This window comes from Hyla sarda, chromosome 2 (genome assembly GCF_029499605.1).
Source record: "Hyla sarda isolate aHylSar1 chromosome 2, aHylSar1.hap1, whole genome shotgun sequence".
NCBI lineage: Eukaryota > Metazoa > Chordata > Amphibia > Anura > Hylidae > Hyla > Hyla sarda.
Genome location: NC_079190.1, coordinates 166,936,459 through 167,008,547, shown reverse-complemented (window position 1 = coordinate 167,008,547; position 72,089 = coordinate 166,936,459).

The following is a 72,089-nucleotide window of genomic DNA, read 5'->3' as shown; positions in this document are numbered from 1 at the left end:
CCCCAGCACTCCCCCGTCCCCCGATGCATCCTCCGGTCTTCCTCCCGTCCTCTCCGGACTTCAAGGGGCCGGGCAGGACGGGAGGAAGTAACCGCCCCCCCTCCTGCAATTGGTTGGTTAGTTAATCGACGGATCGCAGGGGATCGGAGGAGGTGGCAGGCTTGCCACCTCGCTCCTAGGCTCCAGCATGGTCCTGGATGTCTGTGACAGCCGGGATCATGCAAAATTACCGGGCGGTCGGGTCCCAGAGACCCGATCAGCCCGGTATCGCCGCAGATCGCAAGGGCGATTTCCCTTGCGATTTGCGGCGATCGCCGACATGGGGGGCCTACATGGCCCCCCTCGGCGTTTGCCCTGGATGCCTGCTGAAGGATTTCAGCAGGCACCCGGTTCCGATCTCTACCCGGCGAGCGGCAGAGACCGGAAAAGGCCATGACGTTGTGGAACATCATTGGTCCTTAAAGCCCAGGGTGCCATGACATTCCACAACCTTAAGAGGTTAAGTGTCATGTTTAGAGGCACTGTTCATGACCTGACAGTACCACTCCTACAGTCAAGCATGTTTGTGGCAACATTGGGGGAGATTTATCCCAACCTGTCCAGAGGAAAAGTTGGCGAGTTGCCCATAGCAACCAATCAGATTGCTTCTTTTATTTCTGAAAAGGCCTCTGAAAAATGAAAGAAGCAATCTGATTGGTTGCTATGGGCAACTAAGCAACTTTTCCTCTAGGAAGGTTTTGATAAATATTCCCCATTATGTAGTGGGTATGTTTTACAGTGACTGGGTCTGAGAGACTGATCAGAGTTGAGGGAAACCTGGTTGGAGCAAACTACAGATATATTCTTGAGAAAACTTGATCCAGACATTAAAAGGTTCAAATACATATGTCAATTAATTTTTTTTTTATTGCTTTTCCTTTTTAGCAGATTTGCAAACATATAACAACAACTTTGTGGGGTCCCCCTTATTTTCCAAACCAGATACGTGTCAACACTGCAGGAAATACCCACAGCCAATGACAAGCTGCAGCCAGTCATTGGTTGAGCAGCCATTTCCTGTAGTGTCGACATGTCAAAGAAAGCAGGGACCAATGGGATCTAGGCATCGGTGGAAAGGCAACTGCAAGTAGATCACACAGTGGATCAAGCGGCATGGGTAATTTACAAAATTTTGTCATCCTCTTTTAAAGGGGTACTCCGGTGGAAAACACATTTTTTTAAATCAACTGGTGCTAGAAAGCTAAATAGATTTGTAAATAACTTCTATTAAAAAATCTTAATCCTTCCAGTACTTTTTAGATTCTGTATGCTCCACAGGAAGTTATTTTCTTTTTGAATGTATTTTGTGTCTGACCACAGTGCTCTCTGCTGACCCTTTGTCCGTATCAGGAACTGTCCAGAGCAGGATAGGTTTGCTATGGGGATTTGCTCCTACTCTGGACAGTTCCTGATAGAGGTGTCAGCAGAGAGCACTGTGGTTAGACAGAAAATAAATTAAAAAAGAAAAGAACCTTCTGTGGAGCATAAAGCATCTGATAAGTACTGGAAGGATTACGATTTTTTAATAGATGTAATTTACAAATCTGTTTAACTTTCCGGCACCAGTTGATTTAACCCCTTAAGGACTCAGGGTTTTTCCGTTTTTGCACTTTCGTTTTCTCCTCCTTACCTTTTAAAAATCATAACCCTTTCAATTTTCCACCTAAAAATCCATATTATGGCTTTTTTTTTGCGTCGCCAATTCTACTTTGCAGTGACATTAGTCATTTTACCCAAAAATGCACGGTGAAACGGAAAAAAAAATCATTGTGCGACAAAATCGAAGAAAAAACACCATTTTGTAACTTTTGGGGGCTTCCTTTTCTACGCAGTGCATATTTCGGTAAAATTTGCACCTTATCATTATTCTGTAGGTCCATACGGTTAAAATGATACCCTACTTATATAGGTTTGATTTTGTTGCACTTCTGGAAAAAATCATAACTACATGCAGAAAAATGTATACGTTTAAAAATGTCATCTTCTGACCCCTATAACTTTTTTATTTTTCCACATACAGGGCGGTATGAGGACTAATTTTTTGCGCCGTGATCTGAAGTTTTTATCAGTATGATTTTTAGTTTTGATCGGACTTTTTGATCACTTTTTATTCATTTTTTAATGGTATAAAAAGTGACCAAAATACGCTTTTTTGGACTTTGGAATTTTTTTGCGCGTACGCCATTGACCGTACGGTTTAATTAATGATACATTTTTATAGTTCGGACATTTACGCACGCGGCGATACCACATATGTTTATTTTTATTTATTTTTTACACTGTTTTATTTTTTTATGGGAAAAGGGGGGTGATTCAAACTTTTATTAGGGAAGGGGTTAAATGACCTTTATTAACACTTATTTTGTTTTTTACATTTTTTTGCAGTGTTATAGGTCCCATAGAGACCTATAACACTGCACACACTGATCTTCTACACGCCTGTGATCAGTGTTATCGGCGCTTGACTGCTCCTGCCTGGATCTCAGGCACGGAGCAGTCATTCGCCGATTGGACACCGAGGAGGCAGGTAAGGGCCCTCCCGGTGTCCGGTCAGCTGTTCGGGACGCCGCGGCGGTCCCGAACAGCCCGACTGAGCAGCCGGGTCACTTTCACTTTCACTTTAGAAGCGGCGGTGAGCTTTGACCGCCGCTTCTAAAGGGTTAATAGCGCACATCGCCGCGATCGGTGATGTGTGGTATTAGCCGCGGGTCCCGGCCGTTGATGAGCGCCGGGACCGACGCGATATGATGCGGGAGCCGGCGCAGGACGTAAATATACGTCCTGCGTCGTTAAGGGGTTAAAAAGAAATGTGTTTTACATCAGAGTACCCCTTTAAGTCAGTTAAGAAAATATTCTATAAATTAACAGCGTTTGTGACATAAAAACTGACCTCCAGCAGATTTAAAATCTCCACTGAATGTGAAAGTCTGCAGTCTTTCCATGCATTTTACCTACAGCAAAGAGAATTCATGTTTTTCATTTCAGTGTGAAATCTGCAGCAATAACCCAACATATCACCCTATACTAAGATGTTGAAAAACAGAAACTTTCATTTTGAAATACAAAGGGTTTTGCAGTCCTTTTACATAACATAGCAATGATGCTGTGATGTGTATTATTTTAGAAGTATACAATCACTCAAACTAATAAAGAAATAATATATAACAACAAACTATTGGCAACATTTAAAGCGTACCTGTCATAGTGCAAAAAAAAAAAGAAAAAAAGTGATATGTTACTCAGGACCCAATCCTGATCATGTGCATATAGTTTTATGTGTCTCGGACCTATATATCCAGAGATATAAGCATTTATCTGCTGGTGAGTTACTTTTTCATTGTGCAGGCTGGCGGGGGCGTGTCAGTCTGTCTCCCTCACACGAGCAAGCCTGTGCAGTCAGCCAATCAGTACTCTCTACTCTGTAACCATTTCCTCTCTGGTTTTATGCTGTGTCATGTGTCAGAGGAAGATACTTGGAGCTTGCCTGCAGTAATCAGAAGACATTATGGTGAATTCATCACAGGATAAAATGTATAAATATAAGAATAGTTCTTTATAACATTAGTGCAATTATTTTTTTTGATAAAAGTACAGCATTTTTATGAATACATGTTCTGTTTTATCTTCTCCTAGTAAAGCTGGATGCTAATCAGCATAGCTGTCACTATGTGTGTCATTCATCTTTTACAGACTCCTGAATGTCTGATCAACTTCTTTGTCATTCAGGAGTCCGAGAAAGCTTTGACTATTTCAGCATGCTGGGAGTTGTAGTTTAGTAACAACTGAAGCTGCAATGTTTGTAAATAACTGTGTTAGAGCAGTTTTGCCTCCAGCTGTTTTAAAACTACAGCTCCCAGCATGTCCACACATCCTTTATCTGTAGTTTTGCATACACAATAGAAATCTCCTGTACTGGATACTGGTATGCTTTACGGCCGGTATCCAGTATGCTGTAAACTCTAGACTAGTCTGTCTGGCTAAAAGACAGGCGACCCCTAGTGGTGGCTATTTTGAGCTTGAATTTCAGGTGAAAATGTAAAAAAAAAATTAACAGGTGTATATTGTGAAATGTCATATTATAATGAGTCCTGCAATATATGAAACGTTTTTAACAATGACAGTGCCTCTTTAAAATATGATGTTATATTACAGCTATGGTTCTCTACTGAAAGTTTTAACTCCGTAACCACTTACTTCTTTTTTTCTCAGATTTTTTCTACTTGTCGTTTTCCTGAGTTTATCTTAGCCATGTTTACCTATGCCTTTAAAGACAACATTATAGCTGTCACTCTGTCCTAATGTCATTCCTATCCCCCACCCATTATTATAATGAAACTTCCTTGTGATATCTTCCCATTATAGCAGCAGTAAATTGACAATAGTTTCCCTTGATATTTGGGAATAGTAAACCTGACTGCTGGCTGCTTGTTCCATTTACTCATTGTGTTTATCGTATTTAATTTTAATTGCATTGTACTAAATATTAATTAAAAAAAAAAAAAAAAAAAAATATATATATATATATATATATATATATATATATATATATATATATATATATAGTTTCCCATGAATATTGAGTTAAAAATACACCTCCTTTAAATAATCTCAAGTAATGGTAAGGGTAGACACATGTTTATTAAACACATTAGATTTTGGACCCTAAAGCAGTTCTTTTTGTAAGGTAGAACTATGTTGCAGATGCTTTGTATTTTTCTTTTCTTCAGGACATAGCACTAAAAATGTTTCTACTACAATGTAAAGGCTTTCCGCTATGGTTTTTCTCTCACATCACTGTTGAGAATGCCCTTGGGGGTTTCTTCCCTATTTACTACAATGTAGGAAAAACATGCTATAACTACAACACTACATTTTATAGAACTATATTAGTTATATATCTGGCTGCGTTCCAGCTCACCATGGAAATCATCTCAGTTTTCCCTGAGCCAAAGGAAAAAAATTGACACTTCACATCAAAATCCTTTTTTACTTATAGAACATATTGTTAGATTACATTGGACTGTACAATTGGACTGTACAATACATCATGGGGCTTTATAAAACTGTCTAAAAGAGAAATGGTCCTTGTTACACATTGTAGCCATTAACAGCGTAGCTTTCATTTACTATAGTGCTCTTGAAAAATAGTTGCACTGTGATTGGTTGCTATGGGAAATAAAGTCAGTTTTTCTTTCAGACAGTTTTCATAAATTTACACCAGTGTTTTTGACAGTAGATCCAAATGTGCCTCTAAATTTTAGAGTATTTTTTAAAGCAAGAGGAGAATGAATTTATATTACTTACTGGCTCAGCATCCTGTATTTGCAAATGAAAAAGAGCAAATAAGGTACATTTGGCCAAAAGTATCATTTGCTACAAAAGCTGAGCTGGTAAAAAATACAGACTAAGGCTGGGTTCACACTACGTTTTGTCCCATACGGCTCGCGCTCCCGTATGTGACCGTATGCGCTCCCGTATGTCATTCATTTCAATGAGCCGACCGGAGTGAAACGTTCGGTCCGGTCGGCTCATTTTTGCGCCGTATGTGCTTTTACAACCGGACCTAAAACCGTGGTTGACCACAGTTTTAGGTCCGGTTGTAAAAGCGCATACGGCGCAAAAATGAGCCGACCGGACCGAACGTTTCACTCCGGTCGGCTCATTGAAATGAATGACATACGGGAGCCCATACGGTCACATACGGGAGCGCGAGCTTTTAGCTCCCCCCTGCCGTATGCGCTCCCGTATGGGACAAAACGTAGTGTGAACCCAGCCTAAGCCCTGTACAACATTTTGGACAGAATCTTTGTTATTATTTATTATTTTTAAGTTATGGTTAAGTCTGGTTTAGTGTTTTGTTTTTGTTGTATATTTCGGGTCATGATGTGTTCTTGTTTTATTTTTTGCATTGTTTAGTCTAGGGCACTTTTAGGGATATTACAGGTTAGTGAGGTTAGTTTGCGTGTTCATTTAGGTTAAGGGAAGATCTAGGGAAATAAAAGGAAGTTATAAACAGGGCTTCAGTCATGGAACATGGGGCTCTACATTTGGAGCATAAGGAAAGTACAAGTACAATGGCTGTGTCACAATAGGTAGAGAATAGTGCAGTCCTGCTCTCATCTCAACCCCTGTCCCTACATACTTGGATGGTCCACTCTAAAAGGCAGCCCCAATGGGACCCTACACTCACTAAGTGCACAGGGCACTTAAAGGGGTACTCCACTGGAAAACATTTTTTATGAACTGGTGCCAGAAAGTGAAACAGTTTTGTAAATTACTTCTATTTAAAAATATTAAGCCTTCCAGTATTTATCAGCTGCTGTATGTTCCAGAGGAAGTTCTTTTCTTTTTTAATGTCCTTTCTGTCTGACCACAGTGCTCTCTGCTGACACCTCTGTTCTTTTTAGGAACTGTCCAGAGTAAAAGAAAATCCCCATAGCAAACCTCTCCTGCTCTGGACAGTTCCTAAAATGGAAAGAGGTGTCAGCAGAGAGCACTGTGGTCAGATAGAAAAGGAATTTAAAAAAAAAGAACTTTGTGTGGAGAATATAGCAGCTGATAAGTAATGGAAGGATTACGATTTTTAAATACAAGTAATTTACAAATCTGTTTTCTGGCACCAGTTGATTGAAAACAAATGTTTTCCAGGGGAGTACCCCTATAAGAGAGGATCAAACAGGCCAGATCAATTTCAGTTAGTGCCTTTTTCTATGTTTGTATTCATGTTTTTTGTTAAATTTTTTAACTTTAATTTTAGCCTGTGACATGTGTCGCAACCTCAGATGTTATCAGAACATCTTATTAAAAACCATTTTTATATAAGAAAGATGGGCTACAGTAAACAGTGCCTGTTTTAAATAATTTGGTAGATTAGCTTGAAGTACTCTATATCACCTACACTCTTCCTGAGAATATATCCTATAATAAACCAGGTAACAATATTGACCCAAATTATATAACCTACACGTGTCACCTCAAAAAATAAACCACTAATTAGCACCAAAATAGACATATGGGGAACCCGTGCACCGTCAACGGACGTCGTTTTGGGGGTTTCCAAACTTTGTCAGGAGGTCATACAGCTTGAAGTAGGGGCCTGATATACAGTAAGTATGACTGCAGATTCAAATCCTTATTTTTTTTTTTTTATATGAGAAATTAGACAAAAAATGTGCCTAAACATTTATTACACTAGGTGAGAGTCCAATCACGGGATGGGTGTAGTTGCCTAGGTTGCCAGGCATCATTGTGGTATTACACAAGGATAAGCCCTTCCTATTTTTTCTTTTTTTTAGGCAAATTAGAACATATCTTGGCTTATCAATTTATTAATTTTGCATTTCTGTTTTATGCTTACCTATTGCGTTTATCTGATCACCTCTTTCACAGCCAGAGTCTGCTTTTTCCTTAGTAAAATATATCAGTCGATGATTAAAGTTGGAATTGTGTTAAGGTGCCAATGAACAAAATTGAGTACATGAACTATACAAAAGTATAGGACCACTTTTTAAATGTTTATGTTTTTATGATTAAGTTTGACAGGTACAACCAGATTCATGAATGCTTATTGTCAAAGAAATGAAGACATTTCAACAGTAAACATGAGCTCATTTACAATACAGGATTTAAATCCCAGATAGCCAAATCATTTGTGTCTGTGCAATCGTCTGTTATAAGACCTGTCTATATAATTAACTAGTAGAACAGCTCAGTAGCCCATGAATAATATTTATGATGCTCAAACCCATGAACCTCAAACCAAATGAACTTGTTTGAAGCAATTAATAACAAAACAATAAAATGGGATCTGAAAACAGTCCACCAGAAGCTTCATTTGTTTAGTAACAATGTAGGATAAACAGAACATAATTCTATCTGGACAGATTTATTAGACACTAGACATTGATTTAGCTAAAATATACTTTTACTCATACACACACACACTTAAAAAATAAAATAAATTATGTAAAAAAATATATATAAAGAGAGATGCAGAAATTGATAGAAAATAAAATTTACACAACTCGGCCTTAAAGGTCGGAAATTGAAAATTTAAATAACCAGTTGATATACTTCCTTTAGAGTATGTAAAACTTGATGGAGGAGCACTTTGCAAGGTTAGCCATACACATAAGATAGCTGCAAGCCACATAAGCTATTGTGGTGACCCAGTACAGAAGTGGCCCTTCTATACACTATTGGTCCTATCAGGTGGACTCAGTTCCAGTCCCCTGGCCCCCACACTTCTCAGAACTCTCACTGCCCCTATGGAGTTAATGTATTGCATTATGTGTTTAATTATCTTTAAATACTGTTGTTAAGCCCTATGTAACCAAGAAAGGTGTAAGTGAGCAGGTGACTTGTTGGTGAGCTATGGCCCCCCTAAAATTGCTTTCATATATAGCAGGGAGGAGTAAGCTTAGTCAGTTGAGTTGTAGTTGAGGTACAGTCAAGTGAAGACCTGAGAGTGTATGATGTTCTTGAGGGAGACCAAGGCCTAGTCATGCAGCCACGCAGCCACTACCAATGGAACCCCCTGCAGGTGAAAGTCAAAGCCTGTTTTGTTTTCCACTAATTGTGAAAAAGCTGTTCATAGAGAGCTTTGTCATTTTTGAGCACTTTCTAAGATGCCAATCCTGTTCCTTCACCCCAAAATGGGAATAATTTTTCACAGCTTGTAAAAGGCCACTGTTTCTTCACTTTCTAGAAAATAAAACCTGTTGCTACTCCCAAAAAAAGATACTTTTTGGACCACTTGGAAAAAGCCATTGCTTCTTTTCATACCTCTGTGTGCATTTAAACACCTATGCAGGCATCTGCTCCAAAAAGGGATGATTTTTGGGCATTCATTTTAAAAAGCATAAAAAACTAGGCTAGTGCAATTTTTTTTCCAAATAGTTATTTACCACCAGGTAACATCCATTCACCCATAGCTATTCAGGTTTTTGTAACTTTGATATTAACCTTGTCTTAAATAAAGCTCATACAGTCAGGTCCATATATTGGGACATCAACACAATTCTAAAAATTTTTGCTCAATACATCACCACAATGGATTTGAAAAGAAACGAACAAGATGTGCTTTACCTGCAGATTGTCAGCTTTAATTTGAGTGTATTTACATCCAAAACAGGGGAACGTTGTAGAAATTAGAACAGTTTGCATATGTGCCTCCCACTTGCTAAGGGACCAAAAGTTATGGGACAATTGGCTTCTCAGCTGTTCCATGTCCATATATGTTATTCCCTCATTATCCCAATTACAATGAGCAGATAAAAGGTCTAGAGTTCATTTCAAGTGTGCTATTTGCATTTGGAATATGTTGTTGTCAACTCTCAAGATGAGATCCAAAGAGCTTTCACTATCAGTGAAGCAAGCCATCAATAAGCTAAAAAAAGAAAACAAACCCATCATTAGGCAACACCAAAATACCTGGAAGACAAAGGAAAACAACTGTGGAGGATGACATAATTATTTCCCTGGTGAAGAAAACCCCTTCATAACAGTTGGGCAAATCAAGAACACTCTCCAGGAGGTAGGTGTATGTGTGTCAAAGTCAACAATCAAGAGAAAACTTCACCAGAGTGAATACAGAAGGTTCACCACAAGATGTGAACCTCAAAAACAGGATTAGAGTTTGCCAAACGACGACATTTTGTGGGTCACTTTCTCCTATTACCCCTTGGGGAAAAACCAACACTTTAGCATTTGCACATCTAACTTTAACAAAAAGTCATAAAAAACCTGTGAGGTATTAAGGCTCACTGTTCCCCTTGTTACGTTCCTTGAGGGGTGTGGTTTCCAAAATAGTATGCCATGTTGTTTTTTTTTTTTGTTGCTGTTCTGGCACCATAGGGGCTTCCTAAATGCAACATGCCCACCAAAAAACATTTCAGCAAAATTTGCTTTCCAAAAGCCAAATGTGACTCCTTCTCTTCTGAGCATTGTAGTTCGCCCGCAGAACATTTTACATCCTAACATGGGGTATTTCCATACTCAGAAGAAATGGGGTTACAAATTTTGGGGGGCATTTTCTCCCATTAACTTTTGTAAAAATGGTAAATTCTGGAAAAAATCGTCACTTTAGTGAAATTTTTAGTTTCATTTACACATCCGACTTTAACGGAAAGTCGTCAAACATCTGTGGGGTGTTAAGGTTCACTGGACCCAATGTAACGTGCCTTAAGGGGTGTTGTTTCCAAAATGGTATGCCATGTGGGGGGTTTTCTGCTGTTCTGGCACCATAGGGGCTTCCTAAATGTGACATGCCCCCCAAAAACCATTTAATCAAAATTTACTCTCCAAAATCCCATTGTTGCCCCTTCCCTTCTGAGCCCTCTACTGCGCCCGCTGAACACTTGACATACACATATGAGGTATTTCCTTACTCGAGGGTTACAAATTTTTGGGGACTTTTACTCCTATTACCCCTTGTAAAAAATAAAAAAACGGGATCTACAAGAACATGCAAGTGTAAAAAAATTAAGATTTTGAATTTTCTCCTTTACTTTGCTGTTATTCCTGTGAAACACCTAAAGGGTTAACACACTTAATGAATGTCATTTTGAATACTTTGAGGGGTGCAGTTTTTATAATGGGTTCATTTGTGGTGTATTTCTATTATGAAGGCCCTTCAAATCCACTTCAAAACTGAACTGGTCCCTGAAAAATTCCGATTTTGAAAATTTTGTTAAAAAATTGGAAAATTACTGCTGAACTTTGAAGCCCTCTGACGTCTTCCAAAAGTAAAAACATGTCAACTTTATGTGGTATATGTGAATCAATATATAATTTATTTGGTATGTCTATTTTCCTTACAAGCAGAGAGCCTCAAAGTAAAAAAAAAAAATGCAGAATGTTAACATTTTTCATCAAATTTTGAAATTTTTCACCAAGAAATGATGCAAGTATCGATGAAAATTTACCAATTACAATAAAGTAGAATATGTCGCGAAAAAACAATTTCAGAATCAGAATGGAAGGTAAAAGCATCCCAGAGTTTATTTATGCTTAAAGTGGTCCGGGTCCTACACTGAAAATTGTCTGGGTCCTTAAGGGGTTAAACACATTTTATGGTACTTTAGATAGTTCTAGTGCCCAAATTGGACAGGACTGCATAGGAGTTAACTAAAGGGGTATTCTGGAATAAAAAAATATATATATTTAAATCAACTATTTTTTAAAATCTTTAGCCTTCCAGTACTTATCAGCTGCTATATGCCCCAGAGGAAGTTCTGCAACTCTTTCCAGTCTGACCATAGTGCTCTCTGCTCTGTGTAATTATTTTTAAGCAGGAAAACTGAATAATACATATACGTTTGTATTTCAAGAGAATATTATATAAATAGAAAATAGCCTTTCTTTTCATGTGCAGTTAAAGGGGTACTCCAGAGGGGGGGGGAAAAAACATTTTTCAAATCAACTGGTGCCAGAAAATTATACAGATTTGTAAATGTTGTCTATTTATAAGTATAGTATTTATCAGCTGCTGTATGCTTAAGAGGAAGTTGTGTAGTTATTTTCTGTCTGATCACAGTGCTCTCTGCTGATACCTCTGTCCATGTCAGGAACTGTCCAGAGCATGACAGGTTTGTTATGGGGACTTGTTTCTGCTTTGGACAGTTCCTGACATGGACAGAGGTGTCAGCAGAGAGCACTGTGGTCAGACTGAAAATAACTACACAACTTCCTCTTAAGCATACAGCAGCTGATAAGTACTAGGCTTATAAATAGACAAAAATTACAAACCTGTATAATTTTCTGGCACCAGTTGATTTGAAAAATGATTTTTTTCTCTCCCTAGAGTACCCCTTAAACTGCACATGAAAAGAAAGGCTATTGTCTCTTTATACAATATTCTCTTTAAATACAAACTAATATGTATTATTCTGTTTTGCTGCTTAAAAATAATTACACAAAATAATTTCCAGTGATAAAGATTAATAGCAAGACTCCTTCCTAAGTACTTATCTGTTCCTGATAACATGCATAAAATCAAATAGTTCTTTACAGCTATACATTTGCTTTAAGGGCTCCCTTGTGGACTACTGTATTCTGCAGACAAGTTTAGTTTATGCATAAGGTAAGCACAACCTAATACATCAAATCTTACCAGCAAGATATATGCACATTGCATTTTGTATTTTATTATCACAGTGTTGTTGCTCTGAGGCTATTAATACTCCCAAAGCCTTTTAAAATGCAATATATTTTTTTGGCTGGATGCTTATTTAATCTATTCTGAGACATGCCCATGTTTCATAATGGCAAAATTCTAAACTTCTTACCATATTTTACCTGTTTTTTTCACTGCTGACTGCTAGCTGACTTGATTTTTCTGTCCATCTGAGAAAGAAGTTTGCTCTATATAACAACATAACTACTAAATTGTGAAAGCAGAAAATTTTTTTATAATGTTGATTTTGCATAATCTTTGGTTAAAGGGGTTCTCCCTTGCTTATACTGTTTTTTTGTTATTATGTTTGTGTGTTATGTGTGTATAAGTATGTGTTTTTTTTATGTGTGTTGTGATTATGTATATATGTATTTTCTTACCTTTTGTGAAGATCCGGAAGCTGGCCCCTTTTTCTTCCCGTGGCTTACTGTGCACCTCGGCCTCCGCCATGTTGTGTTCGGTAAGTGGGATGTCGGGTGGTGTGTTCTTGCTTCTGTCCTTCCTATCTTCTGACGTCCGAGACAAATCTTTTCTTCCTGTTTCTTCCGTGGCTCTGCGACAAATCTGCGGCCTCTTCCGGTGCATGCGCAGGTTGTTTTTTTTTTTACCAATAAAGTTTTTTTTTGTCTAATTGACAAACTGCACATGCGCGAGTACGCAAGTGCTACGCTAACAGCGTAGCGTATGCTAGGTCCACGCTAATAGCATGTTTGCCAATTAGACAAAAAAAAACTTTATTGGTAAAAAAAACAAAAAAACTACCTGCGCATGCGCCGGAAGAGGCCGCAGATTCGTCGCTGAGCCACGGAAGAAACAGGAAGAAAAGATTTGCCTCGGACGTCAGAAGATAGGAAGGACAGAAGCAAGAACACACCCCCCGACATCCCACTTACCGAACACAACATGGCGGAGGCCGAGGTGCACAGCAAGCCACTGAAAGAAAAAGGGGCCAGCTTCCGGAGCTTCACAAAAGGTAAGAAAATACATATATACATAATCACAACACACATAAAAAAACACATACTTATACACACATAACACACAAACATAATAACAAAAAACAGTATAAGCAAGGGAGAACCCCTTTAAAGAGTACCGTTCATGATCTTGTTTAATTTTATAATCATCCCAGTTTACTGCTCCCCCTGCCTTTATTTTTATTATTTTTTTTAGTTTTCTTTCTTGATATAGCTCAGAATTTTCTGCTCAGTCGCATTTTGATTCAGAGACTGGGAAGGGGCATTACCCAGCCGGCATGACATCATCTGAAGCCATACAGGGGAGAACTTCCTCCCTTACTCTGCTACCCAGAGCAGTTCAGTGTGAGATGAGCTATGATTGTCCCCCAAGCACTCCAGACTGCATTTCCTGACTTTGGACATCTGCCAGGTAGGTCAGCAGGTGTCCAAAGTCTGTGCAAGAGATAGGGAGTAATGTGTTCTGGATAAGTAGGGAGACACCTAGTGGCAGCTTACAACACACAAATAAAGCATAGAAAACTTAATTTAAAAAAAAAAAAGCACATTAGAAATATTTTTTTTAATTTATCATAAGGAGTACAATAGCAAAAATAGTTTTAATGACAGTGCCCATTTAAGTGTCTAATGTTACGCCTAGCGCTCCGGGTCCCCGCTCCTCCCCGGAGCGCTCACGGCGTCTTTCTCCCTGCAGCGCCCCGGTCAGTCCCGCTGACCGGGAGCGCTGCACTGTCTTGGCCGTTGGGGATGCGATTCGCACAGCGGGACGCGCCCGCTCGCGAATCGCATCCCAGGTCACTTACCCGTCCCGGTCCCCTGCTGTCATGTGCTGGCGCGCGCGGCTCCGCTCTCTAGGGCGCGCGCGCGCCAGCTCTCTGAGACTTAAAGGGCCAGTGCACCAATGATTGGTGCCTGGCCCAATTAGCTTAATTGGTTCCCACCTGTTCCCTGCCTATATCTAGTCTCCTCCCTTGCACTCCCTTGCCGGATCTTGTTGCCTTGTGCCAGTGAAAGCGTTTAGTGTGTCCAAAGCCTGTGTACCTGAACTTCTGCTACCCATCCTGACTACGAACCTTGCCGCCTGCCCCCGACCTTCTGCTACGTCTGACCTTGCTTCTGCCTACTCCCTTGTACCGCGCCTATCTTCAGCAGCCAGAGAGGTGAGCCGTTGCTAGTGGATACGACCTGGTCACTACCGCCGCAGCAAGACCATCCCGCTTTGCGGCGGGCTCTGGTGAAAACCAGTAGTGGCTTAGAACCGGTCCACTAGCACGGTCCACGCCAATCCCTCTCTGGCACAGAGGATCCACTACCTGCAAGCCGAATCGTGACAGTAGATCCGGCCATGGATCCCGCTGAGGTGCCGCTGCCAAGTCTCGCTGATCTTCCCACGGTGGTCGCTCAGCAATCGCAGCAGATTGCCCAACAAGGACAGCAGCTGTCGCAGTTGACCGCCATGTTACAGCAAATTCTGCCTCTGCTACAGCAGCAACCATCTCCTCCGCCAGCTCCTGCACCTCCTCCGCAGCGAGTGGCCGCTCCTAACCTCCGCTTGTCCCTGCCGGACAAATTTGATGGGGACTCCAGACTCTGCCGTGGATTTTTGTCTCAGTGTTCCCTGCATATGGAGATGTTGTCAGACTTGTTTCCTACAGAACGGTCTAAGGTGGCGTTCGTAGTAAGTCTTCTTTCAGGAAAGGCCTTGTCTTGGGCCACACCGCTCTGGGACCGCAATGATCCTGCCACAGCCACAGTCCAGTCCTTCTTTGCTGAAGTCCGAAGTGTCTTTGAGGAACCTGCCCGAGCCTCTTCTGCTGAGACTGCCTTGCTGAACCTGGTCCAGGGTAATTCTTCCGTTGGCGAGTACGCCATACAATTCCGTACTTTTGCTTCTGAACTATCCTGGAATAATGAGGCTCTCTGCGCGACCTTTAAAAAAGGCCTATCCAGTCGCATCAAGGATGTGCTGGCCGCACGAGAGATTCCTGCCAACCTCCAAGAACTCATCCATTTGGCTACCCGCATTGACATGCGTTTTTCTGAGCGACACCAAGAACTCCGCCAGGAAAAAGACTTAGATCTCTGGGCTCCTCTCCCACAGCATCCTTTGCAGTCTTCGCCTGGGCCTCCCGCCGAGGAGGCCATGCAAGTGGATCGGTCTCGCCTGACCCAGGAAGAGAGGAATCGCCGTAGAGAAGAAAATCTCTGTCTGTATTGTGCCAGTACTGAGCATTTCTTGGTGGATTGCCCTATCCGTCCTCCACGCCTGGGAAACGCACGCACGCACCCAGCTCACGTGGGTGTGGCATCTTTTGCTTCTAAGTCTTCTTCTCCACGTCTCACGGTGCCCGTGCGGATTTCCCCTACAGCCAACTCCTCCATCTCAGCCGTGGCCTGCTTGGACTCTGGTGCCTCCGGGAATTTTATGTTGGAGTCCTTTGTTAATAGATTCTGCATCCCGGTGACCCGTCTCGTCAAACCGCTCTACATTTCCGCGGTCAACGGAGCCAGATTGGACTGCACCGTGCGTTACCGCACAGAACCCCTCCTGATGTCTATCGGACCCCACCACGAAAGGATTGAGTTCTTCATTCTCCCCAACTGTACCTCTGAGGTCCTCCTCGGTCTGCCTTGGCTCCGGCTTCATTCCCCCACCATTGATTGGACCACCGGGGAGATCAGGAACTGGGACTCTGCCTGCCACAGGAAGTGCCTCTCCCCCCCTCCCAGTCCCATCAGGCAAGCCTCTGTGCCTCCCCATGGCCCCCGTCCTGGTGTCACACTGCCCCGTGCCAGGCCTCGCCCTCTGCCCTCCCTCCCCATTCCCACTCCTGCTGTACTGCCTGCCGTTGAGGAAACCCTCCATTCTTTCCAGGTGTCCTCATCCCAGGGGAGGCCGTTACCGGACAAAGAGAAGGGGAGACCTAAGGGGGGGGGTACTGTTACGCCTAGCGCTCCGGGTCCCCGCTCCTCCCCGGAGCGCTCACGGCGTCTTTCTCCCTGCAGCGCCCCGGTCAGTCCCGCTGACCGGGAGCGCTGCACTGTCTTGGCCGTTGGGGATGCGATTCGCACAGCGGGACGCGCCCGCTCGCGAATCGCATCCCAGGTCACTTACCCGTCCCGGTCCCCTGCTGTCATGTGCTGGCGCGCGCGGCTCCGCTCTCTAGGGCGCGCGCGCGCCAGCTCTCTGAGACTTAAAGGGCCAGTGCACCAATGATTGGTGCCTGGCCCAATTAGCTTAATTGGTTCCCACCTGTTCCCTGCCTATATCTAGTCTCCTCCCTTGCACTCCCTTGCCGGATCTTGTTGCCTTGTGCCAGTGAAAGCGTTTAGTGTGTCCAAAGCCTGTGTACCTGAACTTCTGCTACCCATCCTGACTACGAACCTTGCCGCCTGCCCCCGACCTTCTGCTACGTCTGACCTTGCTTCTGCCTACTCCCTTGTACCGCGCCTATCTTCAGCAGCCAGAGAGGTGAGCCGTTGCTAGTGGATACGACCTGGTCACTACCGCCGCAGCAAGACCATCCCGCTTTGCGGCGGGCTCTGGTGAAAACCAGTAGTGGCTTAGAACCGGTCCACTAGCACGGTCCACGCCAATCCCTCTCTGGCACAGAGGATCCACTACCTGCAAGCCGAATCGTGACATCTAATATAATAATGCATAAAAAGGTCAAGTAAACCCACTGACTTTTTTTTAAAGTTTAGTCTTTGTTAGTATGGTTTAATATAGTCAGATAGACATCTTTTCAAAGTTACATTGACATTATGTCAATGTCTCAACTTTACATCAGTTTTTACGGGTTAGCTAATGTCGTTGTTTACATCTACCTTAGTAGTGTACCTATATTCCTGTTCTTTTGTAAAATTATGAGTGTTACACATCCACACATTTATCTTGTGTAGTATGTCATTGTGGTACCTGTGACCGTCTGCAGGCATCCTCCATTGTATGCACATTGTCTTGGGGATCGCCCATAGCAACGGACCACAAGTGCAGGACCTCCACCCCAGCGGAGGTGCACAACTGCACTTGGGGTTGAGCACCTCCTGCCATTTCAGACCACGTCAATGTAGTCGTTTTATGTTTAAAGTTTATACTAATGCACCTTTTTATCATATTGGGTAGAATTAAGGTTTCACCTGTGAGGCCGGCAATATATTAGCCAACCAGGGTGGGGCTTGTAGCCTGTCTCCCCCCTCCCATTGTATGTGTGCTCATACATACATACATACAATAAAATACACACATACAGGTAACCGGGGAGCAGTCTACAAGTCGGACCTAATGCTGCTGTAATTTGGTTCTTGATTTTGCTTATCTGGCACAGGTAGGTTAGTGTTAGGCCCCATACCACTTGATAAACCTTGGCGTTGGTGTGTGGGCTCAGGTATGTCGTTCATATAAGGATATACTGGCTAATGTCTCAATTTTACATCAGTTTTGAGGGTTAGCTAATGTCATTGTTGACCTATATTTCTGTTCTTTTACATTTACATTAGTAACATGGCAAAAAACAACAGAGCGCTTCTGTGTGGAGTCTTCCAGACCAGGTTGGATTATTGAGGTGAGTGAGGAACGCACTCACCTGGATGGGTTGTGCATATTCCAGGCACAACGCTGATGTACGCTTAATATATTAATGGCTGCTTTTACAATAATGGATCCAGCAGTAAGGACCAAAATAATAATGTGAACAAAACTCCCAAAGAAAAAAGTATCCTTATATCAATACTTCCATTAGGCCCACTGAATAACTTTTTCCTCTTTACTACCTAATTACTATTATTATTTTTTTTTCCAACTTGTATAAATCATCATATATACAATTTTTCTAACACCCTATCCACTTACCATTATGTTTGTGACTGTGGGTTCGGTGCTTTGATACAATTAGATATGCTATGGGTGTTTCTAGTGACGGGACTCTATGTACTGAGTGCCAGAAATCACTGTTTTACTTTGCATCTTCCTTTGCTGGACCGAGTGCGGCTCGGAGCACAGGGCCACGCCCCTCCTTACTGACGTCAGACGGGGGTGTGACCGCTCTGACGCGGCACAGCAAGGGAAGTGGATATTACGTCAGACGCCGCTGACACGAGTTGACAGCGCTCTGAAGCCGAACAGTCCGGCTCCCTGCTAATGCAGGTACGCGCTGCACCGCATATGTGCCGAAAGATAGAGACCGTGAGTACCCCGCTGAGCGGTTTTCACCCCTATCCCTAGCCTTGCCTCCCCTATAGTAGGATCAATTGGCTGAATGGGATCTTTTTGCATTTTTTTCCTTTTAGGTAATCTGACATGCCCATGGAAGGCTGTGAGTAAATGCATAAAATATGGGGAGGATTTTCTTTTGCAGGAACGAGTACTATGAAGTGCATATACAATATGTGTATCTTTCTTTTTCTCCTCTATAGGTTCCTGTGGTCTCGCGGCTGAAACATATATCCATCTGGCTGTTTTTTTTTTATTAAGATTTAAAAAGGCATGCCTGATATCATGGGCTGCCATCCCCCTTGGATATACTATGATTGAGTAGTATTTTTCACATGTAACACTGAGTTCTTGGACTGAACATAAGTGTGTGGCTTTTTGCATTATAGCACCACACTAGTTCGGCCACTACATAAGCTTTACCCCTGATGACGTCACTATATTGTGACAGAAACGCGTTGGGCATCCTTATGTTGAGGTGTATAATTCTTGATACTATTCTTTAGAGTTATCAATGGTGAGGCTGGATTTATAGCTCCCGGATAACCATTGTTCACTAATTATATCCATGGAAGGACTGTTATAGCCTTCTTTTGAATATATTCGGCCATTTTTAGACTTTGGTCTACAAACTTGGTTACACTTGGTTTTGTTATTTGATTTTTTATCTATAATCAGTAAAAGCTAAGTTTTAGTCTCTCCCCTTTCTTGCCTTATTATTAGTGCAAGACCTGTTTTTTTGTACGCTTAATATAGCAACTGCTTGGGCTTCCCACGCTGGATCCACGGGCGTGTAAGAGACAATAAAGGAAGGAGAAGATCGGAGGCTGAGATCACGCTGTTGCAGACAAGTTCATCACTCCTGAAGAAAGGATTATTAATATCCAGAAACACGTTGTGTGATTAAAAGAATTTAAGACACCCACTACTATCCTGGGATCACACCTGAAGAAAGGATTATTAATATCCAGAAACGCGTTGTGTGAATGAAAGAATTTAAGACACCCACTAGTATCCTGGAACTTGTCTGCAACAGCGCGATCTCAGCCTCCGATCTTCTCCTTCCTTTATTAGTAATATGGCTCAGGGCAAAACTGTATATGTAAAGGGGTTATCACAAGATTACTAGTTATCACCTCTCTATAGGTCCCCTGAGTGAATAGAGCTGTGGTACGTATGCTAAGCCTTCACTCCATTCACTCTTTATGTGACTTCTAAAGATAGCCAATTATTTTCCTAAGACTCAGTGTTGATTTATTTTGCTTTGATCTAAGCATCAAGATGTGGCAGAAATTATAGCACAGGGAATCATACATATGTTGTACTACCTTATATTGTTAAAGGGGTGCTCCCGGTAAGTAAAGAAAAAAAAATACACAAAAGTCACCACAATACTTTTCTGTGTCTTCTATAGTTGTCCCTGTGATTTTGCTAGCTCCTGTGGCCCCTGTTGTCTTCTGAATATTCTTTTCCCTTGCTTGCAGCCTAGACTACAACTTCCAGCAGTCAGTGTGGCTCTGTGTAATGGCTGCCGGCCAATTGCTATTACTATCTGTGTGCATGCTCTGTGTTGTTGTAAACAGCACACACTGCACAAGACTTTTCTTTCAAAGTTTTGCTCTTTCAGCAATAAATCATACTATGCTCTTAATGGCAGCTGTCAGTGATTAGATCTACAGCAGGCATAAAGCACATGGGGCTGTTTCTCTGAAGGGAAGATCACCACACAGGGAGGGGGAGGAATAGTGGTACTTTGAACCAGACACTGTGAAGCCAGACCCCTAGACAAGACAGAAACCACATTGTCTTTGTCTTTCAGGAGGGTGGGGGCTATTGTTAGTGAGGGTTTTGCACAGAGAAAAGGAGGATCTGATTATGACGTTTTTTTCCCACTCCCTGCATGTAAGTGACAAGTGAAAAGAAGGGAAACTGATCTGTATAGCTAATTAATGATAATTAGACAAAGAGGTTGGTGAGAGGGAAAGGATGTGCTATGGGTTTAGTTCCCGGGAGTACCCCCTTTAAAGAGGTATTCCCATCTCCTTAACCCCTTCAAGTGCGGCACCGCAAAGTGTCACTTGACGCGCGGCGACATACATGTACGTCGCGGGGTTCCGGGAGCGCCACGTCACCGGTAGCGGTGATCGGGCCGGGATGACTGCTGTTATCTAACAGCAGGCATCCCAGCACATCGCCGAGGGGGGTCCTGAGACCCCCCCATGACCGCAATGGGCGCAAATTGCAGGTCAATTCAGACCTGCGATCTGCGCGATTCCGGGTCATACGGGTCACTGGTGACCCGGTGACCAGGAAAATAAGAGGAATCGATCCCCCTGAAGGGTTAGGAGTTTGGTGGCAGGGGTGCCACCCCTCCTATCCCTGCTATTGGTCGGCCGAGCGACCGACCGATAGCAGACCGGGAGAGGGGGGGTTAAAGTTCGGTTCCCCCGCTTTGCCCACCTATCGGTGTCCGGGCAAAACGGGGGAACTGTCCAGGGAAGGTCGGCGCCGAAGGTCCCTTACCTGGATCCCTGATCCCCGAGCGCAATCCTCCCCCACGTGCGGCGGCGGCGGCGGCGACAGCAATACTTCCGGGTCCTGCCAGGTGAGTTGTTGCCTAGCAACATCCGGAGTGCCACAGTTTACAGTGGTCTCTAAACCGTGGCCCTCCAGATGTTGCAAAACTACTGCTGTTTGCTGTGTGGGCATGCTGGGACTTGTAGTTTTGCAATATTTAGGGGGGTTCAGGTTGTAGATCACTAAGTGGTCTCAAACTGTAGCCCTCCAGATGTTGCAAAACTACAACTCTCAGCATGCCCAGACAGCAGTTTGCTGTCTGGGCATGCTGCGATTTGTAGTTTTGCAACATCTGGAGGGCCACAGTTTTGAGACCACTGGACAGTGATTTACAACCTGAACCCCTCTAAATCTTGCAAAACTACAACTCCCAGCATTCAGGAACAGCATAAGGCTGTCTTGGCATGCTGGGAGTTGTACTTACGTGCCTCCAGCCATTGCATAACTACATCTCCCAGCATGCCCTTCCGCAATCAGTACATGCTGGGAGTTGTAGTTTTGCAACAGCTGGAGGCACACCGGTTGGAAAATACTGAGTTAGGTCATAGAACCTAACTCAAGGTTTTCCAACCAGTGTGCCTCCAGCTGTTTTGACCCACAGGCTACATTCACACTGGCGGCAGATTACAGTGAGTTCCCCGCTTCAAATTTGAGCTGCGGCAAATTGTCCGCCGCAGCTCAAACTCCTAGCGGGAGACTCTGTGTAATCTGCCTCCAGTGTGAATGTAACCTAAAAACACTACACTACACTAACATAAAATAAAGAGTAAAACACTACATATACACAACTACACTGCCCCCCATTCCACCCCCCTTCCCCAATAAAAATGAAAAATGTATTGTACGGCAGTGTCACTAAGATGGAGCCTCCAGCTGTTGCAAAACAAAAACTCCCAGCATTTCTGGACAGCAATTGACTGTCCAAGCATGCTGGGAGTTTTACAACAGCTGGAGGCACCCTGTTTGGGAATCACTGGCATAGAATACCCCTATGTCCACCCCTATGCAAGTCCCTAATTCAGGCCTTAAATGCGCATGGCGCTCTCACTTTGGAGCCCTGTCGTATTTCAAGGCAACAGTATAGGGTCGCATATGGGGTATCGCCGTACTCGGGAGAAATTACCTAACAAATTTTGGGGGGCTTTTTCTCCTTTTACCCCTTATGAAAAGGAACAGTTGGGGTCTACACCAGCATGTTAGTGTAAAAAATAAACATTTTTACACTAACATGCTGGTGTTGCCCTATACTTTTCATTTTCACAAGAGGTAAAATGTAAAAACGCCCCCCAAAATTTGTTAGGTAATTTATCTCTAGTACGGCGATACCCCATATGTGACCCTATACTGTTGCCTTGAAATACGAGAGGGCTCCAAAGTGAGAGTGCCATGCGCACAGCAAGGCCCAGAAGGGAAAGTGCGCCATGTACATTTGAGGTGATTTGCACAGGGATGGCTGATTGTTACAGCGGTTCTGACAAACGCAAAAAAAAAAAAAAAACACACCCACATGTGACCCCATTTCGGAAACTACACCCCTCACGGAATGTAATAAGGGGTGCAGTGAGAATTTACACCCCACATGTGTCTGACGGATCTTTGGAACAGTGGTCCGTGAAAATGAAAAATTTAGCACAGCCCACTGTTCCAAAGATCTGTCAGACACCAGTGGGGGGTAAATGCTCACTGTACCCCTCATTACATTCTGTGAGGGGTCTAGTTTCCAAAATCGTATGCCATGTGGGTTTTTTTCTTTGCTGTCCTGGCACCATAGGGGTTTCCTAAATGCGACATGCCCCCCGAGCAAAATTTGCTCTCAAAAAGCCAAATATGACTCCTTCTCTTCTGAGTATTGTAGTTCGTCCGCAGTGCACTTCAGGTCCACTTATGGGGTACCTCCATACTCAGAAGAGATGGGGTTACAAATTTTGGGGGGTCTTCTCTGCTATTAACCCTTGCAAAAATGTAAAATTTGGGGGGAAACCCACATTTTAGTGAACATTTTTTTAATTTTTTTTTTACATATGCAAAAGTCGTGAAACACCTGTGGGATATTAAGGCTCACTTTATTCCTTGTTACATTCCTCAAGGGGTCTAGTTTCCAAAATGGTATGCCATGTGTTTTTGTTTTTGCTGTCCTGGCACCATAGGGGCTTCCTAAATGCAACATGCCCCCCGAGCAAAATTTGCTCTCAAAAAGCCAAATATGACTCCTCTTCTGATCATTGTAGTTCGTCCGCAGTGCACTTCAGGTCCACTTATGGGGTACCTACATACTCAGAAGAGATGGGGTTACAAATTTTGGGGGGTCTTTTCTGCTATTAACCCTTTAAAAAATGTGAAATTTGGGGGAAAACCAACATTTTAGTTAAATTATTATAATTTTTTTTACATATGAAAAAGTCGTGAAACAACTGTGGGGTATTAAGGCTCACTTTATTCCTTGTTATGTTCCTCAAGGGGTCTAGTTTCCAAAATGGTATGCCATGTGTTTTTTTTTGCTGTTCTGGCACCTTCGGGGCTTCCTAAATGCGACATGCCCCCCAAAAACAATTTCAGAAAAACGTACTCTCTAAAATCCCCTTGTCGCTCCTTCGTTTCTGAGCCCTCTACTGCGCCCGCCGAACACTTTACATAGACATATGAGGTATGTGCTTACTCGAGAGAAATTGGGCTACAAATATAAGTATACATTTTCTCCTTTCACCCCTTGTAAAAATTCAAAAATTGGGTCTACAAGAACATGCAAGTGTAAAAAAATGAAGATTGTGAATTTTCTCCTTCACTTTGCTGCTATTCCTGTGAAACACCTAAAGGGTTAAAACGCTGACTGAATGCCATTTTGAATACTTTGGGGGGTGTAGTTTTTATAAATGGTCATTTATGGGGTATTTCTAATATGAAGACCCTTCAAACCCACTTCAAACCTGAACTGGTCCCTGAAAAATTGTGAGTTGGAAAATTTTGTAAAAAATTGGAAAATTGCTGCTGAACTCTGAAGCCCTCTGGTGTCTTCCAAAAGTAAAAACTTGTCAATTTTATGATGCAATCATAAAGTAGACATATTGTTTATGTGAATCCAAAAAAGAAATTATTTGGAATATCCATTTTCCTTACAAGCAGAGAGCTTCAAATTTAGAAAAATGCAAAATTTTAAATTTTTTCATCAAATTTCGGGATTTTTCACCAAGAAAGGATGCAAGTTACCACACAAATTTACCACTATGTTAAAGTAGATTATGTCACGAAAAAACAATCTCATAATCAGAATGATAAGTAAAAGCATTCCAGAGTTATTCATGTTTAAAGTGACAGTGGTCAGATTTGCAAAAAAGGGCTTCGTCCTAGAGGTGAAAATGGGCTCCGTCCTATGTCTCTATGTCTAAAACATGGCAGCATAAACAGGCTTGCAATTGTCTTCATTTAGCAAACTTGCCTGGCTCTGTAGATATCAATTTTTATTTCCCCTCTTGTTGACAGCTGGTAGTCATGGTTCCTGTCCACCAGCTCTGCTTTAGAAACAGTAGTGACATCACTGTGTACAATGGCCTCACGAGCTCCTGAGCACACATCAGGCTCCCTGCTTGGGCTTACCTTGGGCACATTCATCATGTCTGATGCCTTCAGGCATAGTGCTTTACCTTGGTAGCTGTCAGACACAAAAGCAGATGACTTTCCTCTCATCCCAGCCCTATCCACCAGCAATCCCGGAAGTGTAGGCAGACATCATTAGCAAAAAGATCAGTGAATCAGGGGAGATGAGACAACCCCTTTATCATTAACGCTGGAGGGCTCTCACTTCTTAGATGGTAAGTGTTGGCTATTATCAGGAGCCTGCACTCCTAATAATGGGTTTCATCAACCACCTGATGTCCTTCATTTAACCCTATACATGCTGTGCTCAATGCTGGCTGTGGTGTCTAAAAATCCTAATGACAGGTGCCGTGGGTTCAGGTACCTGACCCGGATCTACACTGTGCAGGGTGATAGCCACAAACAGATAAGATGACAGTAACTCTCCTGCATACCTCCATGCTGTTCTGTGTAGCTCACCTAATACAGTGTGCCTTAGACAGATTGTGCCAGCACAGTGCCAATAACATTGATCAATGCTATGCTATGGCATACAGTGGGGATCAAAAGTTTGGGCACCCCAGGTAAACATTTGTATTAATGTGCATAAAGAAGCCAAGGAAAAATGGAAAAATCTCCAAAAGGCATCAAATTACAGATTAGACATTCTTATAATATGTCAACTAGAGATGAGCGAACTTACAGTAAATTCGATTCGTCACAAACTTCTCGGCTCGGCAGTTGATGACTTATCCTACGTAAATTAGTTCAGCCTTCAGGTGCTCCGGTGGGCTGGAAAAGGTGGATACATTCCTAGGAAAGAGTCTCCTAGGACTGTAGCCACCTTTTCCAGCCCACGGGAGCACCTGAAAGCTGAACTAATTTATGCAGGAAAAGTCATCAACTGCCGAGCCGAGAAGTTTGTGACTAATCGAATTTACTGTAAGTTCACTCATCTCTAATGTCAACAAAAGTTAGATTTTATTTCCATCATTTACACTTTCAAAATAACAAAAAACAAAAAAATGGCATCTGCAAAAGTTTGGGCACCCTGCAGAATTTATAGCATGCACTGCTCCTTTGCAAAGCTGAGACCTGCCAGTGTCATGGATTGTTCTCAATCATCATCTGGGAAAACCAGGTGATGTCAATCTCAAAGGTTTTAAATGCCCAGACTCATCTGACCTTGCCCCAACAATCAGCACCATGGGTTCTTCTAAGCAGGCTCACAAAGCTGGAGAAGGCTATAAGAAGATAGCAAAATGTTTTCTGATGTCAATATCCTCTGTTCGGAATGTAATTAAGAAATGGCAGAAACCCTCTTCTACGTCCTCACCACAAAAATCTGCATTTGAACTTTGCAAATTAACATATAGACAAGCCTGATGTATTTTGGAAACAAGTTCTATGGACAAATGAGGTTAAAATTTAACTTTTTTGCCGGAATGAGCAAAGGTACGTTTGGAGAAGAAGGGGAACAGAATTTAATGAAAAGAACCTCTGTCCAACTGTTAAGCATGAGGGTGGATCAATCATGCTTTGGGGTTATTTTGCAGCCAGTGGCACAGGGAATATCTCACGAGTAGAAGGAAAAATGGATTCAATAAAATTTCACCAAATTTTGGATGCTAACTTGATGCCATCTGTGAAAAAGCTGAAGTTAAAGAGAGGATGGTTTCTGCAGATGGATAATGATACTAAACATACCTCGAAATCCACGGGGGATTACATCAAGAGGCGTAAATTGAAGGTTTTGCCATGGCCTTCACAATCTCCTGACCTCTACATAATTGAAAGTCTATGGATAGACCTTAGAAGAGCAGTGCGTGACAGGCAGCCAAAAAATCTCAAAGAACTGGAAGACTTTTGTAAGGAAGAATGGGCAAAGATACCTCAAACAAGATTTTAAAGACTCTTGACTGGCTACAAAAAGCGTTTACAAGCTGTGATACTTGCCAAAGGGGGAAGTACAAGATATTTACTCTGCAGGGTGCCCAAACTTTTGCAGATACCATTTTTTTGTTTTCTGTTATTTTGAAAGTATAAATGATGGAAATAAAATCTAACTTTTGTTGACATATTATAAGAATGTCTAATCTGTAATTTGATGCCTTTTGGAGATTTTTCCATCTTTCCTTGGTTTTATGCACATTAATACAAATTTTTACCTGGGGTGCCCAAACTTTTGATCTCCACTGTAGCATTGAACAGTATAAGCAAGCTAATGATTTCTTCTTATTGTAGTCCATTATGGGACTATTTTTTAAATATGTAATTACACCTCTACACTTCATATTTTTGTAAATATTTTATTATAACTTTAAATGTGACAACACTGAAGAAAGGACACTCTGTTACAATGTAAAGTAGCCCCTATAACAGTGGTAAATGTTGCTGTCCACAACACACAGCCATTATTGTCTAAATTTTGGCAACAAAAGTGAGTACACCTCTAGGTTAAAATGTCCAAATTGGGCCGAATTAACTATTCCCCTACCTTGTGTGACTTGACTCTATAGTGTTACAAGGTCTCAGGTGTAAATGAAGACCAGGTGCCTTAAATTTTGTGTTATCCTCTCACATTCATTTATACTGGTCACTGAAAGTTTAAAGGGGTATTCAACTGGTGCCAGAAAGTTAAACAGATTTGTAAATTATTTCTATTTAAAAATCTTAATCCTTCCAGTATTTATCAGCTGCTGTGCACTACAGAGGAAGTTCTTTTTTTTTTTTTTTCTGTCTGAAAGTTGAGATCACATGCTCAGCATCATATCCAGCGGTTGTCTTTGGGAAACAGACATATGCGTTGCTGAAGAGGTTGAAGGGATGTTTAGGGTGGAGGGTTTAATCTGTCAGCACTCAGACCATAAGCCGCACACTGCATCAAAATGGTCTGCATGACTGTTGTCCCAGAAGGAAGCCTCATCTAAAGTCTGCAAACAGCTTTCTGAAGACAAGCAGACTAAGGACATGGATTACTGGAACCATGTCCTGTGGTCCAGTGAGACCAAGAAAAACGTATTTGGGTTAGATGGTACCCAGACTGTTTGGAGACAACCAGGTGAGTAGTATAAAGTGTGTCTTGACTACAGTCAAGCATGGTGGTGGGAGTGTCATGGTCTGAGGTTGCATGAGTACTGAAACTACAAAGCTACAGTTAATTGAGGGAACCATGAATTCCAACATGTACTGTGATATACTGAAGCAGAGCACGATCCCCTCCTTTCAGGGTCCCTGGGCCGCAGGGCAGTATTCCAAATAGACAATGACCCCAAACATAATTCCAAGATGACCACTGCTTTGCTTTAGAAGCTAAGGGTAAATGTGATGGACTGTCGAAGCTTGTCTCGAGACCTAACCCTATTTAACTTCTGTGGGGCATCCTCAAACAGAAAGTAAGAGAACACAAGGTATCTGACATCCACCAGCTCTGTGATATCGTCATGGAGGAGTGAAAGAGGACTCCAATGAAAACCTGTGAAGATCTGGTGAACTCCCTGCTCACGAGGCTTAAAGGGGTACTCCGCCCCTAGACATCTTATCCCCTATCAAAAGGATAGGGTATAAGATGTCTGATCGCAGGGGTCCCGCCGCTGGGGACCCCGGTGATATCACCTGGGGCACCCTGCCGTCATCACTGCACAGAGCAAATTCGATCTGTGCGTAATGACGGGCGATACAGGGGCTGGAGCATTGTGACGTCACAGCTCCACCCCCTTGTGACATCACGGTCCACCCCCTTAATGCAAGTCTATAGGAGGCGGCGTGACAGCCGCCACACCCCCTCCCATAGACTTGTATTGAGAGGGCGGAACGTGACGGCCCGATGCTCTGTCCCCTGTATCGCCCGTCATTACGCACAGAGCGAGTTTGCTCTGTGCAGTGATGACGGCAAGGTGCCGCAGCCGAGATCGCGGGGGAGCCCCGCGATCAGGCATCTTAACCCCTATCCTGTGGATAGGGAATAAGATGTCTAGGGGCGGAGTACTCCTTTAAGGCAGTCCTGATGGTCACACAAAATAGTGAAACTTTGGGCCCAATTTGGACATTTCCACTTAGGGGTGTACTCTCTATTGTTGCCAAGCTGTGTGCTGGGAAAACACAACATTAAAGGGGTTATCCACCATAAGGTGATTTTAGTACATACCTGCCAGACATTAATGGAGATTCTTAGGAAGGATCTGCGCTTGTCTCGGGGCTAAATGGCTATGTTGTGAGATTACCATAACACTGTGGCTAGCTTTTTGTGAACTGGTATTTCCTGTTTGAGTTTTTTTCTTTTGCTTACAAATCCCATAATTCCATTTTCCTCCCTCCCACACATCAGCCACCCCACCCATTGAAACATAAATGAGCTGCATCCATTCAAAAGACCTGTGGTTTTCAATCAGGGTGCCTACAGCTGTTGCATTTGTTGCAAATTGATCTCTCTCCCACCAAGTGATCCCTCCACCCAGCGAAGCAGACAGGCTCCCTGTCATCAGCTGACTAGTGAGTTAGGTCTTGTCTGCATTGCAACCTGGGAAAATTCAGAGACAACAGTCATTTTGTATGCTGTTAAAAATAAATATTGGGGTGAAAGTCACATAAGAATTGTGAGAAAACCGTCACACACAGGTACAGACACTATATTATGAACTACACTAACTTTACAGCCCATGTAGCATAGTCAAATAAAAATAAAAAAAATCCTGGAATACTCCTTTAAACACTGTTACACAACCTGTGCTCTCACTACTTTACATTGTAGCAGAGTGTCATTTCTTCAGTGTTGTCACATGAAAAGATATAATAAACCTTCTTGCGCCAAAAGTTGCAATATTGCAGTTTTTTTTTGTTTTGGTTTTTCAATTTCCCATAAATAATATTTTATTTATTTTACCCTGCTTATATGATAACATTAAAGGTGTCATTACAATAAAAAATTGGTTCTACAAAAAAATAAGTAAAAAAAAAGCCATTTTGGTAATCATTTGGCTCATATTTGGGTTAATATAATATAAAAATAAGTCTGCACAATATTAGTTGGCATACATATTATTCCATAGATATAACATGCAAATTTGTTTTAATTTAAAAGGAAGAAAGAAAAGTGATTCTAGTTCCACCTATAAGTTTCTACCCTGTTAGTCAAGTGGGTGGCAAAATGTTTTAACTGCTTAGTACCTTACTGGTTAAAAAGAGTTGCAAAATGTCAGTTTATTTTTTTTTCACTATTCACGTCATTTTATAATGATGTTCTGAGGTGGAGGGGTGGGGGCTTCCACAGCCCAATATATTTATTTTAATTTATGTCAGAAATCGATGAAAGTTATAGCAGAAATCTATACTTGCTTATTGGTTAGAATATTACTTGTGACCACAGGCAGACAAAAATGCAACAATTGAATTATGGAGTGTGTTAAAAATCTTCAGTTTGAGACGAGTGTATGAAGCATGTCCCAATGTTTTACATGAGGTAAAGAATACTACATAAATAGTCATTATATGAGCAAATCAGATACATACATTTTTGCTCCTCATCAGGACAATACATGATACCTTTTACTGGGGACATGCTTTTGATGCAGGTCTTGGGGAGGGTGGTCTCCTTGAAAGATCTACCTGGTGTAGGGAGTGTTACAGACAATGCCCCCTGGGAAAAGTATGCAAATGAGCTCTCCCCTAAAAAAAAAAAAAAATGAAAACTCTCTAGTGTCACCAGTAGGTAGCTACTCAATCAATGTCTAGGGGTGGTTGTAGTCTTGTTTGCATTTGGTCACACTAGTTCACAATTTCTTAAGGGGGTACTCCGCCAAAAAACATCTTATCCCCTACCCAAAAAATAGGGTGAAAAATGTCTGATCGTGGGGCTCCCACCACTGGGAACCCCCGTGATCTTCAGGTCAGCAGCAGTGGTGTCTGGAACACAGAAGCTTGGAGCTTTCGTGTTCGTGATGTCCCACCAAGCCACCTCCATTCATGTCTATAGGAGGGGGCATAACGGCTACTACGTAGTCATCGTGCCTCCTCCCATAAAAATTTATGGAGCGGGCGTTGTGGCTGTAGTCGCCAGACATCCGGCACGGAGCAGAGTTATCTCCGTGCATGGATGACTAGGGTGCTGCGCCAGAGATCGCAGGGGTCTCCAGCCACAGGACCCCTGCAATCAAACATCTTATCCCCTATCCTTTATATAAGGGATAAGATTTGTTTCGGAGGAGTACCCCTTTAAGTTATGGGTCCCTTGGAGGAGATTTAGCAATTTTCACTGATCCTTCCCCAAATGCTTTATACACCTTAACGCAGTGACGGTCATAAATTTACTTCTATGAATAGCACTGCATAAGCATAAAGAATTTGTATCTGATAGTTTGTTTTACCATGTTCTTAGTGAAATTCTATTACTGTACACAAGGAATGCCCTATTTCACTTAAGGCTTAACTCAATTAGAATGAATGAGCAGTCATTATACTGTAATTGTGACATTTTTGACCCAGTGCTTTCTGCGTGTTCTTGAAGGTGAGTGTAGTAAGCTAACCTTTGATTAGAACTAATTTTATGCCTTATGGAAGCAGGTGATATTCTTTCTTTGCCAAGTCTTTCATAAATACTTTTTTAAAACATACAGTCCGACTATTGAATTATTTATCACCTGAGCAGAAAATTGAGTTCAAAAGCAACTTGGGAAACAAAGAAACATTCTGTGCTGGATATGAAGGCTGTGGTGGTAAAATGAGTTTTATTAATTTAATAAATAAAAGTACAGTCTGTTAGTCCTGTGAGGTTTATTGGATCTATGTTGTAGCAGCGTGCCTCAATGTGGATTTCACTAAACACCAGGTGTTTTCTTTATTGAATTTTTAACACTGCACAGAGGTAAGTATTCACAGCTGGAGATTTGTACTTAGCACATTATCATGTTTAACTCTAGGATGTTAACCTGCAGTGAAATATCTCTCATGTAATTATAGGAGCCTTGACATATTTACATAGGACTTCTATCAGAGATGTTCCAGCATATTCTGTCATGTGTAGCTTAGGCCGAAAATTATGAACATTAAAAATAGCGGGGAAAAAAAAAAAACACCACTCTTGCGCATGGTAGCATGGAGGCCAAAACAGTTCCTACAATGTCTTCCACTGGCTACGTCATGAGGAGCAAAGGTTACAGCACAGACAAGTCTGAGTCACAGAATAGTGTGTAGTGAACTTGTTTCGGCTCTGCTGTATCCTCCACTCCCCCATGATGTAGCGAGCTGAGTGGAGGGTACAGCAGTGTCGAGCCAGAGTTCACTCTACACTATTCTGTCACTTTGGCTCGGCTCTGGTGTACCCTTTGCTTCCTCAGGAGGTAGCCAGCTGTCCAAGCTGCCTACGTCATGAGGGAACAGAGGGTACAGCAGAGTTGCTCTGGAGAAGCAGAGTAGTGTGCAGTAATCTACGATTTGGCCCCATTACATAGCCAGCTTAACATAGGGTACAGCAGAGCTATAGTTCACTTTGCACTTTTCTGTTATTTTTGCTCTGCTGTATCCTCTACTCACCCTTGATGTAGCCAGCCTGGAAACAGTTTGCCATAATGTCAGAATTTTTCATAACTCAATCATGGTTCATGAATTCTGGTCACAAGAAAAATAACAACAAAGTGTGTTGGTTCAATTTATACGAGTTGGGGTTGGCATTAAAATAAATTGCCAAATCTTAAAGGAAAATTGACAACTTGTTTAGCTACACCAAACTCAAAACATAGGGTTATAGTGGGGGTTAACCAAATTAAAATGAGGTATAACTTACCCTGATATGTGGTCCTGTTCTGGTGATTGACCTGTTTTTAGCAAGCATTAGTAATATGCTAACCGCTGGCTTTGCGTATTGAAGGTGGGAACCAGCATAGAGGCAGGGAAGTTGGGTATACCAGGTCCCACATCCATTGGGCAAAGATGACAATTAACATATTAGCAATGCTGGCTAATAATAGGCCTATCACCAGAACCAGGCCATAGATCTGGGAAAGGGCTGGTTCACACCACGTTTTTAGCAATACGGGACCATATCCGGCTGTGGAGAGCGAAAATGCATTTCAATGAGCCAGCCGGAGTCAAACGCTGACTCTGGTCAGCTCATTTTTGCCCTGTATACAGTTTTCTGACCAGACCTAAAACCGTGGTATACCACCATATAAAACTATCTTTTATTAACCCCTTCCCGCAGAATGTCATATATAAACGCCGGGTTGTGCAGTGCGTTCGCGCATCCCGGCGTTTATAAATGACATGAAGTTAAGCCGGCGATGCGCAGCATCGCACGGGTTAACTGGCAGAAGTCCCGCTGTTTCCAGCAGGGGACAAATTCTGCTTCACCCCCAGGACCATCAATTGATGGTCCTGGCCAGCGATCACTGTGATTGGTCCCTGTGGACCAATCACAGTGATCTGGGGTGAAAGTTCAGATCCCCCGCACTGCCCGCCCCTGGAAGTCGGGCAGAACGGGGGACGAAGACTGCAGGGGCTCGCGGGGACCTGCGGCATTCGGGGGGAACACGTGGGGACCGGCGGACTTACCTGATCCAGCGGCGGGACCGAGGAGCAGCGCGGGACCGGCCACGTGGACGAGCAGCGACGGGTAAGTATGTGGTCCTCAGAGGCAGCAGTGAAGATCTTCACTGCTGCTTCTAGGAGTCTGAAAACTACAACTCCCAGCATGCCTAGACAGCCTTTGGCTATTGCTATTGACCCTTGGAAAAATGTGAAATTTGGGGGGAAACACACATTTTAGTGAAAAAAAAATTTTTTTTTTTACATATGCAAAAGTCGTGAAACACCTGTGGGGTATTAAGGCTCACTTTATTCCTTGTTACGTACCTCAAGGGGTCTAGTTTCCAAAATGGTATGCCATGTGAGGGTTTTTTGCTGTTCTGGCACCATAAGGGTTTCCTAAATGCAACATGCCCCCAAAAACCATTTCAGAAAAACGTACTCTCCAAAATCCCCTTATCGCTCTTTCCCTTCTGAGCCCTCTACTGCGCCCGCCGAACACTTTACATAGACATATGAGGTATGTGCTTACTCGAGAGAAATTGGGCTACAAATATAAGTATACATTTTCTCCTTTTACCCCTTGTAAAAATTTAAAAATTGGGTCTACAAGAACATGCGAGTGTAAAAAATGAAGATTGTGAATTTTCTCCTTCACTTTGCTTTTATTCCTGTGAAACACCTAAAGGGTTAAAATGATGACTGAATGTCATTTTGAATACTTTGGGGGGTGCAGTTTTTATAATGGGGTCTTTTGTGGGGTATTTCTAATAAGAAGACCCTTCAAATCCACTTCAAACCTGAACTGGTCCCTGAAAAATAGTGAGTTTGAAAATTTTGTGAAAAATTGGAAAATTGCTGCTGAACTTTGAAGCCCTCTGGTGTCTTCCAAAAGTAAAAACTCGTCACTTTTATGATGCAGACATAAAGTAGACATATTGTATATGTGAATAAAATTTTTTTTTATTTGTAATATACATTTTCCTTACAAGCAGAGAGCTTCAAAGTTAGAAAAATGCAAAATTTTCAAATTTTTCATCAAATTTTAGGATTTTTCACAAGGAAAGGATGCAAGTTACCACAAAAATTTACCACCATGTTAAAGTAGAATATGTCACGAAAAAACAATCTCAGAATCAGAATGATAACTAAAAGCATTCCAGAGTTATTAATGTTTAAAGTGACAGTGGTCAGATGTGCAAAAAACGCTCTGGTCCTTAAGGCCAAAATGGGCTTGGTCCTGAAGGGGTTAAAACTAGTTTGACTGAATGCCTTTGTGAAAACTAGAATTGACTGCTTTTTTACAGTGAAAAACTGTTTTTACAAAACGCCTTTGATGAAACACCAGTTTTTACTGAATGCCTTAATACAAATTAGAATATTTATTAAATGCCTTTTTACAAACTAGAATATTTACCTCGTTCAAACTAGAAGTTACTGCTAATCAAAAACTGGTTTAAAAGTAGAGAAAACTAGTTTTGAAGAAGAAAGTGAGGCACCTGATGATATTAGATGACTCAGAGAAGGTATTAGATGACTCAGAGGAGGTATTAGTTTGTATGTATTGTTGAATTTGTTTTAATGCCTTTATGACCCTGCTAGTTTTGGCCTTTATGACCCAGCCTATTTTTTTCAAATCTGACATGTCTCTTTATGTGGTATGAACTGTGTAATGCTTTTACTGAGCAAAGCGATTCGGAGGTAGTTTTTTCTTGACATATCATACTTTTTAAAAGTAGTAATTTTTGTTGATATATGCAGCGGTTTTCAAATTTTTCTAGATTTCAAATTTTAGCGAATGAGCAAATTGAAGTTGAAGAACCCGAATTTGTTTTACAAATTTCAGGAACAATTTCTTCATTACAAATCGCTTCATTAAACTCCATTTACTGCGGTCCAGGCTCTAGGGCATCTAAAATGGTGGATCCACATGTCAGTACATGGGGCAAGGAACGCTGGGAAGGCGGGAAGACAAGGCGGGAAGCGAAGTAGGCGGAATGACTCTGAATCACATGCAGGATGCAACATATCAGCAGCCAGTCACCCCTGTGATGTCACAGCCCTATATATTCAGCAGCCATTTTCCGGCTCATTTCATTCATTACACTGCAGAGAGGTAGGATGGACATTGGTGTGTTACACAGAAAAGCTTTTTGCAGCAGTGTTTCACCTCATAGTCACCTCAGCCTTCTGTTGGACACAGATCACAGGATTTTTGCACAGAAATTAATTATTACTGCAGCCATTAACCCCTCAGTCACTGTGAACAGCATTGTATCACACAGAGGGGCAGAGAGCTGTGTGGAGGGAGAAATAATTTTTTAGGCAAATCTTGTCTTTGTTCCACAACAACTGGTCTGCTGATTACACTAGTCTGTAGACGTATAATCCATACCCAGCAGTCCTTTCCTAATAGTATTTGAGAGTCTTTTTGCAATTTTGGGTTAAGTACATGGTGACTGTGTAGCACATTTTTCTGCCCTCACAAGTGCATACCACATACGTACATCTAAGTAGTGTACTATTTTGTACCTGTTAATCTGTCAAGGGCCTAGATACTGTGAAAGTCCAGGCAAAAGTAATCACCGGCTGGTGTTTTACTCCAATATGTTTTTAAGCGCACTGTTTTTAACACGAACACCCGCTACCCGAACACCGCCCCCCCCCAACCCCCCCACTCCCCAGACATACCAGGACAGTGCAGCAACGGGCAGGACAGCAGCGACGGGATGCCGGGAGGCAGGGCCGGCGTGCAAGGCCAGGGAGCAGGGGAGCCAATGCGCACTTCTTCTGTTCTCAGCGCTCGCTCCCGCCTGTTTGATTGACAGGCGGGAGCGAGCACCGCAGTGAGTGAATTCCGACTCATTGCCAGGCTTCAATGAGTTGAAATTCACTAGTGACGTCACTGCCGAATGCATTCGGCCACTGGGAGGGCGACCCCTAGTGGCCGAATTTAAAAGTGATTTTAAACTGTTTTAAAATCACTTTTTTTTATTAAAGTATATTAGAGATATGTTGTAGTACTTAAGTACTACAACATATCAATTTTTTTATTTCATGACAGTGCCCATTTAAGAGCTGAAAAGTGTCAATTCAGTTTTTTAATACAAGACAGCAAACATAGAACAATTATTGAAATCACATAATCTTTCAATTATAAATAACAATTACAAAACAACAAAATCATATATTGTGAGTCCAAACAAACAAAAATATAAAATAGTTATAGACACTTTAGGCAAGTGCCCTGAGGAAAGCTCTTGTATAAAAAAATTGAAAAATATATAAAAATAAGTATTTTGCTTATAAAAATGAAATACTGACGTGACATCTTAACTTTAGATAATAATATAATGCAAAAACATACAAAAAAGTTAGCACAGTTAAAAAATGTGCCAAAAACTACAAATGTCATTGCCATAAATAGTACTACTGCTAGTAGCCAACTGCAAAGTTTTAGCAATTAAAAATTCAGATATTGAATCCAGAGATCATTGTCTTGTTTCATCTTTTCATCTTGTTTCATCTTTCATCATGTTTTCTTCATTTTTGTCAAGATCTCCATGGCCAGCCTGTATTTCCAGTAGAACTATAAGAGTATAGATTTAGCACTGGATTCTGATTTCAAGAAGAGAATGGATTTGCATAATTGTATGGCATGTAGGGCTTGAATCTGTCCATTGAAATCAGAAAAAGGCTGGTTTGTATTATAGGAATTTGGGACTGCAAATGCAGATGACTGAGTGTAAGGACTGGTTGACTGTGTATTGTAGGAAACATGTGGGCATCCTTGAGTTACTTTTCTCATCATTATTGCCATTTTGATACCAGTAATAAAAGTAATATTGCCAAAGACTAGCAGAAACAGGGAACTGTGGATACTGACCACCGTCTGTTGGAATTGACTGACTATTCCAGGTGGTAGATTTACCATTTAGAAGTTCCTCATTTACAGAAGGCAGAATTAAGTTGTATTATGTTTTCCTGTTCCGCCGATGAGCTAATGTCACTGGAATACACAATACTCATATTGTCATTTAATGAAAGATCCTTTTCTTAAGAGAACATACGTATCATTTTCTTATTTTGAATGTCAGGTGGTATTCTGAAATTTTCTGATTCTAAAGGAATTTTGGAATCTGGGACACATGTAAAAATACGTATTTTTAAGCATATTGTAGCACATTTTTCTGCCCTCATAAGTGCATACCACATACCTACATCTAAGTAGTGTACTATTTTGTACCTGTTAATCTGTCAAGGGCCTACAGTGGGGATCAAAAGTTTGGGCACCCCAGGTAAAAATTTGTATTAATGTGCATAAAGAAGCCAAGGAAAGAAAAATTTCCAAAAGGCATCAAATTACAGATTAGACATTCTTATAATATGTCAACAAAAGTTAGATTTTATTTACATCATTTACACTTTCAAAATAACAAGAAAAAAATGGCGTCTGCAAAAGTTTGGGCACCCTGCAGAATTTATAGCATGCTCTGCCCCCTTTGCAAAGATGAGACCTGCCAGTGTCCTGGATTGTTCTCAATCATCATCTGGGAAGACCAGGTAATGCCAATCTCAAAGGTTTTAAATGCCCAGACTCATCTGACTTTGCCCCAACAATCAGCACCATGGGTTCTTCTAAGCAGTTGTCTAGAAATCTGAATCTGAAAATAGTTGACAATCACAAAGCTGGAAAGGCTATAAGAAGATAATAAAATATTTTCAGATGTCAATATCCTCTGTTCGGATTGTAATTAAGAAATGTCAGTCATCAGGAACAGTGGAAGTTAAAGCAAGATCTGGAAGACCAAGAAAATATCAGACAGAACAGCTCGCAGGATTGTGAGAAAAACTATTCAAAACCCACGTTTGACTGCACAATCCCTCCAGAAAGATCTGGCAGACACTGGAGTTGTGGTACACTATTCCACTATAAAGAGATACTTGTACAAATATGGTCTTCATGGAAAAGTCATCAGAAGAAAACCTCTTCTATGTCCTCACCACAAAAATCAGCGTTTGAACACATAGACAAGCCTGATGCATTTTGGAAACAAGTTCTGTGGACCGATGAGGTTAACATTTAACTTTTTGTCCGGAATGAGCATAGGTATGTTTGGAGAAGAAGGGGAACAGAATTTAATGAAAAGAACTTCTGTCCAACTGTTAAGCATGGGGGTGGATCTATCATGCTTTGGGGTTGTATTGCAGCCAGTGGCACAGGGAACATCTCACGAGTAAAAGGAAAAATGTCAGCAAATTTTGGATGCTTACTTGATGCCATCTGTGAAAAAGCTGAAGTTAAAGAGAGGATGGCTTCTACAAATGGATAATGATCCTAAACACAACTCGAAATCCACAGTGGATTACATCAAGAGGCATAAACTGAAGGTTTTGCCATGGCCTTCACAATCTCCTGACCTCAACATAATTAAAAATCTATGGATTGACCTTAAAAAAGCAGTGCGTGACAGACAGCCCAGAAATCTCAAAAAACTGGAAGACTTTTGTAAGGAAGAATGGGCAAAGATACCTCAAACAAGATTTAAAAGACTCTTGGCTGGCTACAAAAAGTATTTACAAACTGTGATACTTGCCAAAGGGGGATGTACAAGATGTTAACTCTGCACGGTGCCCAAACTTTTGCAGACACCATTTTTTTGGTTTTCTGTTATTTTGAAAGTGTAAATGATGGAAATAAAATCTAACTTTTGTTGACATATTATAAAAATGTCTAATCTGTAATTTGATGCCTTTTGGAGATTGTTCCATCTTTCCTTGGCTTCTTTATGCACATTAATGCAAATTTTTACCTGGGGTGCCCAAACTTTTGATCCCCACTGTATATACTGTACAAGGAAAGCCAATAGTACACACCTGGTGCTGTTCTAGACAAATAATATTTTAACCCCTTAACGACGAAGGGGTTAAAACATTATTTGTCTAGAACAGCACCAGGTGTGTACTATTGGCTTTCCTTTTACAGTATATACAGTGGGGATCAAAAGTTTGGGCACCCCAGGTAAAGATTTGCCGGTGTCCCCGCGACATATCGGGTCGGTCCCAGCAGCTATCAACGGCCGGGATCCGCTGCTAATACAGGACATCACCGATCGCGGTGATGCCCTGTATTAACCCTTCAGACGCGGCGATCAAAGCTGACCGCCGCGTCTGAAGTGAAAGTGACCCGGCTGCTCAGTCGGGCTGTTCGAGGGCCCTTACCTGCCTCCTCGGTGTCCTATCGACAAATGACTGCTCCGTGCCTGAGATCCAGGCAGGAGCAGTCAAGCGCTGAAAACACTGATCACAGGAGTGCTAATACACGCCAGTGATCAGCATGAGAGATCAGTGTGTGCAGTGTTATAGGGCCCTATGGGACCTATAACACTGAAAAAAAAAAAAGTAAAAAAAAAAGTGTTAATGAAGGTCATTTAACCCCTTCCCTAATAAAAGTTTGAATCACCCCCCTTTTCCCATAAAAAAAATAAAACAGTGTAAATAAAAATAAAAATAAACATATGTGATATTGCCCCGTGTGTAAATGTCCGAAATATAAAAATATATCATTAATTAAACCGCACGGTCAATGGCGTACATGTAAAAAAATCCAAAGTCCAAAAAAGCTTATTTTTGGTCACTTTTTATACCATTAAAAAATGAATAAAAAGTGATCAAAAAGACCGATCAAAACAAAAATAGTAACAAAAGAAGTAGAGAAATAATCGGCAACTCACCGCGGCCAGCTGAGTAAATCTTCTTTTATTTCATATTCACAAAAATCTCATATGGGAAGAGGGTAGTGGGGGGACACAGGATGGCGACCAAGCTCCGTTTCGCACGATGTTCGTGCTTCCTCCGGCCATTTCTTTTGTTGCGATTCAATGCACTATCGCTAGTCAGAGCACCACCTCCAGCAATCCTTAGTCCTAGTCTGCCGTGTCATCACCGTTCTGCACCTGAAGGGAAAGTAATGCCGTGCTGTCCATCTATGAACTGTGTCTAAAACAAAAATAGTACCTATAAAAACTTCAGATCACGGCGCAAAAAATGAGTCCTCATACTGCCCTGTACGTGGAAAAATAAAAAAGTTATAGGGGTCAGAAAAGGAAATTTTTAAACATATAAATTTTCCTGCATGTAGTTATGATTTTTTCCAGAAGTACGACAAAATGAAAACTATATAAGTAGGGTATCATTTTAACCGTATGGACCTACAGAATAATTATAAGGTGTAATTTTTACCGAAATATGCACTGCGTAGAAACGGAAGCCCCCAAAATTTACAAAATGGCGTTTTTTCTTCTATTTTGTCGCACAATTATTTTTTTTCCCTTTCGCCGTGAATTTTTGGGTAAAATGACTAATGTCTCTGCAAAGTAGAATTGGTGACGCAAAAAATAAGCCATCATATGGATTTTTAGGAGGAGAATTTAAAGGGTTATGATTTTTAAAAGGTAAGGAGGAAAAAACGAAAGTGCAAAAACTGAAAAACCCTGTGTCCTTAAGGGGTTCAGCATAGTGAAGCGTATTGTACTCCCCTCATATACGCAACAAGTATGTCAGGCAGAGTAGTGCCAGGACGTGCACAGTGGAGTGCAGGGGCCTAAATTCATCAGGCGCAGGCAGAGGTCGCAGCAGAGTAGGGGCGTGTGGCAGCAGGAATCGTAGCGAGAGGTCTGACACCCCCAGTCAACAGTCGGTGGGTTCCTCAGACTAAACCCTCAGTTGGCATGGCCCTCATGATGCTACTGCCACCTCAATGCTCTGTCATTGTGCTGCTCTATGGTCTCCTCATGCTAATGCTATCACTTCCAGGCTCTGTCAGTGTGCCACCATGTAACATGTGACTCCTTGTTAGCTAAAAATTTTAATTTCAAAATCTTACATTTCAATGGTCTCCTCATGCTTCAGCCAACTCCAGGCTGTGCCATTCAGCCACTATATGGTATCCTCCTGCTTCAGCCAACTCCAGGCTGTGCCATTCAGACACTATATGGTCTCTTCTCATGCTTCAGCCAACTCAAGGCTGTGCCATTCAGCCACTATATGGTCCCTTCTCATGCTTCAGCCAACTCAAGGCTGTGCCATTCAGACACTATACAGTCTCCCCATGCTGCCACAAACTCCAGGCAGTCCTTCAGCCACTATATGGTCCCCTCATACTGATGCCACCTCCATGCTGTGCCATTCAGCCACTATATGGTATCCTCATGCTTCAGCCACCTCTAGGCTGTGCCATTCAGCAATTATAGGGTCTACTCATGCTGCTGCCAGCTCCAGGCTGTGTCATTCAGCAACTATATGGTCTCCTCATGCTCCCAACATCTCCATGCTGTGTCATTTAGCCACTATATGGTCTCCTCATGCTTCAGCCACCTCCAGGCTGTGCCATTGAGACACTATATGGTCTCCTCATGCTTCAGCCACCTCAAGGCTGTGCCATTGAGACACTATATGGTGTCCTCATGCTTCAGCCAACTCTATGCTGTGCCATTCAGACACTATATTTTTCTCCTCATTGTAACAGTTATGTTTCAGTAGACTGGAACACTGATGATAGGGGATACGATGGACCTGTGTGGTAGATGACTCGGACCGTACCTGGGAGTGGACTCTAAGGTGCCCCTGGTTTTCTCCAGAGCCCACTGCAACAGGTGGGATAAGGCAACTCGTGGTCAGGATAGCAGAAGGTCATGGCTGGCGGCACAGTAGCATATTCAGGAACATAGCAGGTAGTCACTAGGCAGGTGGCAAAGGAGCAAGGTCAGGTCATGGAACAAATGGTATGATACGTGGCAAGGCCACTCTCAGGAACGCTTTCTCTCAGGCACTAGGGCAACAAAGATACAGCAGGGAAATGTGGGAGGTAGAGGAATTTATCAATGAGCCACAGGTGTTACTTCACTAATGAGCACACTGGAGAAGCACCAGGTGAGTGACAGGCTGGGATTCCCATGCGGGCACATCGCGCGATGCAAATCCCAGCCCCGCCGGCAGCAGCAGGTAACGGGACCATGAGCTCACGGCAAGCGTGTGCAGCCGGAACACACAATGTAACAGTGCCCCTCCCTTTGGTCTCACCCTCCTTTTACAATTCTGAAAACTCCTGAGAAGGTCACGGTCCAGGATATTCTCCTCAGGCTCCCAAGATCTCTCCTCAGGACCGTAACTCTCCCAGTCGACCAGAAAAAATTGTTTACCTCTCATGGTTTTAGTGGCAAGAATCTCCTTAATTTTATAGACGTCAGAAGAGCCGGAGACAGGTGTGGGGACAAGATTCTGTGGAGAAAACCGGTTTATGACAGGATTCTTGAGGAGAGAGACGTGGAAAGAATTGGGAATCCGTAACGTAGCAGGTAGATGGAGTTTGTAGGAGACAGGATAAATTTTTTGTAGAATCTGGAAGGGACAAAGGTAGCGAGGACAAAGCTTGCAACAGGGTATCTTGAAGCAGATGTACTTGGATGAAAGCCACACCATGTCACCAGGAGAGAAGGACGGAGGAGGTCTTCTACTCTCAGCTTGCACCTTCATTCCTGAAGAAGTCTTGGATAACGACTGTCGGGTCTGTTGCCAGATGGTGAAGAAGTCACGGACCAGCTTATCAACAGCAGGCACAATGAAGGAAACTGAGAGAGGAAGTGGAGAATGGAGATGGAGTCCGTAGACAACAAAAAAGGGAGACGACCTTGTGGACTCGGAATCATTTTGATTATATGACAATTCAGCCCAGGGGAGAAGGTCGACCAAATCGTCTGGGCGAGCTGAAACAAGATGCCGAAGATAAGTCTCAAGAATTTGATTAACCCTCTCCCCCTGACCGTTGGACTGAGGTTGGTAGGCCAAGGAGAAGTCCAGATTGATGGTTACAAAGGGCTTGCCAGAACTTAGAAACAAACTGCACACCACGATCTGAAATAATATGCTGAGGAAGACCATGTAAACGAAAGACATGCAACAAGAAGTTCTTTGCCAGCTGTGGGGCAGAAGGAAGAACTGGTAGCAGAATAAAATGAACCATCTTGGAAAACGGATGTACAATGACCCAAATGACAGTGTTATTATGAGATGTTGGCAAATCGGTGATGAAATGATGAAATCCATGGCGATATGGGACCAGGGAGTCTCCTGAATGGGTAAAGGCTGTAAGAGTCCTGCAGGTCTCCGTCGAGGAGTTTTGTCATGGGCACAATTTCACAGGATCGAACAAAATCAGAAACATCACGTTCAAGATGGGTCCACCAGTAGTGCTGGGAGATTAGAAGTATAGTCATGCGTATACCAGGATGACCTACTGTCAAGGAATAATGACCCCATTTCAGTATCTTGTGTCTCAATCTGGCGGGCACAAAGGATTTTTCCAGAGGAACCTGCTGTATTTCACCAGGAACAGAAGGAACCAAACGGTCAGGAAGAATAATATGCCTAGGCGTGGAGTCCAAACCGATGACATCCGAGGACATGGAGAGAGCATCTGCCCTGATGTTCTTATCTGCCGGACGGAAGTGAATGAAGAAGTTGAACCTAGAAAAGAACAGTGACCACCTTGCCTGACGGGGGTTCAAACGCTGAGCAGACTGAAGATATAGAAGATTATTATGGTCAGAGTAGATGCTGACCGGATGAGAAGAACCTTCCAATAAATGTTGCCATTCCTCCAAGGCTAGCTTGATAGCGAGGAGTCCACCATCTGCAATGGAGTAATTCCTCTCAGCAGGAGAGAAGGTCTTGGAGAAGAACCCACAAGTAACAGTCTTGCCCTTTGTGTTTTTCTGAGTAAGAACAGCACCCTCTCCAATAGTTGAGGCATAAACCTCCAAAGCAAAGGGCCTCTCCGGATCTGGTCTTGTAAGCACAGGAGTAGAGGCAAACGCAGACTTTAAATGGGAGAAGGCCTCTTCTGCCTCTTGAGGCCAAGAGTTAGGATAAGAAGTCTTCTTAGTGAGAGCCAAAATTGGAGCCACCAAGGACAAAAAATGTGGGGAAAATTGACGATAATAGTTAGCAAATCCCAGAAAGTGTTGAATAGCACGTAGGCCCAAAGGACGAGGCCAATCCAATACTGCAGACAATTTATCTGGATTAGTGATGAGCGGCATAGGCCATATTCGAATTCGCGAAATTTCGCGAATATATGGGCGAATATTCATCATATATTCGCAAAATTTGCATATTCGTTTTTTTTCGCATATGTGAAAATATATTCGCATATTCGCGAATATTGAGTCCTCTCTTCTTTAAAGAGGTACTCCGGTGAAAACCTTTTTTCTTTTAAATCAACTGGTGGCAGAAAGTTAAACATATTTATAAATTACTTCTATTACAAAATCTTAATCCTTCCTGTACTTATTAGCTGTTGAATACTACAGAGGAAATTCTTTTCTTTTTGGAATTCTCTCTGATGACATCACGAGCACAGTTCTCTCTGCTGACATTATTATAATAATAATAACACTTCACTTATTGTTGTCCTTTGAACCCAAGTCCCCAGCACTGCAAGGCAGCAGTGCTTACCACTGAGCCACCATGCTCCCTTTAGCATACATCTGCTATGCATCTGCTATGCATGGTTGCTAAAATGGACAGAGATGTCAGCAGAGAGCACTATGCTCGTGATGTCATCAGTGTTCCAAAAAGAAAGGAATTTCCTTTGTAGCATTCAGCAGCTAATAAGTACTGGAAGGATTAAGCTTTTTTAATAGAAGTAATTTACAAATATGTTTAACTTTCTGCCACCAGTTGATTTAAAAGAAAAAAGGTTTTCACTGGAGTACCCCTTTAACCCCTTCATGACCCAGCCCATTTTCACCTTCATGACCTGGGCATTTTTTGAAAATCTGACCACTGTCACTTTAAACATTAATAACTCTGGAATGCTTTTACTTATCATTCTGATTCCGAGAATGTTTTTTCGTGACATATTCTACTTTATGTTATCGGTAAAATTTCACTGATATTTGTATCCTTTCTTGGTAAAAAATCTAAAAATTTCATGAAAATTTTGAAAATTTAGCATTTTTCTAACTTTGAAAGTCTCTGCTTGAAAGGAAAATGGATATTCCAAATAAATTACATATTGATTCACATATACAATATGTCTACTTTGTGTTTGCATTAAAAAATTGACAATTTTTTACTTTTGGAAGACACCAGAGGGCTTCAAAGTTCCGCAGCAATTTTCCAATTTTTCTCAAGATTTTCAAAATCGTAATTTTTCAGGGCCCAGTTCAGGTTGGAAGTGGATTTTAAGGATCTTCATATTAGAAATACCCCATAAATGACCCTATTATAAAAACTGCACCCCCCAAAGTATTCAAAATGACATTCAGTAAGTGTTTTAACCCTTTAGGTGTTTCACAGGAATAGCAGCAAAGTGAAGGAGAAAATTCTAAATCTTCATTTTTTACACTCGCATTTTCTTGTAGACCCAATTTTTGAATTTTTACAAGGGGTAAAAGGAGAGAAATCACCCTAAAATTGGTAACCCAATTTCTCTTGAGTAAGGAAATACCTCATATGCGTATGTAAAGTGTTCGGCGGGCGCAGTAGAGGGCTCAGAAGGGAAGGAGCGACAAGGGGATTTTGGAGAGTGAGTTTTTCTGAAAGGGTTTTTGGGGGGCATGTCCCATTTAGGAAGCCCCTATGGTGCCAGAACATTGGACCCCCCCACATGTGACCCCATTTTGGAAACTATACCCCTCATGGAATTTAATAAGGGGTGCAGTGAGCATTTACACCCCACTGGCGTTTGACAGATATTTGAAACAGTGGACTGTGCAAATCAAACATTTTATTTTTCATTTTCACAGACCACTGTTCCAAAAATCTGTCATACACCAGTGGGGTGTAAATGCTCACTGCACCCCTTATTACATTCCGTGAGGGGTGTAGTTTCCAAAATGGGGTCACATGTGGATATTTATTGTTTTCCGTTTGTCAGAACTGCTGTTACAATCAGCCACCCCTGTGCAAATCGCCTCAAATGTACATGGTGCACTCTCCCTTCTGGGCCTTGTTGTGCGCCCCCAGAGCACTTTGCGCCCACATATGGGGTATCTCCGTACTCAGGAGAAATTGCGTTACAAATTTAGAGGGTCTTTTTTCCCTTTTACCTCTTGTGAAAATGAAAAGTATAGGGCAACACCAGCATGTCAGTGTAAAAATTTTTTTTTTTTACACTAACATGCTGGTGTAGACCCCAACTTCACCTTTTCATAAGGGGTTAAAGAAGAAAAAGCCCCCCAAAATTTGTAAGGCAATTTCTCCCGAGTACGGCGATACCCCATATGTGTCCCAAAACTGTTGCCCTGAAATACGACAGGGCTCCAAAGTGAGAGAGCGCCATGCGCATTTGAGGCCTGAATTAAGGATTTGCATAGGGGTGGACATAGGGGTATTCTACGCCAGTGATTCCCAAACAGGGTGCCTCCAGCTGTTGCAAAACTCCCAGCATGCCTGGACAGTCAATGGCTGTCCGGCAATACTGGGAGTTATTATTTTGCAACAGCTGGAGGCTCCGTTTTGGAAACAGTAGCGTACCAGACGTTTTTCATTTTTTGGGGGGAGGGGGGCTGTGTAGGGGTATGTGTATATGTAGTGTTTTTTACTTTTTATTTTAGGTTAGTGTTAGTGTAGTGTAGTGTTTTTACGGTACAGTCACATGGGCAGAGGTTCACAGCAAGTTTGCCGCTGGAAGTTTGAGCTGCAGCGCAAAATTTGCGCCATCTCAAACTTGCAGCACTCACTGTACACCTCCGCCCATGTGAGTGTACTCTGTACATTCACATTGGGGGGAGGGGGCAAACATCCAGCTGTTGCAAACTCCGAGCATGCCCTTTGGCTGTCCGTGCATGCTGGGAGTTGTAGTTTTGCAACAGCTGGAGGAACACTGGTTTGGAAACACTAAGTTAAGTAATAAACTTTCAAGTGTTTTGCAAGCAAACTTAGTGTTTCCAAACCAGTGTGCCTCCAGCTGTTGCAAAACTACAACTCCCAGCATGCATGGTCTGTCAGTGCATGCTGGGAGTTATAGTTTTGCAACAATTGCAACAGCTGGAGGCACTGAGGTAGGAAACGGACAATGTTTCCCAACTAGTGTGCCTCCAGTTGTTGCAAAACTACAACTCCCAGCATGCCCAGACTGCCAAGGCATGCTGGAAGTTGTAGTTCGGCAATATCTGAAGGATCAGATGTTGCCGAACTACAACTTCCAGCATGCTTGGGCAGTCTGGGAATGCTGGGAGTTGTTGTAGTTTTGCAACATCTGGAGGTCCACAGTTTGGAGACCACTGTATAATGGTCTCCAATCTGTGCTCTTCCAGATGTTAGAGAACTACAACTCCCAGCATGCCTGGACAGACTGAGCATGCTGAGATTTGTAGTTTTGCAACATCTGGAAGAGCACAGATTGGAGACCATTATACAGTGGTCTCCAAACTGAGGACCTCCAGATGTTGCGAAACTACAACTCCCAGCATGCCCAGAAAGCCAAAGGCTGTCTGGGCATGCTGGGAGTTGCAGTTTTGAAACTCTCAGAGGCAGCAATGAGATCGCTTTACGGCGATCTCACTGCTGCCAATGAAGATGCCGCACTGCTGCCGGAAACTTACCTCCGGGACGCAGCGCAGCCGGGACCGCACGGAGGACGCCGGGACCGCACGGAGGACGCCGGGACCACTCGGGACACCGCTCCGACGGGTAAGTGACGCCGGGGGACGGGTCAGGGACACTTAGCAGAGCGGTGTGTGTCCCGATCCCCGTGATCTGAACTCACACACCGCGCTGCTATCAGCTAGTCAGATTTGACCAGCTGATAGCAGCGATCGCAGGGGGGGTGGGGGATGAAACCCCCCGTGGTCGCACGGTAAGATGGCTGGCTATCAGTGATAGCCACCATCTTTCCGGGCGCTGCGGGATGCCGCGAGTAGCGGCAGTAATGTCCATGACGTACCTGTATGTCATGGGTCGGGAACACCTTGCCACCCATGACGTACAGGTATGTCATAGGTCGGGAAGGGGTTAATGGTATAGGGAACTGTGACTAGTGCATTAACTCTGTGAATTTTCGCCCGTTGAAGTCAATAGGCCCATTGTGGTCTATGGGAAGCTCACAGCATGTAAAACAGTAAGCTAAGCAGGACTGTCTCAGCAGCACAGTGGATGGGAGACCACCACAGGTTCAAGTCCTGGGGTGGGTCAGAGTTTTACAGTGTTGTGGTTTAACTTTACTTTCCTCGAAACGCTGCTGAGTTGCCCATAGCAACCAATCAGATTGCTTCTTTCATTTTTCACAAGGCCTCTGCAAAATGAAAGAAGCGATCTGATTGGTGGCTATGGGCAACTCAGAAACGTTTCCTGGAAACGTTTCTAAGTTACCCATAGCAACCAGATTGCTTCCTTCATTTTTCAGAGGCCTTTTCAAAAATTGAAGGAAGCAATCTGGTTGGTTGCTATGGGCAACTGCACAACTCTTCCTCTAAACTGGTTTTCCACATAATAGCGAATATTGAGCCCTCCCTTCTTTAATGGTATAGGGAACTGTGACTAGTGCATTAACTCTGTGATTGTTTGCCCATTGAAACCCATAGGTCCATTGTGGTCTATGGGGATCTCACAGTAAGCTAAGCAGGACCGTCTTGGGAGCACAGTGGATGGGAGACCACTACGGGTTTGATTCCTGGTTCGAGTTTTACAGTGTTGTGGTTTAACTTTACTTTCCTGGAAAAGTTGCCCACAGCAACCAATCAGATCGCTTCTTTGCTTTTTCACAAGGCCTCTGCAAAATGAAGGAAGCGATCTGATTGGTTGCTATGGGCAACTCATAAACGTTTCCTCTGGACAGGTTTTGATGAATCTCCCTTTATGGGGGAGATTCATCAAAACCAGTATAGAGGAAGAGTTGTGCAGTTGCCCATAGCAACCACTCAGATTGCTTCTTTCATTTTTGAAAAGGCCTCTGAAAAATGAAGGAAGCAATCTGGTTGCTATGGGCAACTCAGAAACTTCCAGGAAAAACTGCTGAGTTGCCCATAGCAACCAATCAGATCGCTTCTTTCATTTTGCAGATGACTTGTGAAAAATTAAAGAAGCGATCTGATTGGTTGCTATGGGCAACTCAGAAACTTTTCCTCTGGACAGGTTTTGATTAATCTCCCTCTATGGGTGAGATTCATCAAAACCAGTGTAGAAGAAGAGTTGTACAGTTGCCCATAGCAACCAATCAGATTGCTTCCTTCATGTTTGAAAAGGCCTCTGAAAAATGGAGGAAGCAATCTGGTTGCTATGGGCAACTCAGCAGCTTTTCCAGGAATGTAACATTAAACCACAACACTGTAAAACTCTGTCCCACCCCGTGGTGGTCACCCATCCACTGTGCTGCCAAGAAAGTCCTGCTTAGCTTACTGTTTTACATGCCGTGAGATCCCCATAGACCACAATGGGCCTTTTGGTTTCAATAGGCAAAAAATCACAGAGTTAAGAGGACTCAATATTTGCGAATATGCACATATATTTTCGCATATGCGGAAAAAAACGAATATTCGTAATTACGAATATATAGTGCTATATTCGGAATATTCGTGAATAAAATTCTAATTGCGAATATTCACGAGCAACACTAATCTGGATCCATCTGCAGGCCCCGATGAGAGACTATGTAGTTAAGAAACTGAAGACAAGACTTCTTGAAGAGGAATTTCTCCAGTTTGGCATAGAGATGATTCTTCCATAGTTGCTGAAGAACCAGACGAACATGAGTACGATGTTCCTCTAAGTTGAAAGAGAAGATCACGATGTCATCTAGGTATTCAACAACACAGGTGTAGAGAAGATCACGGAAGATATCATTGACAAACTCTTGAAAAACAGCTGGAGCATTGCAGAGACCAAAAGGCATTACGAGATACTCAAAATGATCGTCACGAGCATTGAAGGCTGTGTTCCATTCATATCCCTTGCAGATACGAATGAGGTTATACGCTCCATGTAAGTCAAACTTGGAGAAAACCATAGCACCATGTAGACAGTACCTAGGTGCAGGCGTTTCCTGGATGCTGTGGGCGAACTGTACAGTCCTTGAGGAAGTGCTCATGCTAGCACAATACAAGCACAAATTCTCACTGTGTCATCATGACCTCTCCTGTTGCGTAAGACGAGAACGATCCACTTGCATAGCCTCTTCTGCAAGAGGTGCAGGAAACTGAAGAGGCTGATGTTGAAACACGGGTGCCAGGCGAGGATATCTCCGTGTTTGGGCTGGTTCTCTCTCTAAGCGCAGTTCCTCCTTCTCTCAGCAAATCGCGTTTGGCCAAGTGGAGAAGTTCAGTCCAAGAAGATGGAGGTTCACGTGCTGCGAGGGCATCTTTAATCCTGCTTGTCCCTTTTTGAATGTGGCACACAAGGCCTCATCATGCCATGCAAGTTCCGAGGCTAGAGTGCAGAATTGAACCGCGTAGTCTCCAACGGAAGAATTCCCTTGACAGAGGTTCAGCAATGCAGTCTCAGCAGAAGAGGCACGTGTGGGTTCCTCAAAGACATTGCAAAATTCTGCCAAGAAAGCCGACAAATTGGAGGATACCGGATCACCACGGTCCCAAAGGGGTGTAGCCCAGGCCAAGGCCACCTTTGCACGTTCCGTCGGTAACTGTTCAGACATGAGCGCCAAGTGCATGGAAGCCTCTGCATAACTTGGAATCACCATCATATTTAGAAGGTAAAGGTAGATGTAGCTAGGAGCCAGAAGACACTGCAGGAACTGGTGCTGGGAGTGGGCCAGGTTGTGGTACCTGCTGTTGTTGTTGCTTCAAGGCCAATAGCTGTTGTATCATAGCAGACAGTTGGGTAAGTTGCTGCGCCTGTGGCACCAATTGCTGAGACTGACGTACCACAATGAAGGGAATATCCGCAACTTCAGGCAGGGATACCTCAGTGGGATCCATGGCCGGATTTTACTGTAACACTCATGTTTTAGTAGACTGGAACACTAATGATAGTGGATCCGCTTGACCTGTGTGGTAGATGACTCGGCCATACCAGGGAGCAGAGTCTAAGGTGGATGGACTTGCTGCGGCAGGCGGCACCCAGGGCGCTACCCCTGGCACGGCTTGACCACACAGGCGGCTGAGGAGATTCGAGGCACAGGTGGGATATGGCAGCTCGTGGTCAGGATAGCAGAAGGTCAGGACTGGCGGCACAGTAGCGTAGTCAGGAACATAGCAAGTGGTCAGTAGGCAGGTGGCAAAGGAGCAAGGTCAGGTCACGAGCAAAGGGTATGATACACGGCAAGGCAACTCTCAGGAATGCTTTCTCTTAGGCACTAGGGCAACAAAAATCCAGCAAGAAAGTGTGGGAGGTGGAAGAATTTATCAATGAGCCACAGGTGTTACCTCACTAATTGTCGCACTGGCCCTTTAAATCTTAAAGCTCTGGCACATGCGCGCCCTAGGGGTGGGGACATGCACGCTGAAGCAGAGAGTCAGAGGCGGGGCATGAGAAGCACCAGGTGAGTGACGGAGAAAAAGTTCATTGTGCGACAAAATTGAAGAAAAAATGTAATTTTGTAACTTTTGGGGGCTTCCGTTTCTACGCAGTGCATTTTTCGGTAAAAATGACACCTTATCTTTATTTTGTAGGTCCATACGGTTAAAATGATACCCTACTTATATAGGTTTGATTTTGTCGTACTTCTGAAAAAAATCATAACTACATGCAGGAAAATGTATACGTTAAAAATTCTCATCTTCTGACCCCTATAATGTTTTTATTTTTCCACGTACGGGCCGGTATGAGGGCTCATTTTTTGTTTTTATCATTATTGTATTGATCGGACTTTTTGATCGCTTTTTATTCATTTTTTCATGATATAAAAAGTGACCAAAAATACGCTGTTTTGGACTTTGGAATTTTTGGGCGAGTACGTCATTGACCGCGCAGTTTAATTAACTATATATTTTTATAGTTTGGACATTTACGCATGCGGCAATACCACATATGTTTATTTTTATTTACACAGTTTTTTTTATGGGAAAAGGGGGGTGATTCAAACTTTTATTAGGGAAGGGGTTAAATGACTTTTATTAACTTTTTTTTCACTTTTTTTTTGCAGTGTTATAGCTCCCATAGGAGCTTTAACAGTGTACACACTGATCTTTTACCCTGATCCCTTCAGCATTATAAGGGGTTGATTGCTCAAGCCTGTAGCTCAGGCTTAGATCAATCAAACGCAGATCTGACACGACGGAGCAAGGTTAAGGGGACCTCCGCTCGCGTCCTAGCTAATCGGGACATCGCCGTTTTATGGCGATAGTCCCGAACAGCCCGAGCTGCTGGGAAGCTTTTCCTTTCATTTTAGACTTTGATCGACTTTTAGACTTTGATCGACTTTGATCGCCGTATCTAAAGGAATAATAGGGCGCACGGCTATCATAAGCGACCCGGTATGATGTGGGGTCATGTGGTGACCCCGTTTTAAATACCGGGAACGGGCGCAGGGCGTAAAGGTACGCCCTGCGTCCTTAAGAGGTTAAAGGGGTATTCCAGTAAAAAAACTTTTGTTATATATATCAACTAGCTCCAGAGAGTTAAACAGATTTGTAAATTACTTCTATTAAAAAATCTTAATCCTTTCAATAATTATCAGCTGCTGAAGTTAAGTTTTTTTTTTCTTCTGTCTGGCTACAGTGCTCTCTGCTGACATCTCTGCTTGTCTCGGGAACTGCACAGAGTAGAAGAGGTTTACTGTGGAGATTTTCTTCTACTCTGGACAGTTCCCGAGACAGGTGTTATCAGAGAGCACTTAGACAGGAAAGAAAAACTCAGCTTCAGAATCTCATTAGTACTGAAATGATGAAGATTTTTTAATAGAAGTAATTTACAAATCTGTTTAACTTTGTGGAACCAGTTGAAATATAAAAAAAAGTTTTTTCCTGGATAACACCTTTAAACCAGTTTTAACTGACATTCAGTTTTTGATAATCAGTAAATTCTAGTTTGTATGAAGGTGTTTAGTAAATATTCAAGTTTGTACGAAGGCGTTCAAAAAATCGTGTTTCAACAAAGGCATTTAGTAAAAACTGGTTTTAACTAGGAATAAGCAATCAATTCTTGTTTTCACAAAGGCGTTCAGTCAAAACCAGTTTTCACTGCGGAAAAGCAGTCAATTCTAGTTTTCACAAAGGCATTCAGTCAAAACTAGTTTTACTTGGGAAGTTTTTATTTCAATACAGATTTTTTGTTTGTTTATTAAATCCTGGTGGTGTGTCTTTGTTTCATACCTATTTTTGGCTTAGTAGTAGAAGCAGTCTGATAAACATCAATTACTAAACTGGGGGTAAGCGTAAGCTTAACTAGCTTAAACTTCTCATTTTTACTCAATACCCACTGGCACCAGGAGTACAGCAAGAGATGGGTACCATCAGGCCTGGAGTGTAAAAAAAATGCTCCAGTACTAGGCAGTAATAGGCTGGCAATGGCCAAAATGAATGGCTTGCTGTTGCTAGCCTTATAATACCATCCACAAATAATTTATGAAAAAAAGATACACACAGAAAATCCAAAGGTTAACCCTTTTAGTAAGTAAAAACATCTTCTTTCTTCTGTTTCTATCCTCAATTTGTCTTGGACTTCTTCCTGTTCTTCCTGTAAGAAGAAAAAATGATAAAAAATTTAAATAAATTTATAACCATACTTAGCTCTCCAGTGCCTTCTCCTGACAGAAGCAGAAACTTTCTGCTTTGGGAACTCTATAGCTGTAAGAAATTGAAAGCAATACAACACTATTTATAGCAGTGTTGGCTTGCTTTATAAGGCTGGGGAAAGGATTCTCGGGGGTCTGTCACAACTGAACTTTCAAATCAGTACAAAAACCAGGTCTATTTAAGACAGTATTACATTTACAAATTTGTTTACAGTACTTTGTAATACACATTAATAAACGTAAATTAATTAAAATACATTGTTATCTTTTCTCCACACTGCGAGAGGCTCCATATGTATGGGGCGTTTACCTAACTGTTGTGACTCACCTATTATTATTGTCATAGGGCAATAATCTGAAATATAGACTTGAAGAATAAAACATTTTATTAATCTGTGACAAAGCATGTGCATCACATAGACACAAATCAATCCAGGACACTGAAATGTATGATGTGCTAAAGCACGAGTACTGTACATGCATCCCTCCATCCCACTTATTTACAGAATACTGCCAAAGGAGAAGTGCCAGTTCACCTACTTTTCCCCATGGAGTACCTACCCGTGCTCCCGTCCACTACACAGTTCAAGTCCCCCATCACCCACAAACCCATATATGTCTTATCCTCACAGAATTTCAACAACTGAGTCAGAACCTCAATTTTAAAGAGTGGGGCAATATAAACAAAATCATCAATCTCCCTTCCCATATAAAAATATATATCTCCCATAACAATCCCCTTTTTTGTTTGCTAATTCAAATGACACTCCCCTGTGAATATTTAAGGATATTCCTAAAGAGAAGGAAGTGAAGGTTGAATGGAATTCGTATTTAGACAATTTTTTCTTAAAAATTACACACATATTTTTCTAAATTAGTCTTTATTAAACAAATTATGGCAGGTAGTTGTTTATTGACAAAGTAAGAAACCACACATTTTTTTTAATCTTATCTGCCATACCCCTAACATTCCATGCAAAGATCTTAATACTAATTGTGTATAAAGAATACAGTAAGTGTGTTAGCACTGCTAGCCCTGCTTCCCGTGACTCCCTTAATATATTTCTGAAACTTGTCTAGATTAAAAGCATTGGTGATGGTGCTCTTGTGTGAAAAGAATGACTTCATGTAACAAAGTTCTTAGAAAGAACTAGTGCTAGTCCGTTGATAATCATCATCAAAGCCCTAGCGTCTAGCACACTGGTGCAGCGTGGAGCTGGTTTACCTGCACAAATCCAAGAATAAAGAAAACCATTGAAGGAGTGGTGAGTCACCTGGGAATTTCTTTCTATGAACCTTAATGCTAATTGTGTCTTTTCATAAGGGGGAAAAAAATAAACAAACGCAACACCCATCTCTCCCCCGGCTGGACCCCTCCCACCCATCTCTTCCTGACACATCATCAGCCTGTGTCACTATCTTGTGGATCACTCCCCTGTCCGTCCGTCCCTCCCCAAGCACCCCCTCCATAAACATACTTCCAAGCCTACACTCTCCATCAAGGCAATCTCCTCCTGTTGGTTGTTGAATATTTTAATAGAGTTGTTAAACACTATTCTTAACCTTGATGGGAAAAGCAAGGAAAAAGATACACCTACTGCTCTCAATTTTGCTTTTACTTCTTTGTATGATGCTCTAAGTTTTTGTGTTTCTCAGCTGTAATTGGGGTATAATGAGATTTTTACTCTATTATGTTCAACGTTCCCCGTTTCTCTTGCTTTTTTTTTCTTATAAAATATCCTTATCTAGAAAAGACAGTAACTTAATCAGAATGGTTCTAGGCAGGTCGCCAGGACTAGGTTTTCTACCTGGGACTCCATGAGCCCTCTCAACCGCAAATAAGTGTGTCATATTTTCTTGTCCAAATGTCTCAAGTAGCCAATCTTTGCAAACTTTTACTGTGTTGTTACCTTCTGCACCCTCCAGGAATCCCACTACCCTTATATTATTTCTTCTTGAGCGGTCTATAAGATCTATCACTTTATCTTTAACATAGTCCTTTTCCTTTTTACATATTTTAAGCTCTTTCTCTAATATATTATTTATCCTCCAATTTAGGGAAATCAGACTCGGCCCTAATTTCTTCTACCTCTAACACTGAACATCTCGAACCCATTTTTGTGGGATAATTTTCTTTTTGTGTGCACGTTTTTATTCCCTGGGCTGGGGCTTTCCATAACTTATAAATTTTGGTGGTTATACAATCATTCCAGGAGAGAGTATCAGGTGTAACCAGAGGTTGATCTTATCCCTTAACCAGCAGAACAACTACCATCTCCTCCAGCCCATGTAGGACCAAATATGTTGTCTCTTTACTCACTCATCAAACATCTTTTTCTACGTTATGTGCTCCGGCCAAACACGCTGTCCGTGAGCGCAAAGCCCCGTTACCTGATGCTGCCGGTGGGGCTTGGACTCGCATTGTGGGATGCGCCCGCATGCAGTCCCAGTCCGTCACTCACCTGGTGCTTCTCCTGCCCCCACCTCTGCCTCTCTTCTCCGGCACTCGTGTCCCTGTCCCCTAGGGTGCGCGTGCCAGAGCTTTAAGATATAAAGGGCCAGTGCGCTCATTAGTGAAATTCACCTGTGGCTCATTGATAAATTCCTCCACCCTCCTCACTTCCCTGCCGGATCTTTGTTACCTTTGCCTGAGAGAAAGCGTTCCTGAGAGTTGTCTTGCCGTGTATCTGATCCTTTGCTCTGTGACTTGACTCCTTGTGACCTTGCTCGTCTGCCGCCTGCCTACTGACCCCCTGCTACATCCTGACTACGCTACTGTGCTGCCTGCCTTCCCCTTCTGCTATCCTGACTACGAGCTGCCTTATCCCTTCTGTGCCTCGCATCTCCTCAGCCGTCTGTGTGGTCGAGCCGTGCCAGGGGTAGCAACCTGGGTGCCGCCCGCTGCAGTAAGTCCATCCCGCTTTGCGGCGGGCACTGGTGAAAACCAGCTGCACCTTTGACTCCGCTCCCTGGTACGGTCCGAGTCATCTGCCACACAGGTCCAGTGGATCCACATCTGTCCTGTCTTCTGAAACGTGAGTGTTACAACTTTAACAAGTATCACCCATTACATGTAGACTTACTTGCTCCACACATTAAATTAAAAGGGATTAATTAACACATGAGCAGAATATTTATGGTAGCCTCCTCAGTTGACTATTAGAGAGAATAATACACATTCTGTTTAACACACACCGATTGCGATATTTCTTAACTTGCAGCTAGAGTCAAGTAAGTCCAAGAAGGGATGTACATTCAAAGTGTCCTCCAATGACTTCACTTGTCCACCAAGTCCCGGCTTGATATATTACAAATCCTAGTGAGAAGGACAATGTCACATAAGTTATCAGATGTTAATACCAATTAATCAGCGGTGTATTTACTGAACATTAAATCTGCCAGTTCTGACATAGCATAAAACATAGGCTCATATTTGTAAGGGCTCCCACCTAATGATGGAGCCTTGCACAGATAAATAACGTAGATTGTAAAAGGCTCTATGTCCTCAATTATATCCAAGATTCCTGCGTAGCAGTCACAAATTAATTCCAGGAGTATTATATATAGCAAGTTGCGTCCTACATATTCCTGAAATGGAAGAGAGTCCATGTGTAGTTTACAATGGTACCAGTAAAGTTATTGTAAAGTTCATATTACATTATTCCTACTCCAATATTAGTCCCATAATTACATGTTTGTGCCAGCCTTACAAAATTCATGTCTCACCTCCAACATTCACAGCAGTTGGATTAGGGATAATATTTGCACAGCAGTGATGCCTATTGTTTATAGCTTCTCACCGGGTGGCCGTCTGTGAAGATAAAGATAAAAAAGCGAGCGTTGATAACTGGGCAGTTGTAATATAGGAGCCACGTTGTTACTTAGGAGAGAACTTTCATAACACACATGGTAGTGCATAGCCAGAGGGGGAGAAAACATATTTAGCAGGGGGGAGCAAGATAACAAGTAAATTGGTCCAAATTAATTGTCCTCTCCTCTGTTCCCCCTACGCAGTGTCTGGAGTTCACAACTCACCTCCCCGACTTGTATCCACTCTCCACACTCCACGAGAGATGCGAGTGTTCTTCTCGTGTGCTCCTTCACACACGCTGGGGGCCAGGGAATTAGCTTGTCCAGTCCGAGCTCCGGTCACGTGTGTGGTGCAGTCGCGTTAACGCGGCTCTTAAGTGCCACAGTTCGCTGCCCACCTCTTTTCCCATTGGCTGTCTGCCCAGCCAGGCCCCTCTATTCTCCTGACAGAAGGGGGGATCTCCACCCCAGAACCTCCAGCGCACCCCACCAGGGGCCGCCCAAGGGGGGACCCCCATACTACACAGGAGTCACGCCCGGCACCCCTGCGGGGACCAGACACATCAGAACCCTGAATCGGAGATCCCCACACACAGCATCAGCTCCTCCATCACCAGAAGCCCCCATCACTGGAGGCCGCGGTTCCCTGGTAACTTGCTGACCGCTGTCACTCACTCAGAGCTGGTTCACCTCACAGGGGAAGGGGGTACCCGGGAGCGCATGGCGGTCTACGTCATGCCGCTTCCACTTCCTCTGCCCGATTCCATTTCCCCAAACTTTTAATTTAGTTGGACAGAAACAGACAAACTGAATTTTTGTTCTCTATATTTTACAGTATATCAACTGGGGTGAGTTTATGAAGGCTAGCATTTTCTGTGTTTTAGACACTTTACACTTCATTTGACAAAGGGGTGCAGCTTTAATAGAAAATTAAATAGATTTTTTTTAGACATGTTGTTTATGCAAATCAAGGAATTAGTAGGTGTCACTAATATTTGCAATTGATTAACTAGCTCCATTTTGGGGCATATGGGAGGGGCCAGATCAAAAGAATTTTTTTTTTCAATCACATGAAACCTCAGAAATCAGATAAAGTCCATATAGTATGATTGTGTTAGGCCTTTTGTTCATAGATGTGCTAGGTTTTGCCACTTGTCGCAAACTGAGAGGGACAGAATCCTTGAACTGGGAAACCTTGCCATGCTTGCTATGTCATGCTAGGCCCAGATGTCAAAACTGTTTCATGTTGCATGTCCCAGTCATTGGAAGACCAAAGATGTACTGGATTGACAGCAAGGTGTGCACAGAGTTGAACCTGTGCACAGACAGATTTTGAGATTAGATGAATGGTTCATAGTGATCCATTCTGTACTGCAAGTAACATTTAATCTCACATTCCAAGCCCAGGGCATCACACACTTTCTACACAAAACATCACATTGGGCTTCAAACCGGATGTCCAGGTACAGATTTTCAATTGACCTTACGCTGCAACTGTCAATCGCTATCACAGTGCTAATGAAGACAGCAATACAGACTTGAATGGAGGTCTTTCCTCTTAAGTGCTAAGTCCAACTTTTGTCATGAAAGCAAATATTAGTCTGGAGACCATGTGAGCAATGCCATAAAGAGGCCTTTATGGGGAAACATCATACTGGTTCTATTCCTGGAATTATGGTGGAAGGTGGAGAAAACAGTGGTACAGTCTGTCACGTACAGCCCTCACGACCTGGCGTACGGACACGTCCACGCTTCTCAGAGAAGAGTGAGCGGACAAAAGAACCACAAAACCAGCAGAATATTTACTCTAATATTCTATCTCTAAGCTGCCACTGTGGCACGTTTACTCTCGGCTCCCTTGAGCCGACTCCCTTGAGCCAGTGACACATCTTAAATACACACTGTTTGTAGGTCCCCGTGTCTTTCCTGCACACGTGACCTCGGCTGGGAACGTATAGGGGTACTCTGCTTCCACGCTCACTTTCACACACACCTACCACAATAGGCCCTAAAAATGAGCTACACACACCCCAAAACCAGTCCACATGCCCACACACCAATACGCTGCCACCATTTATCAGTAGGTCGATAGAACGCCTCCGTTCATACACAGATTCTTGCACTCTGCACTTTGACCCCAAAACTATGGTAACGTCACGAGCCACACTTATACGCTAATACAACTATATAAGCTATAAGGCTATAGGTTTGTTAGAGCGTACAAGGCTGCGCATTAAAGTTATGTCTTTAATGTACATAAAGGGTACAGTGCTTAATTACAAAAAGAGTTAAAGAAACAGACATACAAAATGTGCAAAAACAGTTATACAAAATAAAAGGGGAATAAAAATCAGAAGAGTTCCATACTTAACGTCGTTGAGTAAAGTCCTAATCCGTCCTGGGGCCAAGGAAGAAAATAGCGGCAAAAGTCCATTCAGAATGGGCCCCATACTTGTAACCACTAGCTTGTGTTGGACCACCACTTTTAAGGGTGCAGCAGAGGGTTGGGTTGGAAGGGAGGTCTCCAGTGTCTTCTTAGATCAGCCCACATCATCCCACCTCCCAAATGTCCCAACCTCCTCTCAAACACAGATTGATAGTCCATAAATCATAACTTCCATCGTACACAATGGATGTGGCATAGATGGCAGTACACTTATTGATATGGTGACATTATAACGCACATTTTGATAGGATACATCAAGGGGTTATACATAGGTATAGGATACATACAGCTTAGGGATACATACAGTTTAATCTATGGGTACAATGGGGTCATGTTTGGGTTCTACATACCGCCTATTATTCAGGGATCGTGGTTCTGGGGGATATATAACTATGGCTACTAAGGGGAGCCCTGAAATACACATTTCTACACTGGGACATATTTCACTATAAGTAAAATGTAAACCTTTTGTTCCAGTTTGCAACAAACTGGCAGGATGTGCACGATTAACCCAATCAGCAAACTAGCTGTCTTGAGGCTCCTCACTGCAAGGGGCCAAGGGATATGTAAAGTAACCAACAGGGAGATAAAAGAATACAGAAGTGACAACATATGGAGAGGGATAAGATAAAACAGAACAGCGTGTATACAGCCAAAGGAAAATAATCAAAAGTCAAGAGGATATATACATTTCAAACAGGGTCCCAGACAGTAAGGAGACAAAGAATATCCACCATATTTTCCCCAATAAATAATATTCTCAGCCTATATTCACTACACCGTCATATCTAGGATGTGTCCCAGGAGCCATTTTTCAATGTTCATGCTACTGTGAGCAGCCTATGTGGCCTAAACATGCTACCATGGTCTTCAGCATCTCTGGACTTGTAAACCAAAGAGCATATGTAGAACATCTTTTACGCCGAGCGCTCCGGGTCCCTGCTCCTCCCCGGAGCGCTCACGGCATTTCTCTCTCTGCAGCGCCCCGGTCAGACCGGCTGACTGGGAGCGCTGCACTGACACTGCCGGTGGGGATGCGATTCGCATAGCGGAACGCGCCCGCCCGCGAATCGCATCCCAAGTCTCTCACCTGTCCCGGTCCCCGGCTGCTTCATCCTGGCGCGCGCGGCTACGCTCCTTAGGGCGCGCGCCAGCTCTCTAAGATTTAAAGGGCCAGTGCACCAATGATTGGTGCCTGGCCCAATCAGTCTAATTAGCTTCCACCTGTTCCCTGTCCATATAACCTCACTTCCCCTTCCCTTCCTCGCCGGATCTTGTTGCCTTTGTGCCAGAGAAAGCGTTACAGTGTTTGCCTTACCAGTGTACCTGACCTCTTGCTATTGCTATTGACTACGAACCTTGCCGCCTGCCCCGACCTTCCGCTACGTCTGACCTTGCCTCTGCCTAGTCCTTCTGACCACGCCTTCTCAGCAGTCAGCGAGGTTGAGCCATTGCCGGTGGATACGACCTGGTTGCTACCGCCGCAGCAAGACCATCCCGCTTTGCGGCGGGCTCTGGTGAATACCAGTAGCAACCCTAGAACCGGTCCACCGACACGGTCCACGCCAATACCTCGCTGACACAGTGGATCCACATCCAGCCTGCCGATTCATAACAGTAGATCCGGCCATGGATCCCGCTGAGGTCCCACTGCCAGTTGCCTCTGACCTTACCACGGTGGTCGCCCAGCAGTCTCAACAGATAGAGCAACTTGGACAACAGTTTGCCCAACAAGGACAGCAGCTGTTGCAGTTGACCGCCATGCTACAGCAACTTCTGCCACAGCTACAGCAGCAACCATCTCCTCCGCCAGCTCCTGCACCGCCTCCGCAGCGAGTGCCCGCTCCTGGTCTCCGCTTGTCCCTGCCGGACAAATTTGATGGGGACTCTAGACTTTGCCGTGGTTTCCTGTCGCAATGTTCCCTACATTTGGAGATGTTGTCGGACCAATTTCCTACAGAACGGTCGAAGGTGGCTTTCGTGGTCAGTCTCCTGTCTGGGAAGGCCCTGTCATTGGCCACACTGCTCTGGGACCGCCATGATCCTGTCACTGCCACTGTACAGTCCTTCTTCGCTGAGGTTCGTAGTGTCTTCGAGGAACCAGCCCGAGCTTCTTCTGCCGAAACTGCCTTGCTGAACCTGGTCCAGGGAAATTCTTCTGTAGGCGAATACGCCATCCAATTTCGTACCCTCGCCTCAGAACTATCTTGGAACAACGAGGCCCTCTGCGTGACCTTAAAAAAGGCCTATCCAGTAACATCAAAGATGTGCTGGCCGCACGAGAAATTCCTGCCAACCTGCATGAACTTATCCATTTGGCCAACCGCATTGACATGCGTTTTTCTGAAAGACACCAGGAGCTCTGCCAGGAAAAAGACCTTGATCTCTGGGCACCTCTCTCACAGTATCCTTTGCAATCTACCCCTGTGCCTCCCGCCGAGGAGGCTATGCAAGTGGATCGGTCTCGCCTGACCCATGAAGAGAGGACTCGCCGCAGAGATAAAAATTTATGTCTGTACTGCGCTAGTACCGAACATTTCTTGGTGGATTACCCTATTCGTCCTCCACGTCTGGGAAACGCACGCACGCACCCAGCTCACGTGGGAGTGGTGTCTCTTGGTCTGAAGTCTGCTTCTCCACGTCTCACTGTGCCCGTACGGATTTCTCCTTCTAACAACTCTTCCTTCTCAGCTATGGCCTTCTTGGACTCTGGTTCTGCGGGAAATTTTATTTTGGCCTCTTTTGTTAATAAGTTCAACATCCCTGTGACCCGTCTCGTCAAGCCGCTCTACATTTCCTCGGTCAACGGAGTTAAATTGGACTGCACCGTGCGTTACCGCACAGAACCCCTGCTCATGTGCATTGGACTGCATCACGAAAAAATTGAATTTTTTATTTTGCCCAACTGCACTTCTGAAATCCTCCTCGGTCTGCCATGGCTCCAACGCCACTCTCCTACCCTTGACTGGACCACCGGGGAAATCAAGTGCTGGGGTACTTCTTGCCACAAAAAATGCCTCACGTCTGCTCCCAGTCCCGTCAGGCAAGCCTCAGTGCCTCCTCCTACACCTGGTCTCCCCAAGGCCTATCAGGACTATGCTTTGCCTCCTCATAGCCCCCGTCCTGGTAACACTCTGCCCCATACCAAGCTTCACCCTCTGCCCCCCCTCCCCATTCCCATTCCTTCTGAACTGCCTGCCGTTGATGACCATACCCAGAACTTCACTGTCCTCCAGAAGGAGACTCTACAATCGCTCCCAATGTCCTCGTCCAATGTGGAGCGACATCCGGACAAAAAGAGGGGGAGACCTGAGGGGGGGTACTGTTACGCCGAGCGCTCCGGGTCCCTGCTCCTCCCCGGAGTGCTTGCGGCGTTTTTCTCTCTGCAGCTCCCCGGTCAGACCCGCTGACCGGGAGCGCTGCACTGACACTGCGGTCTCTCACCTGTCCCGGTCCCCGGCTGTTTCGTCCTGGCGCGCACGGCTCCGCTCCTTAGGGCGCGCGCGTGCCAGCTCTCTAAGATTTAAAGGGCCAGTGCACCAATGATTGGTGCCTGGCCCAATCTGTCTAATTAGCTTCCACCTGTTCCCTGTCCATATAACCTCATTTCCCCTTCCCTTCCTCGCCGGATCTTGTTGCCTTTGTGCCAGAGAAAGCGCTACAGTGTTTGCCTTACCAGTGTACCTGACCTCTTGCTATTGCTATTGACTACGAACCTTGCCGCCTGCCCCGACCTTCTGCTACGTCTGACCTTGCCTCTGCCTAGTCCTTCTGTCCCACGCCTTCTCAGCAGTCAGCGAGGTTGAGCCATTGCCGGTGGATACGACTTGGTTGCTACCGCCGCAGCAAGACCATCCCGCTTTGCGGCGGGCTCTGGTGAATACCAGTAGCAACCCTAGATCTTTGGACTGTAACAGCAAATGGAACTGCCAGCTGCAAATCACGGTGATTTGCATGCCCTAGTTCATTCAGCGTGGCAGAATATTCCTCAGACAATGATTAATAACCTCATTGATAGCATGCCAAGAGTGTGTATTTCTGAAAGTGGCACCCATACTTGATAATTAATCCAGATGTTTAAGCATTTACATAACATTAACATGGTTATCGATCTATAATGCCATACCTTTTCCTTAGTTTTAAAAAGTTGTTTGTGCAACTTCACTGGTAATTAATTTATTAATTGTGACTTTAGCAATAAAGTCGCAAAACCCATTAATAAGGCGCAATTCTACACCTGCCTAGACCTAGCGTAGCTTTTTGGTGTATGTGAAGAGGGAAATTTCATAAAATGTGTATCCTCCACAAAATTTATCACATGCCCAGCGACCATTTAATAAATTCGGAGGAGTCACGCAAAAAAAAAACAAGCAAAAGAAAAAAAAAATGAACTAATTTACACACATCTTGGTAAATGCCCTCCATATTCCCTGTAAATAGGGTGAATACTTACTTTAGAATGTCCTTACATCTTCCTGCATAATATTAGTAAATAGGAAAATATTGGAACATATCAGCACAGAGGCCATGTTCATATGCCATAAAAATTTGTCATTTTTTAAAATGTGGCTTTTTTTTTTTTTTTACTGATGGTTGCAAATGCAGCTCCTGCACTCGCTTTAAAGCTACTTATCGATTCAGGGCATAAAGGTACACTCTGTTGCTTTAACGCCCATGGGGGAGATTCATCAAAACCTGTCCAGAGGAAAAGTTGCTGAGTTGCCCATAGCAACCAATCAGATTTCTGCTTTCATGTTTAAGAGGCCTTTTCAAAAATGAAAGAAGCGATCTGATTGGCTGCTATGGGCAACTCAGCTACTTTTCCTCCTGACAGGTTTTGATGAATCTCCCCCATGTCCCCAATAGGTTAATAATATATATATATATATATATATATATATATATATATATATATATATTTACATTCTCTACTCAACAGTAAATTAATATCTAACATTTATGATGGGGGTTTTCTAAAGCATTAAAGGAAAACTGTCATATTTTTTCTCCTGCACTATCCACAGGTACCTGTGGATAGTGCAGGAGACACTGAACATTTTGAGTCCTGCCTTGCCCGGATGCGCTGCGCCGTTCGCCCGTTATATGACAGTTTTCCTTTAAAACATTTAAATATAAAATAAGTTCATTTACATCTTTAATCAAACTTTTGCTGTTTGATCCATATAAAATTATAACTTAATTATCACAAAAATGAAACATGGGAACTTAAATGTCTTCTCTAGGGATGAGCAAATCGAATCTGATGAATCCAAGTTCGTAACGAATTTCAGGAAAAATTCAATTCAGAGCTAATGTGAATATCGCTGCAATTCGATCGTGCAAATTGCTTCATTAAACTCCATTTAGTGCGGTTTAGACTACAGGGGCCGGGCATCCAAAATGGCGGATCCACATGTGAGGAAAAGGGGCTAGGAATCCTGGGAAGGAGGGAAGGCAAGGCGGGTAGGTGGGATGACCCTTAATCACATGCAGGATGCAGTCTGTCCGCAGCCAGCCACCCCTGTGATGTCACAGCCCTATATAATCGGCAGTCATCTTGCGGCCAGTCACATCAGCCTTCTATTACAGAGAGAGAGGAACAGACAGCAGTGCGTGTTGCACAGAAAAGCATTGTTACAGCAGTGATTCCCCTCCCAGTCATATCAGCGTTATATTGCAGAGAGGGACAGAGAACAGTGTGTTGCAAAAAAAAGCATTTTTACAACAGCGATTCACCTCAAGCCCAAATCCAGACTAGAAGCACTGATAGGGTAGTGATTGAAATTGAGAGAGAGTACAATTTTGAGAATAGTACACAGCGACTGTGTGCTGCAGTACTGGTGTGTACAACAACTGAAAAGCTAATAGTAGCCAGCTAGTTAAGGTGAGCAGAGCACTAAATGTGTATTGTCCTCTATTAAGTGTAACTTAAGTGGTGTACCATTTTGTTCCTGTTAAAGTCTTAAGGGCCTAGATACTGTGAAAGGCCAGCCAAAAGTTCACACCTGCTGGTGTTGTAGACAAATACTGTTTTAAGCATACTGGAGCGCATTGTCCACCCATCATAAGTGCATACCACATACGTACATCTAAGTGGTGTACAATTTTGTTCCTGTTAAAGTCTCCATCCACCTCCAGGCTGTCTCATTCTGCAACTATATGGTCTCCTCATGCTTCCGCCACCTCCAGACTGTGTCATTTAGCCACTATATGGTCTTCTCATTCTTCCGCCAACTCCAGGGTGTGTCATTCAGCCTCAATATGGTCTCCTCACGCTGCCGCAACTCCAGGCTGTGTCATTTAGCCACTATATGGTCTGCTCTTGCTGCTGCCAATTCCAAGCTGTGCCATTCAGCCACTATATGGTATCCTCATGCTTTAGCTACCTCTAGGCTGTGCCATTCAGCAACTATATGGTCTCTTCATGCTGCTGCCAACTACAGGCTGTGTCATTCAGCCGATATATGGTCTCCTCATGCTTCCTCCACCTCCAGGCTGTGTCTATATACCGCGATGTGGTCTCCTCATGCTGCTGGCACATTAAATAAAACTTTTTAGGTTCATCTATTTTGATTTAAATGTTAAAAATTATATTTAATCTTTTCAATTGTGAGGCCCTATGGTCTTGTCCAGCTGTTGCCACCTTCAGGCTGGGTCTTTCAGCCACTATATGGTCTCCTCATCATGATGCCACCTCCAGGCTCTGTCATTGTGCCGCTCTGCGACAGTGATTCTAATAGCGACACCTCTAACCTGCATGTCATACTGAATAACAGTATTATTTCACAAACCCAGCACACACCCTATGCATGTTAAAGCAATGCAAAGTGTTCTACACCCTTATTTAGGCTCTCTGTAGGCCAGAAATAGCCATTTTTAATACAGATTCGCTGCATATAAATTTGGACTGGACCAAATTTTGGGGGGAAATTCGTCGAATTGGCCGAGTCAAATTTTTCAAAAATTCGCTCCTCAGCCATTTTCTGTTACCCAATCCTGTGTAAAAAAAACAATAACACTAGTCATACACAATAAACACACTTTCCATTGGCAGATTTCACACTATATTAGTGTCCCTGTATTTATTTTTTATTAATTTATATTTTTTAACAAATAAAATAAAATTAGTCTTTTAGAAAAAGCCGACAGTCTTTCGACTTTGTCAACGTTGCCTAATCACAGAGATCATGACAAAAATTTAAGCCTGAGGGATCCTTGAAAACAACAAATTTCTTTGTGAATAGAATAATGTTAGTATTGTGAACTACAGCCAATGTTGTACAATGTGATGCAGTTATAGTTTGCTTTCCTAAGTTTTTATTGCATTGGGGAAATGTATCATGTTCTCAAAAATTACTAAAGTATTACAATCTACCGAGAAGGTTACTGACCGTAAAAAACACACAAGGCTGTATTTGGGGATTTTTGTATCATCAGTTTTCTAATATTTCTTCTTATTGCTGTCATCCAAATAAACCATACACTGTACTTTAATCCTTGTTGCAAAAATGATGTGCCATCTTTTATTCCCCCTAGAAATGTCTGAATAAATAGATATTTGAATTGTGTTACCATTCCCTTAGTTAAAAGGATGTTACCCAATATTGTCAGACACTGTCACCATTGATTGGACGGTGCCATTGTGTATGAAGAAACATGCCTCCAACTGGTAACTACCAGTTGTCAATTTCTTCACAAAATTATAGGAGGGCTAAAAGGAGCACAACTGTATAGAATTCTAATACAGAATTATTGTTACAGAATAAATCCAGGATTGAGATTTTTTTATTTTTAACTTTTCAATTTCTTCTTCTGGCCTTTTAATATCCATAACTCACATGGCATACAGTGTAGCAGGAATCATTATACGGCTGAAAGAAGCCCCTCCCATTAGAAATACAATTGCTATAAAGAGATGGACTTGGTTTGCAACATTGTTTGAAGGAGTACTCCGCCACTAGACAACTTATCCCCCATCCAAGGATAGGGGATAAGATGTCTGATCGCAGGGGTCTGGCTGCTGGGGACGACAGTGACCTCTCCTGCTGCACCCTAGTCATCTGCGGCACCGAGCTGAAGTTTGCTCCGTGCCTGATGACTCATAATAGAGGGGCCGGAGGATCATGATGTCATGGCCATGCCCCCTCGTGGCATCACATCCCGCCCCTTTAATGCAAGTCTATGGAAGGGGCCTCACGGTGGCCATGCCCCCTCCCAATAGACTTGCATTAAGGGGGTGTGGTTGACATCACGAGGGGGCAGAGCCGTGATGTCACGATTCTCCGGCCCCTGTATTGTGAGTCATCAGGCACGGAGCAAACTTCGGCTCTGTGTTGCAGATGACTAGGGGGCAGCAGGAGAGATCGCGGGGGTCCCCAGCAGCGGAACCCCCACAATCAGACGTCTTATTCCCTATCCTTGGATAGGGGATAAGATGTCTAGGGGCGGAGTACCCCTTTAAGTAACATCCACATAAATGTCAAGATGATCAATTCCTGTCCCCGGCTTTTTAAAAGGTACCTGCTGTTAACAAAAAATGTTTCATATGATGTAGATTATAACATCACATGTATATTTGTAATATACATTGATTAAAAAATATGTACATTTTTGGGTGAAAAAATGCTGTCCCTGCCACTATTGCTTGTATGTCTCTGTGAGGAGACCAAATATAGAAAGTAAGGGCGGGACAAGCAGGGCTCTGTGCAGGCTCCGGGCTGTTAATCATCCTGGTGTGTGAGTCAGGGGATATGTCATAGAACCTCACTACACAGAGCCCTGCTTATCCTGACTGCACAGAGACCTGCTTGTCCTCAGTGCACAGAGCCCTGCTTATCCTAACTTCACAGGTGACCTGCTTGTCCTCAGTGCACAGAGCCCTGCTTGTCCTCAGTGTACAGAGCCCTACTTGTCCTCAGTGCACAGAGCCCTGCTTGTCCTCAGTGCACAGATCCCTGCTTGTCCTCCTGGTGTGCTGCTTATCCTGACTGCACAGAGACCTGCTTGTCCTCAGTGCACAGAGCCCTGCTTATCCTAAATTCACAGGTGACTTGCTTGTCCTCAGTGCACAGAGCCCTGCTTGTCCTCAGTGTACAGAGCCCTACTTGTCCTCAGTGCACAGAGCCCTGCTTGTCCTCAGTGCACAGATCCCTGCTTGTCCTCAATGTACAGAGCCCTGCTTGTCCTCAATGTACAGAGCCCTGCTTGTCCTTAGTGTACAGAGCCCTGCTTGTCCTCAGGGCACAGAGCCCTGCTTGTCCTCAGTGCACAGAGCCCTGCCTGTCCTCATTGAACAGGGCCCTGCTTGTCCTCAGTGTACAGAGCTCGGCCTGTCCTCATTGAACAGGGCCCTGCTTATTCTCACTGCACAGAGCCCTGCCTGTCCTAATTGTACAGGGCCCTGATTGTCCTCAGTGCACAGAGCTCTGCTTGTCCTCATTGAACAGGGCCCTGCTTGTCCTCAGTGTACAGAGCCCTGCTTTTCCTCACTGCACAAAGCCCTGCCTGTCCTCAGTGTACAGGGCCCTGCTTGTCCTCATTGAACAGGGCCCTGCTTGTCCTCGCTGCACAGAGCCCTGCTTGTCCGCCCACACTTCCTGTATTTGTACTCCTCAGAGAAAAAACACAGGCAACAGCTGCAAAAATGCACACATATTTAAAACAATGTATATTACAAATATTATATAAAAACGTTTTGCTAATAACTTGTACACTTTAATAAAACTGGTCTGCAAAGAAGGGGAGTGTTAAGGTATAAGCAAGAGATTGTGCTCTGCATAGGAGTCTTGGTAGAGATAAGTTTTTCAAAGTCAGTCGGGTCTACAACAAGTTTATCATTTGTAACTTAGCCCAGCAACTTTAAAAGTTGGAAATATACAAGGATGTTGAAGCATAAGGGCAAAGAAGGAATTAAATTGAGGACTTATTTGGGACTGTGCAGAATAGTCGTGATTCATATATCCTCCAGCCAGTACACATTGGTATAAGAGGGGATGGTACAATGTTGACCCATGTAATTAAGGCTCTTGGCTTTCAAACAAGGCTGTGATAGGGGCTCTAGCTGCCATGCAGGCTCAGATATACAGTGAACGGTGAGCTATACACAAAACGCGTCACTTCCTACTTTGCCATTGTGATAGCCTGGGGGAGTAGGGTATATGGGGTGTAGCTGTGCGGTGACTAAAGGGTGTCTGGTTAACCCTTTCTATTCATGATTACAAGGTGAGGGCTCCTCTGTAATGCTTGTCCTACCGCCACCCTTCCCAAGAGCGATAGGGAGGTATAAAATAATTGAATGTCCACAACCGGAGAGTTTGCTGAAAACAGTCAGAACTTAACTGAAGATTTTATGAAAGCTTTATAACCGGAACAGTCTCTATACATGCAAAGTCTCTTAGAGATTGACAGTGGTTGGGACCTTAAGCGTTTTAGAGTCCATAGACTGATATGCTCTCTTCCACTGGATTTAGGGGATTTAGTTTTGGTCCAGTATCACGCTAGCTTTAGTGGGGATTAGTTTAGAACTCACGGTTTAGTTTAGGCTGAGGCCGGTAGGTTTTCTGTTCTAGCTTGTCTTTGAAAATTGCGCAGATCCGTCCTGCTAGTCTGGCATCTACGAGAGCAGCAACCGAAGAGAGCGATCATTGGCTACAGCTCCCTTATATAGGCAGGGGCTGGACTAGAGCTAATTGGTCCAATACTTCTTTCAATCACCTTTACATAGAGTTATGGGTAAACATGTGACCCAAGGACCTCCAAAGGTCCTCTAACATACCATAGAGGAATTAACATAGTCACATGACCGAAGGTCCTGCAACGCTAACAAGGTAAGTATACTATACATTATCGCAATAAAAAATAGCATAGAGAGAAAGAAATATGTCTGCACTCACCATGATGTTAAAGGCAGTTCATGCTTTTATTTGTAGCAGGATAAATACGAACAGAGTCAAATAAATAAATCCACCCGGGGTGCAGGGAGGGAGAACGGCTACCAGCCGGCAGCCGAAGCAGGAGCGTATCAGCAGTACAAGCATGCAGTTTCGCATCAGAGACGTATCATTTCTTTCATTTAGGCCAAGTGGCCCCAAACCTTTTAATCTTGTGATCCATTTTGCCTCACATTGGAGCAATTTTAGGTGTCCATCTACACCCTGCGGTTGTTGGAAAATGTGTTGTAAACCTGCAAATTTGATTTCATTAGTATTATTATTATGATATGTTTCCATATGGGTAATAAAATGAGTGGCACCTACTTTTGTACATAATGAATATAAATGCTCACAAAATCTAATATTTTATTTGGTGATTGGGTCACTCCTCCCCTTTGCCTCTGTCTATATATACCTGACCAAGGTATCCAATAGATCAGGAACCGGATTATGCGCATTCGTTCTGCTGATACGCTCCTGCTTCGGCTGCCGGCTGGTAGCCGTTCTCCCTCCCTGCACCCCGGGTAGATTTATTTATTCGACTCTGTTCTTATTTATGCTGCTACAAATAAAAGCATGTACTGCCTTTGAACATCATGGTGAGTGCAGACATATTTCTTTCTCTCTATGCTATTTTTTTTTATTGCTGAATTGCCTATTCCTGCTAGTGTCTTGCACCCCACATTGTTCACTCCACCTGGACGAGATTTTTTTCAGTGCTTGCTAATAACTTTGCTATACACATTTGGTGAAGTGCCCATCCCCCACTCCTTTCTGTGTGGTTATACTATACATTATATTAAATATACACCTTATTAAATATGTACACATAAACATTAGAAAATTAGAAAAGAAGAGAGGCGACTAGGGGCTGTCCCACCTGGGGGACCCTACCTGAGCGTAGTAACTCTGACTATGGGGACCACCACACAAGGTACGGTATGCAATATGGTACCGAGACACCACACCATTTCATATTGTATGTTGTTTTTGGAATAAAAGTTCAGATTCTTATGCAACATTGCCACACTGCAATCTATCTTATTCCTATTGTGCCTGGGTAAAATTCTACACTGTCCACGCTGTGGCTGGACTATAACGGTTGATTTGGATTTCCACCATACTAACTATGGATTTAATTGT